The 72,089-nt window shown below is 43.2% G+C and overlaps 3 protein-coding genes across 3 annotated transcripts; 2 read left to right on the forward strand and 1 right to left on the reverse strand.

Annotated features, from left to right (window-relative positions):
* Positions 1-6,103: 6,103 nt before the first annotated feature.
* On the forward strand, positions 6,104-8,058 carry KCNE2 (potassium voltage-gated channel subfamily E regulatory subunit 2). Its single transcript, XM_084843675.1, has one exon. The coding sequence runs from the start codon at positions 6,104-6,106 to the stop codon at positions 6,479-6,481; it is 378 nt and encodes a 125-aa protein (XP_084699801.1). The 3' UTR covers positions 6,482-8,058.
* Positions 8,059-9,839: 1,781 nt separating this feature from the next.
* SMIM11 (small integral membrane protein 11) lies at positions 9,840-38,670 on the forward strand. Its single transcript, XM_084843677.1, has 4 exons — positions 9,840-9,881; positions 19,852-19,929; positions 23,555-23,735; positions 26,040-38,670. Exons 2-3 carry the CDS (start codon positions 19,909-19,911, stop codon positions 23,720-23,722), a joined length of 189 nt encoding a protein of 62 aa, XP_084699803.1. The 5' UTR covers positions 9,840-9,881; positions 19,852-19,908; the 3' UTR covers positions 23,723-23,735; positions 26,040-38,670.
* C3H21orf140 (chromosome 3 C21orf140 homolog) lies at positions 30,820-31,668 on the reverse strand. Its single transcript, XM_084843676.1, has one exon. The coding sequence runs from the start codon at positions 31,666-31,668 to the stop codon at positions 30,910-30,912; it is 759 nt and encodes a 252-aa protein (XP_084699802.1). The 3' UTR covers positions 30,820-30,909.
* Positions 38,671-72,089: the final 33,419 nt, after the last annotated feature.

Here is a 72,089-nt window from a genome sequence, read left to right on the forward strand (position 1 = left end):
ACCTAATTGTGTAATTTGCCTTCAACTGACTTTTTTAGCTGAGCATGCCACCTAAACGGTCCAGCTTTGCTAATATAAATATTGTCGTGTTTCTCTTTGCCTCTACTCTCTTTCTGCCCAGGGTACCTGTGTGTTTCATCCAAGGTGAGAGACACATCTAGGTTACAGCTGGCCCTTTTTTTTTTTTTGAGAAATGGGGAGCAGCCATTGTTTCTTCTTCCCAGAATCCTAGGTCTAATCTGATACCTGTAGTACCTGGTAGTGACTAAGTCATTCAGGGTGCAATCCTACCCATGTTTAGACAGAAAAAAGTATGCTGGGAGTTGTAGTACTTTTTTTGTCTAAACATGCATGGGATTGCACCATCGGTCTGCAATCTGCATCATGTGACTGCATCTAAAATGCAGACCTCACAACCACAACATTTGGCCTAATTTTTACACTTTTTCCTTCTTTCCCCATCCCCTGCTTTTTGTACTACTTATCCTGATGAAGAGTTCTGGTAAACCCAAATGCTTGCACACCCTTTTGTGACATTTTGGTTGGTCCTAATAAAGGTATTGCCCAGCTGTGGATTTTGGACAGCAGGCAGTTATAGATTTTGCTGGTAATGCTGCTATGGTTTATTACTTAACCTCCCAGATGATTCCCTGAGGAAAAAACAGTAAGCATATTGTGAAATTCTCAGATTTTACTGGAGACCACACATAAAAGTTAATGATTTTTTGTGTGTGTACAGAACGTAAATTTGGCGAACGCTGTCACTCTGGTAATCATTAAAAGGACAAAATGACCCATAAAATGGTAATGAGCTTTAGAGCAGGGGTGGGAAGAAGGTAGATCTGGTTCATGCCAATGGTAGATCTCTGGATGATTTACAGTAGATTGGCAAGGATTTCTGACTTTCAATCTTTTAAAAATAGAGCATCAAAATGACTGCTCTGTCCCCACTCACCTAGCCTACATTATACTGCTGAAATGAAGAAAATGTACTGTAGCTTGGAGTGCAGTTGTGTGGAAGGACTGTGAGATCTGTTTAGTTCTGGTACTCAGACAAGTTCCTGGGCTCAGAGAATTCTTTCATTCTAAATGTATATTTTTTCAATGGGGTCCAGCTGGTGGATCTTGGGGTTCTAATAAAAAAAAGGCTGACAACTGCCCACCCCTGTTTTACAGCAAGTATTTCTTCTTCCTGTGGGTATATACACAATATTCTGACTACCATTATGGGTTTCTTGAACTTAGGGAAAAAAGAAAACAGACCCAAGCAAATGGCGATTGTTTCAGATCTACAAAACCTTAGAATAAAAACAAGTATTGACTCTAACACGGAGCTTTTATCCTGCTATTGAGATGGCTGTCTTGCGTTTGTAGGCTCTTTTGTTCCATTTTTAAATAGATCAGAGATAATGAGCTATCAAATTACCCCGCTGTGTTCCACTTCAGTTCCCTTCTGAAAAGAAGAAAAGCGGCAAGAAGAGGAGTGAGATCAATGAAAGATATGGAAGACTCATTAATGGGAGAGGAGAAGGGGGGAAGGGGGGGGGAAGCGTGTGAAAAAGGGAGTTGTGTTGTGATCCTGCATTTAAAATGGGAGCAGAAAGTCCTGTTTTAAATGCAGGATTTAAACTGTTGTTTAGCCACAAAATGGCTTCCATGGGAACATAGCTAGTAACAAAATGGCTGTCCTGGGACTCTGGGCAGTCTCAAATGACAAGTAACTTACCCAAGCAAGTGAGTACAAGGCAAAAGTTAGGTCTCAGCCCCAAATGCCGAACCACATATATCCTTCTGTGAAGGAAACAAAATACCCATTTCACAGAAGGAAATCTAAGAAGGCAAATTGAGGAGGCAGTCAGAGAGAAGTAACTTGCCCAAGAAACTGAATACAAGGCAGAGGCTGGGTCAGAGCCACATTTTTGCCCTCACATAGTACAACAAAATACTCATTTCACAGAAGGAAAAAATGGTGATGATCAGAGAACACACAGATACAAAACAGAAAGGCTGCCTTTACACTAAAGAAAAATCTCACAGTCCTCCGGTTCTGGAGCCTTTCCGTAGAACTCAATGAAACAGCGCCATCTAGTGGCTGTTTTAATTGAATAACATTCCAAGTTTAAAAGATAGTTCATTAGTTCCTGATCTTTTCGAGATGAAATAATCAGGAAATACCTCTGGATGTGCCATGGAGGTTGACGACGTCATGAAAAGGACCCACAAACTTCTGTGAGTGAGCAATCTCAATAGCAGTATAAAAGCTCTGTGTGAAGAAGCCCAAAGAAGCAAACACACACACATATCTGCCCCACCTCCAAAAACACAAAGCACAGACATACACCCCATCAAAAACAAAACAAAAAAAATAATGTGACAAAACACACACACATACACAAACCACATGGTATGTTGCACAAGTGTGACAGTATGTTCCCCTCAAATCATTTTTATTTAATTTTCTTTCAAGGTAGTCCAGTACAAACCATCAACAACATAACATGACAGCACAACATGAAATGAACAAAGTGAAAAAATGAACCAGATTTCCAGGTCCAGAAATATATTTTGATACCTTCATCTCCAGGATATAAAAATCCACTGCTTAAAATTGTGCAAGATAGCATGAACATGGTGTAGTGTCCCTTAAGCAAGAGTATCCTTCCAGAGAGGAAGGGTGTGCACAGAATATTGCCAAGCTCTGATTTTTTTGGAAGAACATTTTACTGAAATCAGTGGGATGTATATTGCAAAGTAGTTTGTTGAGTTTTAGGGCTCAGTCCTATGGGACTGACACCCACTAGACAAAGAGCTCCAATCTCAGAGCAGTTTGCCTGCCCTAAGCCCTGCTGGCAGGAGCCAGGCAGGGCAGGAGGAGGGGCAGAGTTAAACTGTGGAGTTCTCTGCCACAAGATGTAGTGCTGGTCACCAACCTGAACAGGTTTTAAAGGGTATTAGACAAATTCATGGAGGATAAGGCTATCGATGGATACTAGTCATAGAGGATAAGGCTATCGATGGATACTAGTCATGATGGCTAAATGCTACATCCAGTATCAGAGGTAGTATGATTCTCATACACATTGCTGGGGACCATGAGCAGGTAGGTGTTTTTGCTCCCATGTTCTGCTTCCCATCGGCATCTGGTTGGCCACTGTGGGAACAGAATACTGGACTAGATGGGCTTATCCAGTATGGTTCTTATGTTATGTTCTTACATTCCCACAGTACAGACATGAAGTGTGTCCTCTTTAACACTGAATGTGTAGAATTCTCTCTGTGAAGATGGGTGCTCAGCTTCCGGAGCTAGAGTTAAGGGTCAGGGCTGTGACCAGGCAGTCCAAATTCTGAAACAAGAAAACTTGTATTATATGACCTGTATAAATGATGCAAATTAAACATAGCTTCTCAAATTATTTTGTGTAATGTTGATTTTTTTTTTCTGCTTTGCAAATGCTAAACTGCTGTTTCTAACCTTGAGGAGGGGCAAAGAGATATTTTGGGCCCTGAAATCCTTCCCTCTGGAAATCTCAGTCATGCCTCTGGCTTCTGAGATTTCAGCAGACATTACACAGGCTGCAATTCTCTACAGACTTACCTGGAAATAGGCTCCATTAAATTCAGTGGGATTTACTTCTGAGAAAACATGCATAGACATGCACTGCTAAGCACTATCAAGCATATATTTACCATCATAAGGGTGCAGCTTGCCTTTTCTAAACAAAATGAAAGTGGGTAGAAACCAGAGAGAGGGGAAAGAACTAGGTTTAGGAAGGAAAAAGAAAGAAGGGCTATATTAATAAGGTTTGGATGCCAAAGGAATGATTGTGCAACAATCCCCCGCCCCCCCAAATCTACAGTAGTCAACAATTGATCTCACTCCCACTGAAACTACAGTAGGCATCTATTTAAATTTTAAACCATACCATCATTATGGGCTTGACTGGGAATAATGATTCAGTACAAAATGACTGAGTGTAAAAAAACATGACTGTACCTTTTAAGTTTTATATTACAATGATTTACAAGTACAAAAAGTATTTTATGTCCCCTGCCAAACATCAAGGTTACCTGTTGGGTGTCAGTCAATATTTAACTTCCCAGTGAGATTAAATGTAACAATACATTTAGATAGATCACTGCCAGGCAATTATTCAGTAGCACAAGGTGGAATTTTATTCTAGCTGATGGTTTCCCTCTTCTATTCATCATAATAGTGTTCATGTATATTCCTTGTTGCTGTGAATTTCTTTATACAGAAGTACAGAGAAGGTAAGTCTTTGGGGAAAATGCCTGATCTTCACAAACTCTTGCTATCTTTGATTTAAAATTAAGCAGCAGAAATACTAGATGGAATGAAACTGATGTGAAAATGAGCAATGTCTTGAGTCGTGAAACCAGAACGTATAAGAACTGAACAATGAGTTGGACCCAGACTTAATCAGACTTTAGAGTAGACCCACTGAAGTCACAGACTTAAGTCCCATTCATTTATTAAAATATTTCTATACTGCTCTTCATTCAAGGATTCTCAGAGTGTATTTCAATGGCTCTATTCTAAGAATGACTTGGTCTGGACCCAACCTAATAAATTAAGACGGCATGTGGCATTTGAAAACAAGTTATATGCCAATGAAGGCATAATATGTTCCAACAGCTGAAAAGTAAATTGTGAGACGATATGAGGTAGACTAGGGAGGGAAGGATTATATCAGAAATAGCATGCCAATTCTTAAAAAAAAACTCTTAAGTGCTATTATTTATTACTAAAAACATATAAAATTCCATTAGATTAGAGAACATGTTGAAAGTTGTTATCTAATCTAATTGTTATTTGTTAGTTGTACAGGTTCATACAAATGCTGGTAGGTTTCATACATATGTTGGTAGGTTGGTTGTTTGGTTGGTTTTTAAAGCCACCTAGACAGAAGAATCCTTCCACAGCAAATACTATTAAGTGACATTGTACAACCTGTGTTATGTACTAGAGAACCAGAGTGAATTCTCCTATTCTTACAGCACTCTACTTGCATGCTGCAGTTTAAAATGCAGGTGTCTAGTGCAGATATTGGCTTATACCTGTCAAAAACAGGTAACAATTTCGAATAGATGGCAATGACAAACCCCATGATCCTTTGTTATGCCTAATGCTGATACAGGGTGCCTATAAAGCATTGCTGGCACCAGAAGAAATCCTTGTGCCAGTACAATACAAACAGGTCAAATTAATTTTCACATCATGGGTCATCATGTCCTCTGTGCCGGTGGTGTGTGTACATTGAGATCACTCCCAGCTGGGGTGAATGAGAAGCTTTGAAAGAATCCATGTTGGAGTTAAGCACATTTGCTAAGTGTTCAAAGTGCATTATCTGATAATGTGTACAAAGTCATGTAACAAAGCCCAGTACAAACTGGGGCTGATGCTAAGTGATTGCTCAGTCATGGAAGTTTGCGGGTCCTTTCCATGACGTCATCAATATCCAGGGCACATCCATGGGTATTTCCTGGTTATTCCATCTCACAAAGATCCAGAAATAATGAGCTATCCATTTAAAGTTAGATTGTTACACTATTAGAACAGCCACTACATAGTGCTGTTTCATTGATCTCTATGGAACTTGAAAATTAAAAACTTCCCCTCTCAGCAATCACATGGTTGCTGTCTGAGAGCCCACTGTAAATGCGGAAAGGCTCGACAACGGGAGGACTGCAGGGTTTTTCTTTAATGTAAAGGCAGCCTGTGACTTGCTTAAGGCTATCCAGTGGCTGAATTGAGATTTGAATCAGAGTGAGACACTAGCTCATAGCCCATGTTCCTAACCACCATGCTGTACCAAATAAAGGTGTATCATGTTTTATAATACCTCAGAAGAATCTTGCTATCAGAGTCATCCCTTTATCTGTGTATGCATTGTGTCCCTTTCTCTCTTCCTGTATAGTATACATTTTATTCTGTAGATTGGTCTTCTCTTGTGCTGAATCAACATTTGGTGTACTGATAACTGAATTCATCAAGAATTTGCAAGATAGTTGCAAATCTATGGTTCTGCCATACACAGATGTCTGATATATCTTTTTTTTTTTTTTATGGCAGTTTACTGAAAATATGGCCACTTTACAGAACTTCACCCAGGCTCTGGAAGATAGTTTCAAGAAGATATTCATTGACTATATGAACAATTGGCGAAAAAATACCACAATAAAAGAAAGCACATTGCAGGCAGAAGTTGATGCTGAAAACTTGGATTATGTCATTATGTATCTCATGGTGATGATTGGCATCTTCTCCTTCATTGTTGTAGCCATTTTAGTGAGCACTGTGAAATCAAAGCGACAAGAGCACTCCAATGACCCGTATCATCAATACATTGTAGATGACTGGGGTGAAAAGCTCAAAAGCCAGATCGTGGTCCAGGATGATTTCAAATGCACCATCCATGCAAACATGGCAGCAAAGGACAAAGTAACCCCCAAATCTGCTTGATCTTTGGGAGAAATCGCCACACCCTGAATTAAGGAGTACTGAAGAACTGGAGTGGGGGATGTTATTTTAGGTCATTGTACTGTTTAAAATAAGTTAAATATTAAAATTCCAAAATCCACAATAAGGCATTATGTTTATTAAAGGTGTCCCCAACCAGTCGTGTCCAACTCTAGGGTGTGGTGCTCATCTCCATTTCTAAGCCGAAGAGCCAGCGCTGTCCGAAGACGCTTCCATGGTCATGTGGCCGGCATGACTGAACACCGAGGTGCACGGAGTGCTGTTACCTTTCCTGCTGAAGCGGTACCTATTTATCTACTTGCAATTTCTTGCTTTCGAACTGCTAGGTTGGCAGGAGCTGGGACTGAAGATGGGAGCTCACTCCGTCACGCGGCACTTGGGTCTCGAACTGCTGTCCTGCCGACCTTCCGGTCTGCAGTTCAGCATCTTAACCACAAATATGCACAACATTTGGGCAAACTTTTGAGATCTTGAGGTCTCTTCATCAGGCAAGATGTCACAAAAAGCAGGTTGCAGGGGATGGAGAGGAGAAAAGGTTGACTTGATGTTGAAGTCATATAGTCTGCATGGCCAGAGTCTTAAGATGGATTGGAGGAAGAAGCACATACATACCATAAGTACTTCTGAGCAAATATGTGTGTTCTGTATTTTGAAGTCTATATGATTACAATGTTAAGTGGGCAGAAGCTAGTTTGTGTTTTTAACTTCAAGGCATAGCCCTTTTGAGAATCTTTACAAGGCTGGATGACCAAGAGCATCACTACAACAGACTAAAATCCTGTACTTAAAAGCGAGCTTTCTGCTTCCATTTTAAAAGCAGGATCACAATGGACTCCCTTTACATGCACTCCCTTTCCCCCCTCCCCACTCCTTCTCCCCCCTATATGACTCTTCCATATGTTTCATTGGTCTAGTTCCTCTTCTTGTGGCGTTTCCTTTTTCACGGAGGGAACTGAAGCGGAACACAAGCGGGGTAATTTGATAGCTCATTATTTCCGATCTTTTAAAAAATGGAATAAATTTACTAAATTTACTAAAATTACTAAATACATTTAGTGAAGAAGACGCCCTGGAAGTTCACAACATCATCTAAAGGGCCAGCAAACTTCTGTGAGTGAACAATCTCAATAGCAGGATAAAAGCTCCATGTGAAGAAGCCCTATGTGAAGATTTGGGGGAAACTATAAATATGCTTCTACTGCTTTACTAAACAAGATGGGAGGTGACATCCAGCTACCACAAAAATCTTTTCAACCTGCTCCCCCCACTATTTGTCTTCACCCAACCTGGAAGAGGAAGCCAGTGAGGTGAACTGTCGTTATCGCTTTCTTCACCTGCTGCTGCTTCATGAAGCTTGCAGAGGCCATTACAACCAACTAACCAGCACTCTGGAGAGGAAGAAGAAACGAACTGTCATTATTGCTACCCGTTTAAATAGTCTGCTGGTTTAATGACATATTATTGTTCTTATTGACCAATATGGTATGGTGTTCTGGGAGACTCATCAGCTGGAAAGTGGGATGAAAATGCTTTAAACAAATAAACAAACTGATCCAGTCTTTATGAAACATGAGGTCTTCTTTTAATCTTATCCTATGCAAAAGTGGGAAAGCTGTTGTCCATTTTAATCTTACATATGAAATTATCATAAAAAATTAAAGCTTATCTCAAGATCTACCTGCAAAGCCAGTCCTGTGTAGTGGGATTCAAACCTCCAGATTATAAGTACTGAAGAAAACAAATTGCCCACATCTTCTGGGTTTCTCTAAATGTAAGGGCAGGTTTGTGGAATATGAGGCCCCCAAGAGGTTGTTGGACTGGAACTCCCATCAGCCCTAGCCAGCATAGCCAATGGTGAGGGATGATGGGAACTGCCATCCAACATTTGGAAGGCCACACGTTTTCCTTTCCTGCATTAGTGTATTACTGATCTCAGTGAAGAACCAAACATATCATATAACATTAGTAATATTGTTTACAAATGTATATAGTTTGGGATTTGGGATTGATCTAGATGACCGTTCAGAGATACTGCTAACCTAGTGACTTATTGAAAAGATCCAGGTTTTCTTGTTTACACATGCCCCTGAGTTCACTGAATGGTTATCAGCTGCTACCTTTTTGCAAATTTTATTTTGGTCATCTTCTCTTGTTGATCTCCCAGGTGCCTTATTCTTTCTGTCTTAGAAGCTTGTTTAGTATGTTTTGCTATTTGGAGTTGGCTTATTTATTTATTTATTGCATTTATACCCCGCCTTTCTCCCTCTTGCAAGGAACTCAAGGCGGCTTACATTATCCTCCTCCTCACCGTTGTATCCTCACAACAACCTTGTGAGGTAGGTTGGGCTGAGAGTCTGTGACTGGCCCAAAGTCACCCAGTGAGCTTCCATGGCCAAGTGGGGACTAGAACCCGGATCTCCCGGCTCCCAGTCCGTCACTCTCACCACTACACTACACTGGCTCTCACTGGCTTGGCTACATTAGAATATGAGCCCACAATTTTTGAATAAAAAAAGACTCAGCAGTGCAATTCTCTGCATGTCTGCTCAGGAGTAAGACCCATGTTCAATGGGGCTTGCTGCTGGGTAATTGGGTATAGGATTGCAGCATGTACCTAGCAGTGGTATATGAACACCAAAATAAAAGAAAACCATAAAATTGGTAGTTCTTCCTTATATGACTATTCGTTAACATTAGAACATATGAATATAAGAAGAGCTGTGCTGGATCAGACCAAGGGTCTATCTAGTCCAGCGTTCTGTTCCCTCTGTGGCCAACTGGCTGCCCACGGTAAACCCACAACCAGGGCATGAGAGCAACAGCACCCTCCCACCCATGTTCCCCAGCAACTGGTATACATAGGCATACTGCCTCTGATACTGGAGGTAGCATATAGCCATCAGGACTAGTAGCCATTGATAGCCTTCTCCTCCAAGAATTTGTCTAACCCCCTTTTAAAACCATCCAATTTGATGGCCATCACTCTATCTTGAGCTAGCGGATTTAACAATGCACCACCGCCCTGCGAAGAAGTACTTCGTTTTATCTGTCCTGAATCTCCCACCAATCAGCTTCATGGGATGATGATGATGAGGAAGAAAAACGTCTCCCTATCCACTTTCTCTACACCATGGGTAATTTTGTGCACTTCTATCATGTCTCCCCTTGCTTGCCTTCCAATACCACAGTAGAAATTACATAATTTGCGGGCATAGGGATACACCCCCCTCTGCATTCCACGCAGGCTTGTGATGAAAAAGTTAACAGCTATGCTTTTCATTGGTCCGTATTACGCGACGTACTTTCCTCCCCCTTCCAAACAGCAAGGCTTCTGGGAGTTGTAGTCTGTAACCTTTTCCTGGGTTCAATGGCTGCTTGCAAGGTACTGTAGCTTGTAAATCAGAAAACCTCATGACTTCGTTAGGATTATTTGTACAAAGGAATGAAAAAGAAAAAGTGAATGTTAAGCCTTATGGAAAGTGACAATATTGTGGGCCTTATTTTCTCTATTTTGACTTGCACGAACAACTATGCTTTTTAGATTGCTATTATTTTTATAGTGCATTGTACCTTTAACCACCGGTGGCTGTAATGCTGTGTACACTTGGCTGAGATTACGCTCTGCTTCACTCTGTGGATTATTGCTTGGGCAAGCATGAATAGCATCAGGCTGCGCAAGAGTGAAAATGCCTTTTATTCCTATTTATATAGTTTTATCCATTTTCAGAATCTTCGTTAAAGGTCGTTGTAGGCCGATCCGATCAGTGCGTGTTTCTCCGGTTCCTAGGTTCAACAGAGCTTACTCCCAATTAAGGCTATAATCCTATGCACGTTTATTTACCTAGGAGTGAGTGCCAATAGACTCAGTAGGGCTTACTTCTTAGTAGATATGTATAGGACCGGGCTGTACGTGCGCTAGGTTTGCAGCTCTAGCCTTTTCCTATTTACTCGGACTTTACTCGGACATTACTCCTACAAAGTTCAGTGGTGTTTACTCCCAAGTAAGCGTCCACGCCATTTCAACTTAACAGTGTAATCCTATGCATTTTTACTCTTAAATAACATTGATTTCAACTATCTATTAAGTTTACAGACATGCAGTTTAAGGCTGCAACACTATGCCAGTGGGATTTACTTCCAACTAAACAGGCATAGGCTTGTGCTGTTAGTCACCAGAATTTAGAACACGTTTAGAACATCATAACATGGGAAAAAATCCAAACCTGTAGTACTGATGCACTGGATCCTCAAAGGGAATATGCTATGCAGTTAGTCTCAGTTTTGCCTGTTTTCCCATAGGTGTAAATAAGGTACCTAGTTAGGTTGTACTCACTGATAAAGACCCTGATGCTGGGAAAGATTGAAGGCAAAAGGAGAAGGGGACGGCAGAGGATGAGATGGATAGATAGCATCACTGATGCAATGAATACACTCCAGGAGAGAGCGCAGGACAGGAAGGCCTGGCGTGCTATGGTCCATGGGGTCACGAAGAGTCGGACATGACTGAACGACTGAACAACAACAGTTAGGCTGTAGTTTGATATGTATTACTAACGTTTTTAGTGTTGTATTATGTTTTTATTTGATTATGTTTTTTTTAATGTTTTGAACTGGTTGATCCCAGAAAGGCAGTATAGAAATGTAAAATAAATGCATAAATAACTTCTTTTAGGGAACAATCCTATGTCTGCCAATCAGCGGCTAGACAGCCATAGGATAACTTGTTTTCCAGGAAGCAACCTTGGAGCCCACGTTCTGAGGTTGGTTCCCAGAGAACCACCTTCCCCCCCTTCTGCGCTGCCTCGCAGGCAGCATGGACAAACTCCATGCTCTGCGCTCGGAAGAAGAGCGCAGAGCGGCTGAAACAGGGCGGGGCTGGGGGGCGTTCCGGGGCAGGGAGAGCAGAGCTGTGCGTATGACATATCCAATGTGTCGTATGGTAGCTTCCTCTCCCGGTTGGGCCTCCCTCCACTAGACAGCCAAAACGGCTGTCTAGTGAAAAACAGCAAGGCAGGAGAGGCGCGGAGGGCACGATCCTCTCCGTGCCTCTCCTGCCTTGCTTTGAATAGGCGGCCGCCTCTGAGTTCGGAGGCGGCTGCCTATCTAGTTAGGATTGTGCCCTTAGGGATTATGTCTCCTCTCCCTCGGATAATTTATGCTAATTGTAAAATCCTAATTTAACTGTTCCCCTTCATGGATCACTGCCTTGTTTTGGCGAAGGGGCTTGCGTAACTCAGTGAAGCCATAAGCTATGCCGTGCAGGGCCACCCAAGACGGACAGGTCATGGCAGAGAGTTCTGACAAAATGTGGTCCACTGGAGAAGGAAATGGCAACCCACTCCAGTATCCTTGCCAAGAAAACCCCATGGAACGTATCACAAGGCTAAAAGATATGACGCCGGAAGATGAGCCCCTCAGGTCGGAAGGTGTCCAATATACTACTGGGGAAGAGCAGAGGGTATTTCCAAGTAGCGCCAGAAAGAGTGAAGCGGCTGGGCCAAAGCCGAAAGGACACTCAGCTGTGGATGTGTCTGGTGGTGAAAAGAAAATCCGATGCTGTAAAGAACAATATTGTTTAGGAACCTGGAATGTCAGATCAATGAATCAAGGTAAGCTAGAGGTGGTCAGACATGAGATGGCAAGATTGAACATTGACATCTTGGGAATCAGCGAACTAAAATGGACAAGCATGGGCGAATTTAAATCAGGTGACCATCATATCTACTACTGTGGGCAAGAATCCCTTAGAAGAAATGGAGTAGCACTCATAGTCAACAAAAGGGTGGGAAAAGCAGTACTGGGGTACAATCTTAAAAACGATAGAATGATCTCAGTACGAATCCAAGGCAAACCATTCAACATCACAGTAATTCAAGTCTATGCCCCAACCACTGATGCCGAAGAAGCTGAGGTTGATGGGTTCTCTGAAGACCTACAACACCTTCTAGAACTAACACCAAAAAAAGATGTCCTCTTCATCATAGGGGATTGGAATGCTAAAGGAGGAAGTCAAGAAATCACTGGGATAACAGGGAGGCATGGCCTTGGTGCACAAAATGAAGGAGGACAAAAGCTAATAGAGTTTTGCCAGGAGAACACGCTGATCATAGCAAACACTTTTCCAACAGCACAAGAGGCGACTCTACACATGGACATCACCAGATGGTCAATATCGAAATCAGATTGATTATGTCCTTTGCAGTCAAAGATGGAGAAGCTCTATACAGTCAGTAAAAACAAGACCTGGAGCTGACTGTGGCTCAGACCATGAGCTTCTTGTTGCAAAATTTCAGCTTAAATTGAAGAACGTAGGGAAAACCACTAAACCGTTCAGGTATGACCTAAATCATATCCCTTATGAATATACAGTGGAGGTGAGGAATAGATTTCAGGGATTAGACCTGATAGACAGAGTGCCTGAGGAACTATGGACGGAGGTCTGTAACATTGTTCAGGAGGCAGCAACGAAATCCATCCCAAAGAAAAAGAAATGCAAGAAAGCCAAGTGGCTGTCTGAGGAGGCTTTACAAGTAGCTGAGGAAAGAAGCACTATTTCTGCTTCATTGACTACGCTAAAGCCTTTGATTGTGTGGATCACAACAAACTGTGGCAAATTCTTAAAAGTGATGGGAGTACCAGACCACCTTACCTGTCTCCTGAGAAACCTGTACGAGGGTCAAGAAGCAACAGTAAGAACCAGACATGGAACAACCGAGTGGTTCAAAATTGGGAAAGAAGTACGACAAGGCTGCATATTGTCGCCCTGCTTATTTAACTTATATGCAGAGTACATCATGAGAAGCGCCGGGTTGGATGAATCACAGGTCGGAATTAAGATTGCCGGGAGAATTATCAACAACCTCCGATATGCAGACGATACCACCCTAATGGCAGAAAGCGAAGAGGATCTCAAGAGCCTCTTGTTGAGGGTGAAAGAGGAGAGTGCAAAAGCTGGTTTGAAACTCAACATTAAAAAAACGAAGATCATGGCATCTGGCCCCATCACTTCCTGGCATATAGAAGGGGAAGAAATGGAAGCAGTGACAGATTTTACTTTCTTGGGCTCCAAGATCACCGCAGACGGTGACTGTAACCATGAAATTAAAAGACACTTGCTCCTTGGGAGGAAAGCTATGGCCAACCTAGACAGCATAGTAAGAAGCAGAGACATCACCTTGCCGACAAAGGTCCGTCTAATCAAAGCTATGGTTTTCCCAGTAGTAAGGTATGGCTGTGAGAGCTGGACTATAAGGAAGGCTGAGCACCAAAGAATTGATGCTTTCGAACTGTGGTGCTGGAGAAGACTCTTACGAGTCCCCTGGACTGCAAGGAGGTCATATCAGTCCATCCTAAAGGAAATCAACCCTGAGTGCTCATTGGAAGGACAGATACTGAAGCTGAAGCTCAAATATTTTGGCCACCTAATGCGAAGAGAAAACTCTCTGGAAAAGACCCTGATGCTGGGAACGACTGAAGGCAAAAGGAGAAGGGGACGGCAGAGGATGAGATGGCTAGATAGCATCACCGATGCAATGAATATGAACTTGAGCACACTCCGGGAGAGAGCGCAGGACAGGAAGGCCTGGCGTGCTATGGTCCATGGGGTCACGAAGAGTCGGACACGACTGAACGACTGAAGAACAACAATTTAACTGTTAATGTGGAGCTGCGAAATGTAGTTCTAAACTATTGCCATGAATCATTATTTATAGAGAAACATCTTTATGCAGGTATAAGTGCATGTGAATGATACTCAAGAGATAGAGCAGTTCTTTGTTTTTATCTTGAAATAACAAGAATTGCCCAAGTAAAGTGAAATGACACACACAAAGTAAATATAAAAAGCAAAAATCCATTTTAAAATGTGCTTGTGCCTCTTCCTAAACAAAAGTGTGTGTTTTTGTACTCCGAATCTTGCAGGGCTAGTGAGAAGAAGCTTACTCCTGCCTTTGGTATCAGATGCTATTCTGATGCCATTAAAAAAAGTCACAACCTACACAATGGTGTTCGTGGCTCCTTGTGAAACTCTGGCCTGGTTCAACCTAGAGTATGAGTTGTCGTTGAATTGTGGGTTGTTGTTACATAGTGTTGCCCTGCACTGTGGTTTAACTAGGGGTTCTTAACCATGAACCATGGCTTGTTGTTGCGTTGTGAACTCCAGGTTATTCATGGTTAACAAGCCCTAGTTAAGCCATAGTGAAGGGTTTGCATGTAATGACAACCCACAATTCAACAACAGCCCATACTCAACCCACACTCTAGGTTGTCATTACATGCAAACCAGGTCAATATGTGGCCAATTGACCAGGTCAGTTGATTACATTTTGCCAGTGTGTCATCAGTGTTGTAGAGAAGGGGTGTCAAACTTCTTTGGGTGGGGAAGGGGGCAAATTATTCTCTTCCGACTCCCCAATGGACCAGATGATATTGAGGTGGGACCTTGCCCCCTGATATCTTCCAGCCCCAGCTTTGCTGTGCATAGGTCTCCCTAGCCAGGACAAGCCCCACACAGCAAAGGCAACCCAGCTGAGGCAGCAGGTGGAGGAATGTTCCTCTACCTGGCACATGGGGGCCTGTGTTCTGATATTAGAGGAAGGGATGGGCGGGGGGACAGCGGGGAGGAGAGAGAAGGCAATATAGTAGTGCTTGAGCAGTTTGCTCAAAAAAGTCCTACAACTCCCAACGTTCCCCAGCCAGCATATCTGGCTGGGGAATGCTAGGAGTTGTAGGATTTTTTTTCTCTTCTGTCTAACATGCATAGGATTGCACCCTCAGTTGCTAATCCAGGGGCTAATGCAACATGCTTCAGGTAAATTAGGCAAATAGAAAATTGCCTGGCTCTAAGTCCTGATAATAGTTCATTCCTGTTGGGAGTAGATATTTGAACAGGCGGTATAGCTGTTATCAGCAGTAGTTAACATGAGAGAGCGTATCTGTGACTGCTGCTGACAAGGGAATAGCCCCATAAACACAATTAGATTTTTTGCCACCTCCAGTAAAAATGTTCATGATCGGTATCTCAGATATCACTGATGTTTATCACTAGTTTTTGCAACCTCAGAATTCAGAAGTGTGCAGTTAAACCTTGATGGCCACATTCCAGGCCCAGTTAAAGTGCTGGTTTGGGCTTTGCGATCTCAGTATTTGAAGGATTACTTCATCCCATGTATATCTACCCAGACCTGGGGATTTTCATCTGAGGCCCTTCTTCAAGTATGCCTTCCAAGTTAGGTATGGCAGGTGAAAGAGCCTTTTCATGGGTAGCCCCCTGGTCATGGAATCCACTTCCCAGCAAGATCTTCCTAGCGCCTACTTTAATGTCTTTTTGTTGCCAGGCAAAGGCCTTTTTATTTCCTCAGTCATGTAGTGTATAATGTTGTTTTAGGTCTGTTGATTTTTTTTTAATCCTCTGCTCTCCATTTTCATTGATCTGTTTTTGATCTTACTTGGTGACATTTTTAATGGTGTCTTTCCTCTCATTGTATTTTTTCTATTTTTAATTAGTTATTTTTCTTCTATGAGGTACCCTGAGAACTTTGTGTTTTAGGGTGTCCTATAAATAATGTAAATAAAGAAGAATAAAATGAACAGCTTTAGAGCAAATAAGTGCAATGTAGAGGAAAGAAGTGAAAGGCAGATATGTAAACATTTCCCCTCATCAGCCTTTTTCTACTCTAGAGCTTCCCTCCCCTTGGATGCCCCCCCCACCCCCATGATATTCCTAACATGCCTTTGGAGGTGGGGGAAGCAATTTGTGAGGGGCAAATTGGAGCAGAGAAGTGAGGTTGTTGGATGAAAAAGATTAAGCTTTCCACTCTGAATTGCTCTTTTCCAAAGCTGACTTCCCATTTAAATAAAGCATGTACAAGGGCTTAGTTATATGCATCTGCATGTAATGTGCAGGCAGACCCTTATTTTTGTATCTCACATGAAATTTTAACTCTTCTGATTCACTCATCTGGAATCTATATGCAGTTTAGAATATTCTGTTATAACTGGTGCTGTTCAGTTTTTTATATGAGTCTTCACTAGCCAATATAAGAAATCTTGACATTGAACTAGGTCTCACTTTTCTTTATCATAATTTTGAGACCTTACGGTTTTAGGACAACAAACCATGACGTATAGTTAACTCGTATCTACACTTTAACTTTGGTGGGGAGGGGGAAACAAAAAACAAATATGAAACTTCAATCTGCCTACGTGATTTCAAGCCTTTTAGGAGAGAACTTAACCTTGAAAGTGCAATATGTGATGTTTGTTTTTGAACCACTGATACCTGTAGGAAGAAATCATATTTCTTTTAACATCAAGTTAGAGAATCTTGCTTATGAAACTCACATTTAAAAAAAAATCTGCATAGGGCATCAGCTGAGACTTACAAACCAGGGTGAAAACATAGAAACACTACCAGCTGAGAGAGAAAAGCTACTGGTAATTTCAAGTGATCTTGCAGAGTGGGTACTTGAACTGGACTTAGAAAAGTGGTTTCAGGACATAAACGTGCATGTTGCAACTGTAGTCTTAAGCGCACTCACTTGGAAGTAGGCTCCCTTGAAATCTCTGCATTCCTTCCAAGTCTACATGGTTAGCATCCAGTTTTAAATGGAACTGAAATCTGGAGGTGTATGCCCTTACAGAACTGGTTCTGGTGCAAATAAAAATACTTCTGTATAGAGTAGTATAAAGAAAATCGGAATAGCAATGTAGAGTAATATAGGATAATATACAGACTACTTGTTTTTTTCCTGTTATAGTAATTTTATTTCAGTAAACTTACTTGAGAATTTTTTCTCTCTGAAATTAACAAATCATACATGCCAGGGGAAGAGTGACAGGATGATATTTCTTGTCTCGAATAAAGTGAAGAATGTGGAATCCTGACTTGGATTCCTGCACTGAGCAGGGGGTTGGACTCGATGGCCTTGTAGGCCCCTTCCAACTCTATTATTCTATGATTCTATGAATCTGGAATACAGCCAGGACATGTTCTCAAATTTAATAGCCTGGGTGTTGCTGCTGGTGCCCAACTTTCAGTGGCTGTTTCTGTATTTTCTTTCCATTTTATTCCATGCCATGTGTGCCAATTTTTGTTCCATGCCACATGTGCGTGACACACAAGAACAAAGAGGTTTTAATTCCCCTAGCCGTAGACGTCTACTGTTGCTCCTCCCATTCTACCACCGGAGCCAACCAAATTCAGTCTAGCCACTAGAGCATGGGAAACCTCCTAAACTGGAAAGTGTACTACACAAGGAGAATGGTTTTAGCACAACTTTCTCCCTAATATGCTACATAAAGGGACTTCCTTATTTTTAGGAACATTCAAATATGCTACCCCCCACCTCCATGGTTAGATGGTTAGATGATCATATTTCTGCTGAACATATAGACTGGCAAGGAATCTTTGGCAAGGGAGTTCGTTTTCTTCTGTTTTGTTTAGAGAGGTAGTTTTCTGTGGAATGAATACTTTAATTTACTTAGTACTAAAGTTGGAGGCCAGTTCTCATATTGAACAAGGACTGAAAGACTTGTTTGGGGTGCTTCTGTTTTCCTCCTTCCCTACAACTAAATTTAAATCAAATCCCAACCAGTTAATTCTCTGCTGTTTGTTGCATTCATTAGATGAGGGATAGGCAAGCTGTGGCTCTTGGCCTGATATCAAAAGACCTCTGCAAGCGATCAGCTGAGACCTCTGACAAGAGTGATCTGTCCTCCCCTCCACCCCACCCCACCCCCAGCCACCCCCACCAAATAGGGAGAAAGAGGCAAGGGCTGAGGAGAAGGATTGAGAGAGAAAAGGGGTGGCCCTGGCCACCACTTTCTTCAGCCCTGCCCACATCTGGCATGCACCCCACAGTTACCCCAAAGGAAATGTGGCCATCAACAGAAAGAAGCTCCCCACCCCTGCATAAGATGATTGAGATTTAGCCTTCCTACAACACATAGCCACCTGCATTGTGTGTGTGTGTTTTCACACCTTGCTAGCATTCAGGCCTTGAATCAACAGTACCAGAATTGACCCCCTCCCCCTTTTCTTCTAGTACTGTCTAAATATGAATTCCACAGAAAACTTACTATGGCCTAAATCCAGCTATGGTTAGTCATGAAACCAAATGGTACAAATTACTTCTAACTAACTTAAGCCCCATTGCTTTCAGTAGGAATTAGTCACTACTATCTTTAGCTGGATTGGAGTCTCTATATAGGTCTATGTAGGGACTTGCCAGCATGCGTGTAGACCCCAAGTGGAGAGGGGATTGTACATGTAAGTCCTGCCCCGAAATGTCCCCACGCCCCAGCTGCCTCAAAGATCTTCATATGATGAGCATTAAGGTCTGAAGAGGGCTTTCGGAAAGCCTGATAAGGCAGGGTTCCCAATCACGGGAGCTTTGTAAGCGCATTCAGCTGAACCCGCTTGCAACGCCCTCTTCAGCCCTCGGTGCGCAGCAGTCTTAATGCAGCTGGGCCTGCAGGGGTGTTCGAGGGTGGAGCTTACATGCACGCCCATGCCCCCCTCCCCCCCTTATCTCTACATAGGGCTTACATGTGTTTACAATACAACTAGTGTACGTGTTCAGGGCCGGTGTAAAAGAGAGGCATGGTTGGGCACCTGCCGAGGGCCTACACCCCAGCAGGGGCCCACTGACAAGACCCCCCTGGAACGCCTCCTCCTTTTTGCCTGCTTGTTCACTGGCCTCACGTTCTGGCCCCTCTTCATGGTCATGGTGAGGAGGAGCAGCAGCAGAAGCCTACTTACTCACTGGCTCTTTGTCTGTCCAGCACGCAAGTCGTGGCAGCGATGAGTGAGAGGATGAGGAGCAGAAGCAGAAGCAGCTGGTGACCATGGTGGTGAGAAGGCAGGTTCCTTGAGGGAGGGGGTCCACTGAGGGTGCCATGCCCTAGGGCCCTCAAAACTTAATGCCAGCATACTGTGGTGTGTGTGTGTGTGTGTGTGTGTGACAGAGAGAGAGAGAGAGACGGGAATAGCTGCTGGAATTTTCAGCAACTGGAAGGGGATAGGCACTTCCCTATAAAGCAATGGCACCTGTCCCCAGCCAGTCAGTTCTCTGCTGTTTGTTGCACTCCAACTGGTTGCTGTTCCTGTCACTCAGCAGAAAAAAGTTCAGGCACTGTGAGAGTTTCTTGAATGTTCTGTATCTGTCTTTAAGAGCACGTCGCTGTGAGCGTCTTATATGTGTTCAACTTAGCGTGACGATAGCGTTCAAAGCTTGTAAACATATATCTGTTAAAACAGATTAGTTGGAATTTTTGTCAGGTAATTCTGCCCATAGGAGTTTCCTATACAGATAGGCACAGATAGATGGTCTTAATATATCTTTATTTTTCAGGTGGCTTTTTTACCCTACGGATTTCTTAAAAACCAGCTTTGACATCACGGAATAAAGATGTTGCTCTTGAACTGGAAGGTGAGGACAGTTTAATTTGTAAAACCTTGCACGCTAATTTCTAAACCAAAGTGTTTGGAAGAAATAGTTTTGTATATTCTCTGTGGATGGGTGCCTCTCTTAGAGAACAACATTCCTGGAAGTTGTTAACGTTTGCATTTTTCTACTGTACAGATGCATTACATTGCAGGTTGTTTGCATTTGTTTTGGCTTTTTGCATGTGAGGTCTCTTACCGTGGATGTAAAACTATTATCTTGTTTCTCAGTTGTCGATAGACTACAGCTTATCTCAGCAGATGAACAGCTTCAGGCTGTCTTTTTCTGCTCATCTGCTGTGCCTTTTGTCATCGTTTCCTAAATCTGCCATTAAGCACACATCTCTTGTGGAGTTGATGCATGGGGGAATATCCTTTTCACTTACCAGAAAATAACTTCACACCTTTTGAACTGTAGCAATGACCATTTAAAACCAAGGACTGCATAATATTGCGGTAGCTTCATTAACTGGGGATGTTACAACCAGTGGAATGAACATTGGCCTTGCTTTGGCCCTTAGAGAATAAAACAAAGCACAGCCTACACCAGGGGTGGGGAACCTGAAGCCCTCCAGGTGTTGGATTCCAATTCCCTTCAGCTTCAGAATGCAGGGACAATAGTCAGGGACAATGGGAGTTGCAGTCCAACGATATCTGGAAGATGAAATGCTCCTCACCCCTGACCTTAACTTTAACCTAAATACAACATGTTTTTCAGATAAACACGCAGCATCCAGTCTACAACCTGTCTGCAGTACAGATGTGGATTTGAATATATACTACTTATAATTTGTAGTACATTTTAAAGAAATCCTAATAGAGGAATTTCAGGGTTGCTGCTAATGTTACCTTTGGAGACTTACCTGGGGAAATAACTGCTCGTTCCTTGGTCAACCAAGACAATTTCCGAAGCTCTTTGGGTGGTTTACAGAAATTAAACATTAAAATACAACATACAAAATTTAAAAGCCATTTACATAAAAACACACAGACAATATACACAAACAACATATAACTAAAAACAATTTTAAACTATCAGTCATAACTAAAGACACATCGAGGACCGATTAAAACTCATAATGTGCTGCCAAATGCCTGGGAAAAGAGATAGGTCTTAACCTGGCACCGAAAAGATAATAATGTTGGTACCAGGCGGACCTCATTGGGGAGCTCATTCTACAGATGGTGGGCTACCACCAACAAGGCCCTCTCCCTTGTTGCCACTTTCTGAGCTTCCCTCGGAGGAGGCATCCGGAGGAGGACTTTAGATGCAGAGCATAGTGTATGGGTAGGTTCATTTCGGGAGAGGCGTGCCATCAGGTATTGTGGTCTCAAGGTATGTAGGACTTTATAGGTTAAAACCAGCACCTTGAATTGAGATCAGAAGCATATAAGCAGCCAGCGCAAGTGGGCCAGAGTTGGTCTTATACATGCGCACCTTCTCGTTCCCGTTATGAGTCTGGCTGCCACATTTTGCACAAGCTGCAGCTTCTGAACCATCTTCAAGGCAGCCCCATGTAGAGCGCATTGCAGTAATCTGATTTGGAGGTTACCAGAGCATAGACAACTGAAGCCAGTTTATCCCTGTCCAGATAGCGATGTAGCTGGGCCACCAACCAAAGTTGGTAGAAGGCACTCCGTGCCACTGAGGCCACGTAAGCCTCAAGTGACAAAGGTGGTTCCAGGAGGACCCTCCAGCTATGGACCTGCTCCTTCAGGGGGAGTGCAACCCCATCCAGAACAGATTGAACACCCTCTATCCAGTCAGCAGAACCACCCACCAACAGCATCACAGTCTTGTCTGGATTGAGCTTTAGTTTATTAGCCCTCATCCAATCCATTGTCGCAGCCAGGCACTGATTCAGCACATCTACAGCCTCACCTGAAGATGACATGCAGCTCTATTTCTGCTTCTCATCAGCGCACTGATGGCAACACACCCCAAAACTCCGGATCACTGCTCTCAGTGGTTTCATGTAGATGTTGAACAGCGTGGGGACAAAACTGGCCCCCGTGGAACCCCATATTGGAGAATCCACAGGGCCGAGCAGTGTTCCCCAAGCACCGCCTTCTGAAGCCAACCCCCCAAGCAGGAGCAAAACCACTGCACTGCAGTGCCTCCCACTCCCAGATCATACAGTCGTCCCAGAAAGATACCATGGTCGATGGTATTGAAAGCCGCCGAGATGTCAAGGAGAATCAACAAGGTCACACTCCCCCTGTCTCACTCCTGACATAGGTCATCATACAGGGCGACCAAGGCTGTTTCCATGCCAAAACCAGGCCTGAACCCCGACTGAAATGGATCCAGATAATCGGTCTCCAAGAGTGCCTGGAGCTGGCTTGCAACCACCTGCACAAGGATCTTGCCCAGGAATGAAACATTTGCAACCAGTCTATAATTATTAAAGTTTTCCGGGTCTAGGGAGGATTTCTTCAGGAGCGGTCTCACCACCGCCTCTTTCAGGCGGCCTGGGACCACGCCCTCTCGCAAGGAGGCATTAATCATCTCCCTAGCCTAGCCGGCTGTTCCCTCCCTGCTGGTTTTTATAAGCCAAGAGGGACAAGGATCCAACATGGAAGTGGCTGCATGAACCTGTCCAAACACTTTGTCCACATCCTTGAGCTGTACCAACTGAAACTCATCCAAGAAAACTGGACCAGGCTATGCTCTGGATACCTCACCTGATTCACTAGAAGTAAAACTGGATTCTAAGTCCCAGCAGATGCAAAAGATTTTATCTCTTGGAAATGTATGCATTCTTCTCATGTTGATTAAGACATATTTCTGTGCATTTTTCAAAAGTAGGCATTTTTACATGTGCTCTGCTCAAATGTATGCATGCTGTCAAATGCATTTCTTTTGGTCCGCAAATCACATTGCAAGCTCAGAAATGTACGGATTTCGACTGCAGATTGTGTCCAAGTCTGTTTGGTCTGGAAAGTGCAAACTGGGTAAACTGTAACCAAAAGGAACAGAACAAACTTCTCATCCTATTTTGATCCTTCGTTGAAGGAAATATTCACTATGATGTCTATAGATTGCCAAGGAGTAAAATGTGATCTCTCCTTCCACTTTCCCCTAAGCTTCATCCATCTTGCTACCTTATCCTCCAATCCTGTTTTTCACAGACTTCTGTAAAAATTTGCTATATTGAGTGCAGATCAGAACTGCATGTGCACAGCATGGCTTTGGAGCATTTCCCCCCCTAATGTATTATTAGACAGGTCAATAATGTATGAGAAGCTGTTCTTTGAGGGAAGGAGGAGAAGTAACACACACATAGTTGAATGGCATTTAAAATATAAATGAATTGGAAATGAAATGAACTGGAAATGAATTGTCTAGTGTTAAACTAGCATAATGTGGCCCCGACACCTTCTCCAAAATTGAATCCAGCCCTCTGGCTGAAAAAAGTTCCCCACTCCTGCCTTATAGCATTGTTAGCATGATGACTAATCTAGGCCTGTTCAACTTTGAAGACAATCTGAAACATAGCTGATGAAAGGCGGTAGCTCTGCATTTTTCAGACTTGCAGTTTGCAGTTATTCCAGTACTGTCATCATTGTGGTTGAAGATATATGTGTGTGTTTTTTCTTTTTTCTTTTAGGCATTGGAAAACTTTCCACTGCTAATGTACATTTTAGCAGCTAAAACATTAATTCTTTGCTTAGCGTTTTCTGGGGTAAAAATATACCAGAGGAAAAGGCTTGAAGAAAAAATGAAAAAGGCAGAGGAGGAGAAACAGAGAAGGAAAGATGAGAAGAAGGAAAACTAAGGGGTCTTAATAGGTATGGTTTGTCTGGAAGAATGAAAATAATATTTATTATTAACTTTTATATACCTCCTTATTTGCTAAGAAGCTATTAAGGGGGGTGCACAACGATTTAAAGCAATAAAACGTTAAAACGGTAAACTGCTTCTCATTGGGGGGTTCAGACAACCACTCCATGTGTTGAAAGAATGCGTGGGGGGCGGGATTATGAGGCTACATGGTCTAGACCCACTCTCTGCACATATTGATGTAAGAAGATGGAGCCCCTCCACATGAAGGGCAATCCTGGCCCAGTATAGCTGTAGAGCCCCTGAATGTGTCTGTGGTGGTGTGGGTCTTGAGCTACACAGCCCTGTGACCCCGCTCTCACATTCTTTCAATGTCTTCATGATTGGTAGCTTTACTACCGGCAGTCTTTATATAGCACCCATCAGCTTCTGCATCAGTAATGCAGAAAGATTTCCTGTCAAACTTGGATATACCTCTCATATGTGCCATGAAGCATGCAGGTATGGAGGGTCTTAGATGTCATAGCTGAGGGACACTTGACACATTACAGTATTCCTACACATCTTTTTTCTCCTGTCTACATGAAGCATGATCATTGCATATAAACACTCTATGCAAGCAATTGAAATGGTTTCCTTCACAGAAGTGCCTTCTACATTTTTGCAAAATGTTGTAACATGAGAAATGATCCTGTCAGCTGCCCCCACTCCCCCATTTTTTTTGCAAACCCCTCAGATTAATGTTACATACATGAACACATTTAAACACACTTCTCTGAGTTTGCATGATTAAGGACAAGAGTATCTAAAAAAAAAGAAAGAAAAGGACATGTCTCCTTTCTCAGGATGTCCTCCAGTCTTTCTGCGAGCATAAACTGTATTTCAGTTTAATAGGGCTTGTGCCAATGCAATGCTCTGCAGGCTAGAATGCCCATTTTTAAAACGATGTGGATCACAGACACCACAAATATTTAGCCAACCTGAAATAAATAAAAAGCTCTTGCTCTTGAAAGGCTCAGCCATAATGCAATGAGAGTAGAATTTCCAGCTTAATCCTATGTATGTTTACTTGTGAGTGTTTGGCTTTTTGTATTGTCATTTACATCAGGGGTTGGGAAACTGTTTTTAGTCCAAAGACCAAATTCTAATCTGGTAAAGGTCTCTGGGGCTGCAACCCATCTGTGTGCAGGGCCAAAGGTAAAGTGTGCAGGGCCAAAATGGGAGTCTTCCCTATTTTAAACCTACTCACAAGTAAGCTGGACAAGGCTCTGCATGTAAGCAAGACTGGTTCACTCAGGAGCACTTTCAAAAGCAGCCCAAATACCAAGCGTCTACATATCTACTGACAAGCATGAGCAGCATGTCTACTCAGAAGCAAGCAGGACTGAATCATTCAGCAGCATCCTCCCTAGCCCCTGCCCCCTCTCCTTCCCTCTCCCCAGCACAGAAAAGCTCTTATCAGATCAGCAGCTGAACAGAGATCAGAGCTTTTCCTTGCAGGGAGAGGGGACAGGGTCTGGGGAAGAAGCTGCTGGGCCAGATGGAGAAACCCCATGGCCATATTTGGCCCGTGGGCCAGTGGTTCCCCACCCGTGCTTTACATCCTTGCGTGTGTAATACCCATGCTGCCTGCTTAAGACACATTGTGATCATGATTGTGTAGGCTGACCTACTTGAGAGCAAGTGGTTGATGGTTTTGCCTTACACAGGAGGCAGGACTTGGATGGCCTTTTGGTCCCTTCTTAGGTTACTTTTCAAAGACCATTATGTTTGCCAATTTCTGATAATAAAACAGAAAGAAAACAAAACAGATTTTAAAACAGCAGCATAAGATCTAAATTACAATATCAACAAAACATATTCAAAGAAGCAAAAAAGGAAATGCACAAATATAGTCTAAACATGGGAGTTATAGAACAGGAAAAGGATGCCAGTCGCTTATATGGATAACAAAAGGATAAGCAAAACAAATTCATACAAAGAAATGCGTTTACATTTCAGTGAGATCTGAACTGTTTCATCTTGAGGTCTTAATATAGGAAAGGAAACTCCATTGTAAAGATTGCTGTACCTCCTTCCATCACCTAGCCACACCTTTTAGAGTTATGATACAATGACACAATAACCTGAATATATAATGCAAAAAAGAAATGTTATGCACATTTCTCTGATGTGACACTTAGGAAGGGAGTTTAGAAATGTTTCCTTTATCATACTGCTTTCAGTAGGTATTACTTTTTACTATTATTTCATTTCATTTCTGTACCAGTATTTATCAGCTACTGAAAATGTAACTTCTGTTTTGTGTGCAGATTGTTAGCCATTTGGCATCCTACTTGGATTCCTTTCTTGGGAGAATCGGAGACTTCAGTGAAACTGAACACTGTCAGAGAAGTTAATTCTCCAAGAGCAACAGTTACTTAAACAATATGTTGAATGGTTTGGGGGTTGTTATTGTTGTTTTCTATATATAATAAGAATATTTTTGTCACCTGTTTATACAGTAAAAGCTCCCTTTGTAAATCTGGTGTCTCATTGGAAATTCTACATGTAAAGTTGCCATGATAAGAGGCTGTTTAAAATTTTCTTATGAGGAAGCATCTCATAATTAAATGGATCATATATTTACCTCCAAGTCATATTTATTTGTAAGTTAATTTGATAATCATAGAATAGTAGGGTTGGAAGGGGCCTATAAGACCATCAAGTCCAACCCCCTGCTCAATGCAGGAATCCAAGTCAGAGCATCCCTGACAGATGGCTGTCCAGACTCATCTTGAATGCCTCCAGTGAGCCCACCACCTCCCTAGGTAACTGGTTCCATTGCCGTATTGCTCTAACAGTCAGGAGGTTTTTCCTGATGTTCAGACGGAATCTGGCTTCCTGTAACTTGAGCCCATTATTCCGTGTCCTGCACTCTGGGATGATCGAGAAGAGATCCTGGCCTTCCTCTCTGTGACAACCTTTCAAGTACTTGAAGAGCGCTATCATATCTCCCCTCAGTCTTCTCTTCTCAAGGCTAAACATGCCCAGTTCTTTCAGTCTCTCTTCATAGGGCTTTGTTTCCAATCCCCTGAACATCTTTGTTGCCCTCCTCTGAACCACTCCAGCTGAACCCTCTCCTTCTTAAAGTGCGGTGCCCAGAACTGGGCACAGTACTCCAGATGAGGCCTAACCAGTGCTGAGTAGAGGAGAACTAGTACTTCCTGGGATTTGGAAGCTATGCTTCTATTAATGCAGCCCAAAAGAGCATTTGCCTTTTTTGCAGCCACATCGCATTGTTGATAAGCTCCCTCCCTTCCCCTATGTACTCTGATATAGCTGAAGTTGCTCACGAATAAGTCCCATTAAGTTAGTCTTGATGGTTCCACTGGTTTCAAATACTTGGGGATATGCAATCCTATGCACATTTAGGCAGAAAAAAGTTCTACAAATCCTAGCGTTCCCCAGTCAGTGGTGTCCAGTGGTGTATGTCTGCCAGTAGAATGAACACCACTGGCAGAACTTATTTTCCCAGCCCCTGCACCCCCAATCCAATCTGCTTTGGAGGATTGGGGGACTCACTGTGGAGAACATTTGCGGGGGGCAGGGTACAAGGAGAGGAGAGGAAGAAGTTGCATTGACTACTTTTGGCATCGGATGTAGCCCAGCATTTCACATTTGGTTGAAAAGGCATAATTCCCGCCCCCCTGCCCCACATTGTGTTTCAAACTCGTGTTTGAAAACTACATATGCAAATTTAGCTGCCCTTTATTTAGCAACTTGTGTCTATAATTTTAATAATTTAAGGCTGCAGTCCTGTGTGCACCTGTTATTGTTCAGTCGTTCAGTTGTGTCCGACTCTTCGTGACCCCATGGACCATAGCACGCCAGGCCTTCCTGTCCTGCGTTCTCTCCCGGAGTGTGCTCAAGTCTATATTCATTGCATCGGTGATGCTATCTAGCCATCTCATCCTCTGCCGTTCCCTTCTCCTTTTGCCTTCAATCTTTCCCAGCATCAGGGTCTTTTCCAGTGACTTTTCTCTTTTTTTTAAAACAAATATTTTAGGTGGCCAAAATATTTGAGCTTCAGCTTCAGTATCTGTCCTTCCAATGAGCAGACAGGGTTGCTTTCCTTTAGGATGGACTGATTTGACCTCCTTGCAGTCCAGGGGACTCGTAAGAGTCTTCTCCAGCACCACAGTTTGAAAGCAAATGAGGAGAAAGCCTCATTTGAACACAGCAGGACAGACATCCGAGTAAACATGCAGGCTTTTGCTGCAAGTCATTGGCCAGAAGACTTATTCTCCTTGTCACCCTTAAGAGGGAAAAAAATGATCTTTGCCATCCAATTTATTTGTTTCAGTTATAGGTTGGAGAGGCCTTACTCTTCTAAAAAAACAAACAAACTTGGGAATTGCAAGAGAAACACTGCTACACAGGAATACCATGTTTAGTAGTACACAAGTTGTGTGTGGCATATTAACATTTCATATACTGCCATCCTGTGGAAATAGGGTGAACTGCAAGACGATAGGATGAAAGTCTTGCTAAATGTAAGGCAAATATGATTGGCTGGGAATGGGATCTTATTCTTGCTTGGGAGCAAGCGTTCTTGAATTGAAGGAGGACTTACTCCTGTGTTAGTCCCACACAACAGAAGGCCCATGGGCCAATTGTGCCCTCTTTGTTTAAGTAGGGACGGGAGAAGGCCTGCATTACTATGTTTGCTTGATGAGAGTTCACAGTAAACTTTCCAGGCTGTTGTAGCCAGTTAGCCATTCTGGACACCTCACTTGCTCCACCCACTGTGTGAATTGCTGAGAGAGTGGAAAGCTTAGGTGCTGATGCTGCCAAACATGGCAAAGATAAGGGCAGAGGAGCACAGAGAAACACTGGCGAAAGAAAAAAGGGAACAGAAAAGTGGAGGTGTAGAGATACCTGTAGAAGTAAAGACAAAAGTGCTATAAAGCATGGAGAAGGGAGGAGGGGACACTGGGAAATGAACTGCAAAGAGACCTGTGTGTGGGAGGGATGGAGGTGGATTTGGGCTGATTGTAATTTATGGCCCCGTCCCTAAAACTAATGAGTCTGAAAACCATAAAATAGATCTAAATGCCAAATGTGTAATATTTCAGAATGGGAAGGAAACTAAGGCTGCATTCATATGCACACTTTCCTGGGAGTAAGCCCACTGAACACTCTGAGTCAACAAGCTTAAGAGTGCGCTGCATGTCCCTTGTCTAACCACCACAGTGAACCTGTTGTGTGGACTGTTTTAGGTTGATGGTGGGGTGGAAGTCCTTGGAAGTCCTGCTTGAAAGTTCTTGGAAGAGCCTCTTCTCCTTGAGCCCAGGAGTCAAGAATGCAGCAGGATCACTTTCTGGGTGTGATGGAGATTACAAAATGGATATATAGGGTTGAATCCAGACCTTTAGTCATACTTAAAGTAGATCCAATGAAATCAGGAAGTTAGTCATGACTAAGTTAAATTCCATTGATTTCAATAGGTCTACTCTATCACTCTGTCTGGATCCAACTCACTAGCACCACCTTATATCAGAAACCTACCATATGCTGCAATATCTGCCTGCTTCTAGCTTCCACCCATAACACCCCACAAGATCCAGTATCTACAGCCAAGCCCTACAACACAACCACATATGCTCTGACTTGTCAGAAACAGATTTACAACTTAAGGATTTACATCAGGCATTTCTTAGACTTCGAATTTCTTAGAATACCCACCCAATAAAGTGAAAAAGCCTTTCTGAAAGACCACCTCCATGACAGCTCTTCCTCCCTCAGCTGTTGCCACAAGCAACCATTCCAGCAAACTATACAGAGGGATATGAGAAGGGAATCGGCCATTCTGCCAGACCTGCTGAAAGATAACTTAATTTCTTCCTCTTACATTCCCATCCCTTTTTCTGTATGTGATTTGTCTTTTTAGATTGTAAGCCTATGGGCTTACATAGGCTGCCTTATTTTTATTTACAAGAACTAGTAAGCCACTCTGGGAGGCATTTTGCCTGAGGAACAGGATAAAAATAATTTAAATAAATAAAAGTAGCTAGTCCTTAACTACATTTGCTATTTGATTTTGCATTCAGATAAATTATTTTAAAAATTAAATGGCTATTTGTCACCCCAAAAGTATTGATATAGCTTTTTCACAAGTTCTTGACATGTTTCATATACATTATGTTAATGATCTTTACAACAACTCTGAAGGTTAGGCCTGTATTATGTCTGAACATTATACTTGGGGTCTGAGGCTGAGAGAGAATGACCTGATTTGCCCATAACGACAACCCAGAATATGGGTTGCGTACGGGTTGTTGTTGAATCGGTTGTGGTTATGTGCGAACCCTGCATTATACTTTAACTATGGGTTCTTAACTATGAACAACCCAGAAGGAGAGCCTATGATTTGTTATTGGGTTCTGATCTCTGGGTTGTTTGTGGTTAACAACCCATAGTTATCCATAGTGCAGGGTTCACACTTAACAACAACCCATGATTCCGTGACAACCCATACTCGACCAATACTCTGAGTTGTCATTATGCTCAAACAGGCTTGCCTAAAGCTCACTTGCTGAACTGAGATTTCGACTGCAAACCTCCAGGCCTTAGTTATTATTATAGTTAGCTTATTATAGTTAGCAGCACTAGCTCTTCTTGATCACGCTGAAAAGGATTACTTTTATTTCCTAGCAATGACTGACTAGTGACTAGGAGAATGTCAGGAAAGAGGTCAAAGAATCATAAGTCAGGAAAATAATGTACACGATAACCAAACTCCCTGCCTCCCAATCTGTTTTCGCTCATTCTTCTCTCCAGCACCTTAGCCAATCGGATTGAGATTCACTATGTCACAAATACAGAGCTGGAGGTAAATCTATTAGGTTTAGGACTGACATACTGATTACTCCCTTGCTTTCTCTTTTTGTCCTAGATTCATTCTGGTTCTCCCTTCCCCTGAGTGCACATCTGCAGATATGCCCGCCTCACAGCTAAACTGAATTAAATTCTTCAGTTTAAATGAAACTTATAAACCAGCATCATGTTGCTTAAAGTCATCTTAAGATTGTTCTTTTTAAAATTATTATTGTTGATTTAGAATGATAACTTAGAAGGTGAATAAACCTGCAGATTCAGTACACCAACTAGCCAACTTTTAATCAAATGGCCTAGAGAAAGTTAGGAAAACTTATCCAAGTAGTAGTTTTCCCATCTCCGCACTTTGCTAACTGCCACCTTCCATTTATTTGGGGTCATCTTTTCAATTCCTTTTTCAATCAAGTCACTGAAGAGGATGCACTGGTATGAGTAGGTCCTCTCCAAGGAGGTCAGAGAAAACTCCTTTCTGTTATTGATAATAAACCATTTCAAAGATGCCCAGGCAGCATCCATAGGGTGAAGGTAGTTGTAGGGGAAAGGCACTGAGAGAAGTTCATGACCTGTGGCCTTGGCGATTTTGGGATAGCACTTGATGGTCAATAAATAAGGGAGAGGAGTAGACTCTGGTTCAGTTATGTCCACCTCCTGACTGGGCTCTTCAGCCTTTACTCGTGATGGTCTTTTCTCTCTGACCACAATGGCACACTTCCCATAGGTGACTGACAGAAAATCACAGAATTCCTGAAAGATATCTTCTTGCTGGCCTAAGGGTAAGTCATTCCTTAGAAACACTCTGTATCTCCAGGGTACCCATCCTTGGCTGTTACCAGCATGTACAACTGTCCATATAGGCCAGTTGAGACTATCTTCATGAGGAGCCTTTTCCCCTGTTATTAGACTTTCTGAAAGATCCGTTTCTCCTAAAAAGATGGTGTTGTAGCCATTAAACTGCAGAGTTCTTAGGGCTTTTAAATATCCCAGACAGTGTTTCCTTGAAGTAGCATCATGAGAACTCCGGTGGATGATGTGCTTTAAAAGTGGATTTACAATGCGATACATCTTGGACTTCCAGGTGAAATGGAAGTGCACACAAAGTTCTGATGATGTCCAGGACAGTGATGATCTCACAATGGACTTCATTGCATGTGTTATTCAATCACATCTAAACAAAAACTGAACAATGTATCCACAGATTTTAGGTGGCAGCAGGGCGCAATCCTATGCATGTTTAGACAGAGAAAAGGCCTACAACTCCCAGCATGCCCCAGCCAGTTCTCTGTCTAAACATGCATAGGATTGCGCCCTAAATCATGGAGTGTAATTGTAGAAAATAACAAATTGCTTTATTTAGAGAAAAACCCAATCTTTTAGCACAGCTAAATCTTGTTCTCTCATTGCTATGTGTTAATATCTAAAATGAGTGAGCCACTAAGAAAGGCATTTTGAGCATGGATGAGAAGAGCTATTAGCGGACTATATCCTTCAATTGCATGTGTTATTCAATAGGCCAGAACAAGTCCCAGGCATTGCAGGCTAGTTAATAGCTAGGTTTCTCTCTTGAATAAGGAACCAACTTGCCAAGTCTCTAGATGTCTGGGGGCTTTCAAAGGGAAGCAGATGACAAAAGGAGACAATATTGGGATATGTGAGCCATCTCTCTCCGAGCTCCTGAATCATTTTCCATTTCTTTCATGCATGAATCTTGGATCAGAGAGGGTTAGGTGATGAATCTTTTGTTGTTCATACTTATTTCTCTCCATTTAAATGTGAACAGATTTTAAAACTAGGATAAACTTTCCAGGGATTTGATGAATGCCTTCCAGCTAAATCTGCTTGGCTAGTATAAGGCTCTGGCACCACTGTCAAGCTCAGTTGCATAATTCCCTGGCACTCTCCTTTTGCCTAGAACAATCCGCTCCTTTATTAGATACATAATCACATCCATGCCTTGGTAATTCTCAACTGAGCAGCATTCATATGTTTATAAGTATCAGTATTTAACATGGAGCAATGGGCAAGAATTTTTGCAAGTCCAACATTTGTTTGTAAGGATGAAACAATATTTCCAATAACTGATGAAGCGACCCAGGGAAGGCTGCCTCTGGCTGGCAGTTTTTTTTAAATATTCCGTATAACTGGAGCATAAATGATGATGACTTGTGGGGATTTGCTAGGATAGTTATGTTTCCCAGTGCACACTGGGCTGGAGGTAATAGCCACTTCTGTATGGTGCCATTTTAGATGAAAAACAAAAGATTGGTCATTTGTCAACATAGGATGCTGGGTTCTCATCACTTTCAGTTTAGCACAGCTTCAGTATATAGCCAATTATGGTAGGTCGTTCTTTCTGAATGGAATTTCGATCCCTATTTGGATCCTGAAAAATTAAAGATCCAGGTTTGATTTACCTACCTCTGTCCCACTTATCTGCCTGACTGGCTGTCTCATTGTTATGCAAGTTATGTGACTCCTATTACTATAGTTCTTATATACCTCTCCAGAATAGAAAATGTTGACCAAAATAAAAAGCACCCCTTAAGTCTGTAGTGTTGCACAAATAAAAAGTTCAGTGTGCTGGATACAATTAAGAATAAAATCCAGTTTCACGTTCACACTTTGCTGATAACTGTTATGGAAGTACAGGGAGGACAGTAATCTGAACAAGTCATGACAAACCAATAATCTGAGAAATCAATCACTTTAATAATTTTCTTCACAGCTCAGTCTTTCCCCCAACTTTGCTGTGGGCAGGTTATATCAACATTATAACATTCCATTATGAATGTGATGTGATTGTATTATTCAGGTGGCACAGGTGTTGAAATGTTTACACATTTTCAGGCAACTTAAACTAAGAGATTCATTCATTTCATTTATTGCATTTCATTTCATTTACTGTGAAACGCCCAGAGAGCTTCAGCTATTGATTGGTATAGAACTGTAGTAAATAAAATTAAAAATAAATAAATTTCTATACTGCCCAAGAGCTGAAGCTCTCTTGGCAGTTTACAAAGATCAGTGAAGGCAGAAATATCTCTAGATCCTTTCAGACAGGTTCTCAAACTAAAATCCACATATCTTTTAATGTATTTTTTTGTATTATTCTGAAGACAGCCTTTAGCTTAAAGGTTTCATATTAACTGAGTCCATGTGTTTATATGTGTTGATGCTGGATTTTGTGAATATTAGATGCTTTGTCATACAACAGATGTCCAACCATATTCCTTTACCTGCAGATCGTGCGAATACAAATAACTTGATCCTGCTCTCCCCTCCGCCTTGCCAGCAACTGGGAACTTTTCTACACGGGGCATGTATTGTGTGCTTGCGATTCCTCACTCGCAGTTGTTTACAGGCTCTTTAGATGATGGTGTGATCCTCCACTTTTGCTTCTGTTTTTCAGAACACTTTCCTGTTTTGTTTTTTCAGAATGGGGAAAGTGCATTATTATTTTAGAATGGGGAAAATGGTGCTGTTTCTCCTTGTGTATTTGAGCTATTCTGCTATAGCACAGCTCCACCTTGAGGTTATGCAGTAGAAAAGCAGGAAAGGAAAAGCTCTTTGTGAGAGCTTGGATTTCAATTCTGTGATGAAACTGAAAGTAGATATAGTAATTAAGAGCCTCATGTAGAAAAGCTCTGATATTCAGTGCCAGACATATAGATATGGCTGGACGGTCATCTGTCAGGGATGCTGTAGCTGCATCCTTCAGTGCAGAGCCTGCACTGATATGGGGGTTAGACTAGATGATCTCCGAGACTCCTCCAAGTTCCCTTCCAAGTCATGCTAGCTAAATGGAATCTCCAGGTTCAGAAGTGCTATAGAATCATATCCTGTGATTCTATACCACTTCTGAATCTGGAGATTCCATTTAGCTGTCACGACTAAGAGCCATTGATAGACCTGTCCTCCATGAACTTGCCTAAACTCATTTGAATGGCATCTAAAGCATCTTTTATAGGCATCTAAGCCAGTGGCTAGTACCACATCTTATGCCAGCAAATCCCATAACTTAATTATACTTTGTGTTTCAAAGGGTTAGGGGTAGAGATCTGCCACACCTCTGTCTCCAGCCTTGGAAGGGAAGATCTGCAGTATCCTATGGGTACTGCAGATCTTCCCTGGGACACCCTCCTAGAGACCAGAGTATTGCTCTCTTAGGTTGGAAGAACACATTACAAGAAATGTGGGGCTGCTGCCAAACATGACATGTACCCACCATCACTTTCTGCCTGTAACACCTAGTAAAAACTTAACCCTGACTACTGGTGTGTTCCCCACCCCTGCCAGCATCAGCCAGTATATGAAGCGGGGGCAAGAGGAATAGTTCATGTTTCTTGTAATGTCTAATTCTGCCCTCAGTTTAATGTAGACTTCAGATTAATTGGATTCTCACATAGTCTTGCTCGTCCATTTCCCTTTGTATCTGAGACTCTTGCTAGATCTGGTTGCCTGCCTTTATCTTTACATATTAAGCATAGTTATTGGTGCTAAACATTAAGAAAAATAAATAATCCCTAAATCAAGAAGAAAAAGAGGAAGAGTGCCCACAGGCCTCAGCTAGACAAGCAAATGCCTTCTAAAGGGCAGAATGAGGAACACCAGGAGGGCAATGGCTTTCTTCCTCCATGAGTGATGACACTATAAAAGCATACGCTGAACAAGGATATAAAGATCACATCAAGTTTGGGCTTGATTTCAATCTCTCATTGGAAAGTTCCAGGCTGGAATAGGAAAGCCATTGTGCCACTCTGGAATATATGGCTCTTTTCATCCACTGTGAGTGGGAAGGCTGCACTCGAAGAGGCTCGCTGGGTCCAGACTGGTACAATTTGAGCCCCATGCTCCAGTGGGCAACAGAACCAGCTACAGTTAAAAATAAGCCGCCAGGCTGCATATGAAGGGCACTTTCATACATTTCTTAGCACTGATTCCAAGCTTGGAGCCTCAGATGCGGTTGCGCAGCAATCAGTCCCAGCAGTGCTAGGCTCCGATATGGCACTCTTGTCAACAGCAGCCAGTGTGCTTTTGCAGGAAGGCCGTCTTCCATCTCCTGGAAATTTCTCTTGATATAGATAGTCCATGTAATTTTCCCGCTGCCTGGAAACTATATTGCTGATCATCAGAGAGAAAAGGAGGAAGCCAAAAAACCCAACAATAATCAGGATGTATAGAGAAGCGGCAATCTCCTCCTGTTCCACAATATATGGGTTTGTAAAATTAAGATATGCTTTCTTTTCCCTTTCTTGTGCATAGACGTACACCAAACTCTTCAGAACAGACTTTACTTCAGTGGGGCTGACATTCATTTTGAGAATGCCACTTGGGCTGCAAAAACAAGGGGAGGGGGAGAGAAAATAATATTCAGTGTTATGTTTGACATAAGATGACTTTCTCTTCCCCGTTGCAACAAGCAGGCATACCAAGTATTCACAGACCACTTTTCTAAGCAGAGCGCTTTCCTTAATGAACTGGGCTTGAGATACAACATTATTGCTGTGTCACAACTCTCATGAAAATTAATGTAGAACCATTCACTTGACAAGCTCGTGGTGCCTGTTGTGAAATCAATTAGATTAGTTTGCCTCTGTCCTTTGTATCATGTATCTAACATGATCCATTTATAATTACAGGGCTTCCTGGGTCCTATGACATCACACACACACACAAAAATACATGATGCATTCTCTATGTTTTAAGCAGAAATGTCACTAATCTCTACCATGCCAATGTTCCATACAGAAATGTGGTTGAAGGGGTTGCTTTATTCTTTGCCCCTTAGCACCTACTTTTTTTATAAAGAGGATGTCAGTTTTTTTCCTGAAAGCTCAGAAGCCATTTCTTTCTCATATTCCTCCTAGTTTTCAGATACAGCAGTATGATCCCAATCCTCAGTTTACCATAATATACTTCTTTATACCAACAACAGCAACAACAAGATTCTGTCATATCCCGCTTTATACTAAATGTGGATCCAGAGGTATATACCCACTGATAACCCAGGATGTAGCTTTTCAAAGTGACAGAAACCTATCCGTTAAAGATCATAAAAGATGTACTAGCAAAAGAGAAAAAAATGTTGATTATAAATGTGGGAACATGTAAAGTTCCCATGAAAGATAGAACTGATTGACTGATTGATTGATTGATTGATTGATTTAGAAAAGGTGCTGGACTTACAGCAATATTAAGCAGGAGTTGACTTTGGATGAGATCATGGTGAGGTACCAAACTCAGTACAAACTGCAGCTCCAGCTGGGGTTCTTCCTCTTCCACTCAGCCATCCTACCCTATCCCAAACACAATGTCTTCTCCTCTGGTCTCCAACAGCTGTTTTATATCATCTGCTCTCCTGACTCCTTGCTGAATCTTACTTTTGATTGTAGACAGGAAGGCATTTCCTTTCATGCACCATTTTTGATGCTTTTTTGTGAAGTCCTGCTGCGAGCTATCACTGGCCATGTGAAGCTGCAGGAACATCCTGGATGATTCAGGTCTGCTATTCCTGGCAACTCATCTTCCTCCTCTCCTCCCTTGGTATTATTAAACTTTAATGGCAGTGTTTACTCTGCCATGAGGCTGGTGACTGGTCCCTCTGGAATTCTAGCACCCATTAACATTCAAATAACCCCTGCCATCCACCACTGCATACACCAGGAATACTTAATAGTAACAGTCATAGAATTAAAGCAGCAGATGTGGGCAATGCCTTTGCCTTGCATAAAGTGCAATGGCAAGAACATGCCCACAGTGAACACAAAACTAGTAGGAGCCACAGTCCAGACCTTTACTCAGCTGTGCCATAAATCTTCTGTTCTATTGCACTTCTGGCAGAGAAGGCTTGCCACGAGCTGTGTGTGTGTGTGTGTGTGTGTGTGTGTGTGTGTGTGTAAGGGAGGAGAGAGGTAGAGAGACAGAGACAAAGAGGAAAGAAGTGATGGGTGAAAGAGTACCTTCATGGGAGTGTGAGGACAGTGGTTAGGAAGGGGGAGATAAGAGCAGAGTTGGGGGTTAGGACTGTGGGGGGAAGTGAGAACTATGTTTAGAAAGGAGAAAGAGTAGGGTTAGGGTTGGGGTTAGGAGTATGTGTGTGTGCGAGAGAGAGAGAGAGAGAGAGAGAGAGAGAAAGGTGCAACAGGATCAGCATGTGATGCGGGGGAAAAGATTATCCCACAGCCCATTGATTTATGTATATAAGGGCTCCCCATCACGGTGCCCACACAGGTCTTCATCCCCTGCCCCCTTCAAAAAATGTATTTTAATAAAAAATAGAAAAATGTTAGGGCACCAGGTTCTCCTTGTTCCTGGACCTTCCACTGATCAGCTGTTTAGTGGGCAGGAAAGAGAAAGCAAGGCAAAGGGGTAGAGGGGAGAGAAAGAGCCAGGCTAGAGGCTAGGCAGGAAAAGAAACAGTGAGGTAAAGCAGTAGGTGGGAGAGAAATAGCGAGGCTAGAGGCTGGGAGTGGAGAGAAACAGCAAGACAAAGGCATGAGAGGGAGAGAAAGAGCAAGGCTTGGGACTAGGTACGGAGAGAAGGCTAGGGTGGGGAAGGGAGACAAATAGCAAAGAAAAGGGTTGGGGAATAGATTAGTGAGGCTAGAGGCTGGGAGCGGAGAGAGCAAGAGAGAGAATGCAAAGGGGAAATGTCTATGTGGATGGGTGAAGATTGGGCAGCCCAGGAAGCAACTCTATTTCCCTGTCCTTCCCAGCCTCTAGCCTCGCTATTTCTCTCCTACCCACCACTTCTTGACTAGCCAAGCCCCTACGGCAGCCATTATGTGACTTGCTACATCCACTATGGGAGCCATTTTGTGGTGGCGCCCACAGTAGTTTCTCAAATTCCCAAATGTGGCCACAGGTCCAAAAGGTTGGGGACCCCTGGTGTATATTAATGGGTATAGGTATGTGTCAGCCAAAATACTGGCTGCACTTACTTTATTTACAAAGTAAATACAAAACACGTTGAGAAGCATGGCACCTCTGTTCCCAGATAAGATGCTATGTCAGTGATAGATACCTTAGTTGAACTGTTGCGAGGATCCTGATCTAGATAAACTTCTCTTGTGTTTTATCACAGTTCAGTTGTGTACTGTGGAATAAACTCTTTCTAGATTTCCTTTTTTTCTGAAAAGTAGAACACAGACTGTGAACCCTGGAAAGGTTTTCCAGATGCAACAAACAAAATGACACAGGATTGTCTAGCCTTCTCAAGACAGAGGAGCCACAATTCCTTCTCCAAGCTATCTAACACGTGGAGATCTTGAATATTACACCATCTTACAATCCTCCATGCTTGTCTCATGATTTCCCTGAGCAGTTAAGACAAATTGCTAGACTATACTGGCTCTGTGCCAACTGAAGCCAACACTGCTGCCAACACTCTACACTTTTACAGGGGGTCTAGATCAGGCATGGGCAGAATTTAGATCTTCAAAGTTTTGGACTTCAACTCCCAGAAGCCCCTGCCAGCATGGTCAATGGTCAAGAATGGTTGGGGTTGAAGTCCAAAACATCTGGAGATCTACCTTCTGCCCACCCCTGGTCTAGATGATGACATCTTCCACTTGTAACCCTGTTTTCCCATCACTTCTTCCATCTTTTTTCTTAGCACAGAAAATATGTTAAAGAGGAAAAGATGGAATAACTGCACTGTGTCCTTTGACTGGTAATGTTAGGAGCCATCTGTCTGGAAGCTCCCTCAGGTAAGAGATGAAATCTGAATCCACCATGATTACTATATGCCAAGGGAGTTGAAGGAGGCAAAAAACTGAATGGCATTTTCTGAATGTCATAGAATCATAGAATAGTAGGGTTGGAAGGGGCCTATAAGACCATCAGGTCCAACCCCCTGCTCAATGCAGGAATCCAAGTCAGACTCAGAGCATCCCTGTCAGATAGCTGTCCAGCCTCATCTTGAATGCCTCCAGTTTAGTTTATAAGAGCACGTTTTAGTTGCAAATATGTAGTTGTTTGTATGCACACAGGCATAATTCTTTCCATTAGCAAGAACTAAGCCAAGAGTTCTTTAAAAAAATCCTTGTTCTGCTCTTTCTCTGATGGCATTTTCTTGAAGAAACCATACCAAAGTAAGGGTAAGAGCAAGAGCAAGTAGGAATGCTCCCTTCTCTCCCTCAGAGCTCTTCTAGGAAGAGACGTTGATGAAAAACAGCAGCACCACCAGCAGTAGGAAGGGTGAATCACTGAAACGCCACCCCACCTTCACAGTGTCCAAATGGGGTGGTGACATTGAGTGTGGGGCATATCACCTCAGCTTTGCAATTCACCCATGGCTATTTTTTAAAACCCAGTCAATAATGTTCTAGTTTAGTGGGTGATTTGGGTCAGACAGGCAATAAATGCTGTCATAATATTTTAAAAAACAGTTGTATGCCCATCTAGAATCAACATTTCCCACCTAGCCCCTTCCCCACAAAACTAGAGTCTTCAGAATTCCCTGGAAAGAAAGAAGGAATGGTTATCAAATCAGTTAAGTATATGCTGTGAATATGCTCTCTCTTAACTCTCTGTCTATGGCTTCATATGTTGAAATTGTCTAAAAATGCGGGACTTGAGTGAAGAAATACTTGATTTGCTGGGATGATATAGAACTGATATAAGGGAAGGGGGAAAGAGAACATTTGAATGAGCAGTTGTGTGTGGGGTGGGGTGGGGTGGGGTGGGGAGAAGCATGAAGAATGTGGTGTGTGGTCATCAACAACCTGCGCAGCCTATCATAGCTAACTAGAGACACTGATATTCTCACAAGACTTCTTAACAGACCCATAGCAATGTGCTGTAGGATTGGAAGAGAAATAAATCCAGAAGTTTGATAGCCTAGTCATTTTGGGGCAGAGACTGGCTTGGCAGTGTAGTGGTGCAAACAATGACAGCCAGTGTGGTGTAGTGGCTAGAGTGCTGGACTGAGAGTCGGGAGATCCGGGTTCTAGTCCCCACTCGGCCATGGAAGCTCACTGGGTGACTTTGGGCCAGTCACAGACTCTCAGCCCAACCCACCTCACAGGGTTGTTGTTGTGAGGATAAAATGGATGAGGAGGATTATGTACGCCGCCTTGAGTTCCTTGGAGGAAAAAAGGCGGGATATAAATGTAATAAATAAATAAATAAATAAATAAATGAGTTGTACTTTCACAACTAACAGCAGCATCCTATGTCTGCGATGGGAGCTGTGGACAGAATTGGTTGATTCTTTCTCCTGCCAGTGCAACCTTCAGCTTTGCCTTCTTTTCAACATACTTAAGATGGCCATCAGTGGCCATCAATGTCCTACTCCTGTTGCATCAGTCACTTTACTATGGCACGGCAAGGGGTTCTTGGCAGTGTAGCAGCACTCATGATTACTACTGGGCCAGCATTTATTCCAGAATCAGCTCCTTCTGAATTGCCATTAGAAGGCTAGAGACCAATATTGTTTTCTGTTATTTGTTGCACAGCAGCTCTTTGGATCAACCCATTTGATTAGGAATATAGCAGTGAGATATTTTGTGATCTTGAGATGAAATGTTAGATGTGTTTAATGGGTGCTAATATGTTCACTGAAACATATAGACAATAATTAATAGCTATATTCCTGACAAATTCAAGAGAAAATGTGTAATTAATATTAACTCCTAATATGCTAATGGGAAGAATTATTAGCTGACATTATAAACACATTAAGGCTGCAATCCTAAACACCCTTACCTAAACACTAAATTCCATTGAGGACAATGGGACTTCTGAGTAAATATGAATAGATTGTGCTGTTAGAGTAAAATGCCACCTGCTGCTTTAGTGAATATAGATCACTGCTGGTATGGTAAACCTGTGGAGCTCAATTTTTACTTGAATTTGTAGTCCCTGAGGCTTTTCTTATAGCACATACAAACACAGTATCATTTCACAAGCAAAAATGTTAGGGAATAAACAGTTTAAGCACCACTTTCCCTTTCAAACCTTTCAAACTCTCAAGGAGGAAGGAAACAATCAACCAAAGTAAAGTTTATAGTGTAGTAATTTTATGCATGTTGCGTTGTTTGATAAAATACTGGCTGTGCTTATTATAGTGAGCTGATTAACAACTCACATTGTCTCTTTGTGTGATTGTGTGTGTGCACATGTGTGTATGTGATGGTGTTCTGTCCCCCATCAGTTCACTGAGTATCTATCTGTGAACAAATTCTGGATTTCAGAAAACTGGAGCTATTGCCACTGATGTCACCTGGATATCCTAGGAAAATTCTGGGTCCAGGAGCACCCAGTTTGTGCTTGGCTCTTCAGGGGCAGTACAATCCTGTGTAGGACAGAGTGTATACCATCGCCCAAACTTTCAGCGTCCCTGACCAATAGCACATTTAGTTTTCTTGGATTAAGTTGCAACTTGTTTGCTCTCATCCACACCAAGACTGGTTCCAGAACCAGTTCAGAGTTTTTACCACCTTCCCAGAATCAGATGATGGATGGACAAGAGACATGGAGCTGTATGCCATCAGTGTATACTGATGGGATTTCAGCCCAGATATCACAACTGCTTTATCATACATCTTCATATCATTTCAGACACATTTTTGTCCTATGGTGGTAGTTTATATATTCCACTGCAAGTCATCAAGGTATCTGCATACGTCCATCATTCTGAGCACTTTCTCATACCAATCTAAGAGCCTTTAGTTTGTACAAACTTGGAGCCAAATTACATGTTACGTTACCTAAGGCTCGTCTTTTGTTTGTTTGTTTATTTATACTCTAGAGTAAGTATGCGTGGCCCCAGTTTGGACTGGGATCATCGAGCACAGAGAAGAGAAAATTAAACCGCCCCCTGTTTGCTTCCTGAAATTGCACCCCCTCCCCAGTGTGGGGGTTAAAAAAAGAAGAAAAAGTCTCCATTGGCTTTTCAAAAAAAGCACTAATCACAGTGCTACATCTGGTGTAAGAACCTGTAATGTACTTCCTCTATTTGTCAAGACTTTTCTGTAAGAGAAATTTCACACAGCTAAACTTATCCATTTAACTGTGTGAAGGAAAACAGTGTGACCATCTCTCAATTATTATTTTTGTGACAAGGTAATCCCTACAGAGAGAAAATGCCTGTCAGAAACTTAGCTTTTATAAACAGAAATATGGGGAAGTAAATAAGTGCATATAATAAACAAACAAACTAGATTTCATGAAAAAGGGGGGAAAGAAAGAAAATCGAGTGTACATATATATGTTATGTCTATGGAAATTAATGGTGTACACATGGTACAAAAAAGTGAAGATAGATCATCGATTTGACAGATTTTTGTAATATGAATATCATTTCAAAGATGACAGAAATTTTTTAAAGCCTGTCAGAAAAGGAGGAAAGAGAAATTATTTTTTATACAGATACCAAATTTGAATATCTTAATTTCTTTGAAAGACTTGTGGGAAAATTGATCAACCTTAAGATCTGTGGTTTGAGCGCACGCGCACGCGTGCACACACACACACACACACACACAAAGTGGGAGAGGGGAGTAACTCCTCTCTCTCCTTCCCTTACATAGTTATTGCTGAAAACTCAGGCAAGTACAAAGACCAGTTATAACAAAACATATATAATAGCATACACCTGTTATGGATGTACTTACACTTCATGCTTGTCTATCCGGTGTGATGAGCTGTCCTTTCTGAGCTAAACTTAACGCAACCCTTAAACTGACTGTGTAGTGAATATAAGAAAAGAGGAGTGGCTTCTTTTTCCTTCCAGCAAGCAAATATTCAAGGAAGTAGCATACATGACAAAAGTCAAAATCCCAAGCATGTTTACTCATAAGAAAATCCAACTAATACCTATGAGGTGGACTCGATAAGTGTCCTGAGGATTTTTGCCAGAATGTCATCCAAAGAAATGCAATAAGATGCTTGTTGATTTTTTAGGATTTTAGGATATAAGGAGGTTACTGGGCCTTGTCTTCCTGATATCTGGTAAATATATTCATTCTTTGCATTATCTGCAAGCTGATTGCCTTCATACTGGAAATGTTGAAGAATCCGTCTAGAATTGTAGATGGATTAGCATTTGTTGCTTAACATGGGAATTTTTTACATGGGGACATTGCATGGTCTGAGCCATAGCTTTCTGTGGTTGATGTTTCTGTTTTATCCAATGTAAATGAATACCTCCACATTTCTTACTTTTACCCCAAGGCAAATGAGTCATGGAAAAGGAAGAAAGGAGTATTGTTACAAGACTCTGACATGAAGTAACTCCATGATGCTCCTTCCTCTTACTAGCTTTTCCTGCTATGCTGTGCTTCCTGAACTGGGCTGGGCGTGGATTTAGTTTGTACATCCATCAAATGTCATATCAGTGCACGTTACACCACTTAGTTTATAGACCCATTTCATGACTAACAATACAGTTTACACCATTTGCTGTGACAGTTTTCATGGAAGCCTCAGCAACCTGAACAGATATTTTCCTGAAATTTTCTAACTTCCCTGAAAGCCAAACTACAAATTACATTAAAAACTTTTTAAAGAATGTGCTTAGAATTAGCTAATACTTCTTCTTTAGAAACAGCAGCTGCTGGAGGGGGAGGACAGATCTGCAGTGGAGGCAGGGATCTTGATCAGGATCCTGGAGTCGTGGGCAGGGGGAGATTTTCCATTTAAAAATGCCCCTTGAAGCTGGTATTTGCTTGCTGAAAGTGCTATTTGCCATCCCCTGAAGTTGCCTTTTTCTAAAGAAAGAGATGGGGACAGTTCTAAGCACATCAGTTAAAAATGCTTTTAATGTTACAAGTTGTTAGGCCCTGAACAGAACTTGTATTATTGGTTTCTCCTGTACCAGCACTTTCATCATCTATTTGTAGCAATTCCACCTGGCTCCAGCAGAGGGAGAAGTGGGACAGTGGGGCCTACTTAGGCCCACCTGGGACCAACTGTCCTGAACTACCATCTGTCAGCAGACCTTCCACCCAGCTGCAGCTGAGGGAATAATGGGACAGTGGGGCCCACTCCATGGCTCAGCAGAGAGACCAGCTGCCATTGGCTTCTCCCCTTCCCAAACTGTCAGCATTTATTTATAAACTGGGCATTCCTCACAATTGTCCACTTTTGCAGTTCCTTCCCAGCAGGGTCACGAGAACTCGTGTGCACAGGGCCTCAGTGAGGGCGGGTGTCTGCAGAGAACGCTTGGTATGTACATTACATCAGCCTTCCCCAAGCCAGTGCCCATCAAATGTTTTGAACCCAGGATTCCTGCCCACTGGCCGTGCTGGCTGGGGCTGATGGGAATTGACATCCAAAACATCAGGAGGGCACCAGGTTGGGGAAGGCTGCATTACATCATGGCATACCATCTTCTACCACACAGGGTCCAGGCAAACACCTGAACTCATAGTCAGTTTATCTTACAGTTTTCAATAAAACACAGGTGAAAGGCAGACTCTAAAGAATTCAGGCAATAAACTGTTTAGGACCTTTCTGGTCAAATATGTATTTGAAGGATGTCTCTCCAAGCATAATTTTTGAAACTAGAACTATGGGAACAGAAAATCTTCCCCTTACCACACCCCATCCACTATCTACCTCACTAGTTTGCACCATACAGCAGCCTCCTAAGAGAACGTTATGCTGTTGTTCATACCAAGATTCCCAGTGTGGATTATACAGAGCAGATGCAGGCCAGATTATGTTATAGGAGAGGCATAGCAGCCTGAACATGTATTAAAATGGTATGAAATTGGTTGTTGACTGTAGTAATAATTGTATCATGTTGGTTTACCAACATGGAGAGGGTTCAGAGGAGGGCAACAAAGATGATCAGGGGACTGGAAACAAAGCCCTATGAAGAGAGACTGAAAGAACTGGGCATGTTTAGCCTTGAGAAGAGAAGACTGAGGGGAGAGATGATAGCACTCTTCAAGTTCTTGAAAGGTTGTCACAGAGAGGAAGGCCAGGATTTCTTCTCAATCATCCCAGAGTGCAGGACACGGAATAATGGGCTCAAGTTACAGGAAGCCAGATTCCGGCTGAACATCAGGAAAAACTTCCTGACTGTAAGAGCAATACGACAATGGAACATATTACCTGGGGAGGTGGTGGGCTCTCCCACACTGGAGGCCTTCAAGACGAGGCTGGACAGCCATTTGTCAGGGATGCTCTGACTTGGATTCCTGCATTGAGCAGGGGGTTGGACTCGATGGCCTTGTAGGCCCCTTCCAACCCTACTATTCTATGATTCTATGATACCCTTGGTTAGAATTCTGAATTCTCCACGTGTTCTCAACATTCCCCTGCTTTCCACCACCTTGTCAAAAAGTTTGTTCTGACAACAGGGCCAGTGTCAAGGGCACCTGCTGAGGGCCCATACCTTAGCAGGGGCCGACTCGAGTTGCTCCCTCCTCTTCACCATTACAACCTCTCACTCTAGCTCAGTCAACAATGCAACAATGGAGCTGCAGTAGATGCCATTGCCTAGTTGCTCAATGGTTCTCTGCCTGTCAAGAAAGCAAATGGTAGCTGTGCTGCCCCCAGCTCTGTATTGTATTAAAGTATAAGAAATGTATATTATACTGTTGGTGGAGATATCAAGGATTTGCTATCCAGGCCTGCTGTAGCTGGATCCTAGCAGTCTGAGATGAACTAGTAGAGGGAAGTAGTAGAAACTGTGAATTAATTACTTCCAAAAAGCAAGGAAGCAAACATCAAAAACACACAGCTTTGGCATAGCTTTAAGGCTCCTAAATGGGTTATTCCAATTCATGGGAATCTCAGTAACTTTGGAAGCACGCATTTTGAGAACAAGCCTCATTGACCACAACGGGAGTTACTTCTGAATAGACACATATTTTTGTGCTGGTAAACACAGGGATGGGAAACAAAGGGACAGGAAACACCTCTTGATTATTGATAATTTAAATTATCATAGTGAAAGGGACACCCCTGGGCAGGTCTAGCATACCTGAGGTAAATGTGGGGGTTGGGGCACACAACAACTATACCGTGGAGAACCCGACTTAAGGAAAAAAATTGGACTTAGTCTCAGGAAATCCATTTTTTCCACGAAAAGCTCCAGGGTGGCCATGACGTCATGTGCCCCAAACAACCTCCAAACGGAGCCAGCTTGCAGGAAATCGACCATGGAGACACCCCCCTAGATGGCAAGCTTTATTCTTTCCATCTTTCAGGAGCAACCAGTAAGAAGAGGCTGTGCTGGCCACCCACTCCAGAACCCTGTGACAACTCTGGAATTTACCTACAATACCTGCATGCTCACTATCCACTTCCACACAGGAAGGCCGGACTGAGCTTCACTTTAAGTGCTGCTTGGGTATGTTGCCGCCTTCCCACCATTCTCACAACAATGCATTCTGCAAAATCTGCACATGTTTGCTTGATTGTCTTGATTTATTCCAATGTGGAGTTGACAGCTCATCTAAAGTTTTGGCAGAATTCAGAATATTTGGAATAGAGAATGAGGAAGAGATGTATGGGAAAACTACCTGTGGAGGCATGGTGAAGAGTACCTAGGATCAGTTGGAGGAACCAAGAGATTTTCTGAGTGGAAAAATTCCCCTCCCCACATTCCCAGAAATCTTAAAGCAGCGCTGTGCTACTTGTGACTCAATAAAGTGAGTGAAGCCATTTGTAATCTGTCCAGAGAACATTTGCTATTGGGCAGATTAAAAATACAATAAATAAATAAGCCTGCTGGTCAAGTGTTGTGGCCCTTCAGTTGTTTGACCCTTCACTGCCTACATTTTGGAATTAATCAGGAAGGCAGGAAAAAAACAGCAGCCAGGAGGTTTCTCAAGTGCCTGACGGGCTTGCAAATATGATATGCTGCCTTGGTTTGCAGAGTTAGCAGACTCATCTGGAGATCTTTTAAGTTAGGCTTCCCCAACCTGGTGCCCTGCCGATGTTTTGTACTACAACTCTCAGCATTCCTGACCACTGGCCATGCTGGCTGGGGCTGATGGGAGTTGGTCCAAAACATCTGGAGGGCACCAAGTCTGACAAGGCTGCCCTTAAATTCTTGATCATTTGGTTTTCAGGATTTGGGCCATACTTTGATTGTGCCTGGTGGAATGCTAAATGTTGGCTGCATGCACATGTAACACTAAGCCAGGATTTAGCATTACATGTGAGTGAAGCTTTGAGCTTGTGTACTCCTCCCTCCGCTCCTCCTGCAGCGCCTCCTGCAGTGCCAAGCGGAAGACTCCTGCTGAGTTTAGTTTCACTTTCCCCAATTCCCAGCTTGTCATTATGTACGAACCAGGAACTGTGGTTTAAAACAAACTTGTTTGACAAACTAGTTACAGTTTGTTGTTGGCTTGTTTAGCAATTGACCAGAATTTTTTTTAAACCACAATTCCTAATTTTTATGTAGCAACAAGAGGATTGGGGAGAGTGAAATAAAACTCAGCAGGAGCCTTCCTCTGGGTCGTGTGGTGGTGGTGGGAAGTAGAGCTGAGCGGGGGAGTGCAAGAGCCTGAGGCTTTGCTTGGGCTCACAGAGGGGCATGCACATACCACTAAATCTTAGTTTAGTCTTCCAGGGAAACTGGCCCAATGGCTAAGGTTTGTAAATTGTGGGGCGTGTAGACCCAGACAATGAGCTAGGGCCAGTGTCAAGGGTAGGCAGTGTTGGGGACCTGCCAAGTACCCACACCCTATCAGAGGCCATCAAGAAGAGCCCCCAGACTGGCTCCTCCTTTTCACCACTGCAACTTACTTATTTACTTGTCTCTCACTCTGTCCCAGACAACAGTGGTAGTGAGGAGGTGCAGTAGATGTCACTGCCTACTTGTTCACTGGTTCTCTGCCTGTTAAGAAAGCAAGATGAGTAAGAGGATGAGGAGAAATAGCAGCTGGTGACAATGATGGTGAGATTCATTGAGGGAGGGAGGCCATGGAGGGTGTCTTGCTTAAGGGCCTTACAGGCAGGGGTTATAATTTACTTTGATTTCATAGAATCTTAGAATAGTAGGGTTGGAAAGGGCCTAAAAGACCATCGAGTCCAACCCCCTACTCAGTGCAGGAAAGTAAGTCAAAGCGTCCCTGACAGATGGCTGTCCAACTTCATCTTGAATGCCTGCAGTATGGGAGAGCCCACCACTTCCCTAGGTAGCTTGCTTAACAGGCAGAGAGCATTTCTTGGGTAGGCCCTTAACCTGTGGATAGTGCATAAAAGTGAAAGGATTTTTTTTATTTTTTTTGCAGGGGGGATGTCTGGCAGTTTCCTGGCTGTGGGAAATATGGTATTGCTGGATATGATTATGCAGCTGTCAGCATAGGAAGTTGCAAAATTAAATTAAAATGTTGAAGCTGTCTTTTAACTCTTGAGAAAAATTTGTTGTCAGGGATGTATCTAATAGATGCTTACTTTAACAAATAATCAGCATATTGTTCACCATGTTGGGCCTTACTGATATGTAATAATCATTTTTAAATGATCATTTCAATACGATAAAACAAAGTTTAAATGAACAGAAAAGCCATGTTTGCCAAAAACTCTAAACTGTTCCCTAGAAAATATATGTGTAAGCAAGTGTTGTTTTTGAATTATTCAAAAATGCCTGTAATAAATGTTGCAAAAAAAACAAAACAAAAGCTGAATACAGCAGGGTGCAAACCTCTATCTTGATATCCAAAGCTGCTCCTAGCCTTAAAGGATGTCTTAAGGGTGAAATAGAGGGTGGAAAAAAATGAGAGTAGGACAGCACAAAAAATGAGAGTGAGACAGACAGATTTCCAAGGTGGTGGCATGGGGACTGAAACCGCCTGAAGCAGTGAGGAGGTACAGCACAAGAAAAGATAGAAAGCACAGGGAGAGGAAAAGGAGTGAAAGTTAGGTTTCTTATATTGAAACTAATTACATTTTTCCATTCCCCGGTGGAAGGAGCAGTGCTGACAAATGTGACAGGCAGGCTTGGGTCCGCCCTAGAAAAGTGGTGGGTAAGCTCAGCCAACCTGGGTCTACCCTGAAATTAACCCTTGGCTAGATGGGGAAAAGTCTCCATTGTCACCAGTGGTTTTGTTTTTCTTGCAAGAGTAAAGTTCAAAGTGAGGTGCCCAGTTAGAACTTAATCATGAAAACATAGGCCACCACCTTGATGTACCTTCCCTCCCCATCCCTCTCTCAGAATATCTTAATGCTTTAGCAATAGTCTACCACTCGTGTTTATCTTTCTGAAATGTGCCAATAAGCACTTGTGCCACAACATATTTAAAAAGGCATTCAAACCAAGGCTTTAATAACTTGTTGCATAAAACACACACACACACACACACATCAGCGTGTTTGCTTTGTGAGGCTGAATAATACAACTTCAGGAGTATTTGCTTATAAATCTCTTCAAGTTCCCATCCGGTGAATAATGTACTAATACTTAAAAATTTTCTCCGCTTCTGTTTTTTTTTCTTTTTCTGAAGCATCAAACAACGGATTGCTTCATGGACCAGCAGTCATATTATTATCATCGTGCCATCACACCATCAGCCATCCCTTCCCAGGTCAAATGAGTCATTAGTACACTTCTACTTTTTCGGTGGCTCAAGGTAACAGAATTCTAAGTCAAAATATCCTGCTGACCATCTCATTATGTTGTTAAACCATCTTGCCTTTAGGCTACTCCAGCTTATCCCCATTGATCCCTATGGAGGAGGTTGGTATATGAAGAGAAGGCTCATATTAATCTTTTCTCCACTGCCTTTTCTGTGATAAGTGACTATAAATATCCTTGTTAATATTTTAAATAGCCTAGGCCCAATCTACATGGATATGCTTTCTGAGGCCATTCAGTTTAAAAGTGGATTTTCATCATTTTGGATTTGCTCCTCCCATGGCACACATTGCCAGCTAATGTGGCACATACCTGGCGAAAAACCACGGTCACTGTGCAAACGTCAGCAGGAGAAACCGCATTATTTTGTACATATGTGGGTAGAGTCTCATGACTGAATGACACATCATCAACAAGTTTTCTTCCTTTGTTTTTTTAACATCCATTAAACTTGGTGCAAAAAAGTAGAGATTTTTTAAAAGTCATTCCAAAAGCAACGTGCTGACTTTCTCAGGACTAAGCCTCATTGAACACAATGTGATTTACTTCTGAGGAGACATGTTTATTGGCACATTTTCAGATAGTTGTTTCTTGAGGCAAAGAAATAAAAAAGACAAAGGAGAGAATTTGTCTCATTCATTAAGTTTATTTGAAGGTGCGATGATGCATGATGCGCAGGTACAAATTAACAAACAAACAAAAAACAATGGTCAGCAGAGGGTGAAGCCGACAGGAAGGGTTAACTCCTTCCATTCCTGCCAGGTCCATTCTTAGCTGATGCAACTTTCCATTTCTCCTCACAGCGCTAAAGCCACTCCTACTCCCCCTGGCATAGTACTGCAATGTTAGGACACACTGAGTCCCAAAATGCATGGAAGTCACAGTATCCGGAAAATCTGTCACAAAAGGATTTTGCGAAAATGCGGTTTTTACAGCAAGAAACCTGGGTCTGATACAGATTGGGGGTAATGTCAAGTGTCACACCCACGTGTGAGGCACAGTAGCACTGCAGTAAATTCCCTATGTAGATTAGGCCCTAGTTTCTTGAGACATATCTCCATTGTGTATGAACACACTGAATCAGTTACAATTGTCCATGAAATACATAATACTACATTCCTAGATTTATGATTGTTTTAAATGTGCTAGAGTGAATTATGACTGGTAGGATTACTTTGGTAGCAAACTTAAAAGTTGCAAGCTTATATTCTTGTCCGAATGTTAACAGTAGTAGAATATGTTAGAATATGTTAATCAGCTTAAATGGTAAAGCTCATACCTTTAAAGCAGCGGTCCCCAACCTTTTTGGCACCAGGGACCGGTCTCGTGGAAGACAATTTTTCCACGGACTGTCAGGGGGATGGTTTCACTGGTGGACTTCCGACTGCTGGGATGCAAATGGTGTCTGAGTAGCGGACACCATTTGTGCCTCTTTTCTTTGCAGTAATCAGCTATGTAAAGATTTATGTAGCCTATTACTTGAAGAACAGAGACGCCATTTGCGTCCCAGCGACTGGAAGTCCGCCAACAGCTGGAGCTGGCCAGCAGCTCCATGGATTTGCCGCGGAGCGGAGCTGGCCAGGGCCAGCGAGGATTCCGGGGGGGAGGGGAGGGACGGATCACCTCCCCCCTTGTGGACCCCCACAGACCCAAGGTAAGGGGGTTTCGCACACCCCTACTGCGGCCTGGTTGCTAACATGCCACGGACTGGTACCGGTCCGCAGCCCGGGGGTTGTGGACCCCTGCTTTAAAGGGTTGGATCACACAAGCAGAAGTCCCCATCTTTGCCTCCCGCTGTAGCCCTGCGTGCCCCTGAAATTTGCTCTGGCAGGTCCCTCAGCCCTCAGATTTGGGGCATTTGTGCAGTGCTGCAGGGGGGAGGAGAACTGTGTTCTGCTAACAGTTTCCCTTCTGTAGGCAGAACAGCACCATTGAATCCATCCCAACCCCTGGCATCTTCAGTTAAACATTTCAGGTAGCAGAGCTGTTAAAGACTTCCAAAGCACTGTTGTCGGCTTCAATACAAGGCTGTTCCTTATATCTTCTAAGTTGCCTTGATGATTTTGTAAGCCACAAAATGATGGGCTGAAAGCATTCAAATACATGCATCCTTAGAGCAGGGGGGTGGGGGAGAAGGGGGGCAAGAAAATGGGAATCTAGCAAGAGGGCAAAAAAAGTGGAAATCCAGGAAGGGGCGGAGAGAAAATGTGCCTGTGGCCTGAAAAAAACTCGCATGTGCCTGCAGCCTCCCTGCCCCAAATTGTCATATGTGTCCACAGGCCTGAAAAGGTTGCCTACCTCTGCCTTACAGGATAGCTCTAGGCTCAGTGGTAGAAACATGTATCTTGCATATACAAGGCCCTAAGTTTGATTCTTGGTATCATAAGAAGCCACTGGCAGTCAGAGTATGGTGTACTGGACTAGATGGATCCTTAAAAATGATTTCATGCCAGTGGCATAGTAGGCTCATTTCTCATATATTATTTTGGTATTGCTAAATAGCTGGTTTTCATTCAGAAACACGGCAGGTTATGAATTTACTATATAATACATGGCTGAGGTGTGGAAGTCTTGTGTACTAAATCATTATGTTGTCATTTGACCACTAGCAGCAGCAATAAATATAGGATGGACATGTATTGTATTAATCTGTTGTATTGCTAGGGAGGCCACTTGCACATCACCAAAAAAAAGGACCAAAGGAGACACCAATTTGCATAACGCTTGCATATGCAAACGTATATTTATAGGTGAAAAATTAGAAAAACTAACTATAATTTAAATAGAAATACACCACAGTGGAGAAGATGTGCAGTAGAGGTGCTAACTGCCGATGGGCAACTTCAAAGCCGCTGCTTGTTTGTCATATGGTTCTATATATTTGAACGAGACAACCTTTCAGATAGAGACACCTTCAAATAGAGGACTGTCCTCTGTAAAGTAGGACACCTGGCTACCCTAGCTGACACTCTGCATGTCCAGACAATGTATGCTGCAAGAGGTTAAGAGGTAGTTCGTGGCTCTTCTAGGAAATGTCTGCACCTCTCTTGATGGGAAAGTTCACGAAAGAAAAGGAGCGTATATTTCCCCACAGCATATGGGACTGCATTTTCACACATAGTAGATCTGCAGAATGAAAGCATTCCTCTACTGAGTAACTTTTCTGATCACAATCACACTTTAAATAGTTCATAGTAATTGTTGTGTATGACATCACTGGATACTGAGCAATTATTAGGTTCATCTGTAAATGATAATGAGGCCTCACAGATAGCAATAATTGATCAGATGATGTCTCATGCTCTGGCACTAAACCATGGTTTTTGATATTCCCAGGAGCATTTGGCATGAATCTGTGGTTGAAGTGGAGGAAAGCCAGTTAACTCAGTTGGCTTTCCTCTTACATTAAAAAGGGCCTCCTGACTTAGGATAGGACACCCATGAATGTCCTAGCAGACAAAGAGTTTTCTATTTAATCAAAGAGAGACTGCAGTCCAGATAATGGTTATTAGTTTATTTTAACATTCCTCCATTGCTTCACTGAGATTAAATGGTAAACGAATCAAAGTAATTGGAGTGAAGGTATTTGTGAGGCAGAGTAACACCAATCAAAATTGATGGCACTTGTATTTTTCTTAGGAATAGCAGTATAGATGCTTTACTGACAACTCAGAATCATCAAACTAATGAATACAAAATGGAAAGTATGGGTTGGATCCATATTTAGGCACACTGGGCTGGCAGAAGCAGACTTCCCCCCTCCTCTTCCACATGGCATCCCCTCCAGTCCCTGCAAATACTGGTGGAACAGAGAGAACTAGTGGGATACTGTCATCTCTGTATATAAACTCTACAGGAAGGACAAGGAAGGGCGTGCTGGGTGAGGCATTACTCTGTACGTCAAAGAGGGCATAGTGTCATGCAGACTAGAACATCTAAAAGGAGTAGACTCTTCCACAGAAGCGCTGTGGTGACAACACTGGGCTCCAAAACTAATTTAGGGCTAGGAATGTCCTATCGTCCCCCAGACCAGAATGCTCAAGATGACCTTCAGATGGAAAATGAAATCAGGGAGGCCTCCAAACGAGGAAGTGTTGTTATAATGGGTGACTTCAGTTACCCCCACATTGACTAGATAAATGCATGTTCTAGTTGCAACAAAGAAGTTAAATTTATCGATGCCCTAAACGACTGTGCCTTAGAACAGTTGGTCATGGAATCGACCAGAGGGGAGGCGATCTCGGATTTAATCCTAAGTGGTGTTGGCCAGGACCTAGTACAAGGTGTAAATGTTGTTGAACCAATTGGAAATAGCGACCACAGTGCTATTAGATTTAATATATATTTAAGTGGAAAACTGCTCAGGAAATCCAGCACCGTCACATTTGACTTCAAAAGAGGGATCTTCTCTAAAATGAGGGAACTGGTGATAAGGAAGTTGAAAGGGGAGTCAGGAGAGTTAAATACCTTCAAAATACTTGGAGGTTATTCAAAAGCAAAACTGAAGTACTTTGGCCACATAATGAGAAGACAGGATTCCCTGGAGAAGATGCTGATGCTAGGGAAAGTGGAAGGCAAAAGGAAGAGGGGCCGACCAAGGGCAAGGTGGATGGATGATATTCTGGAGGTGACGGGCTCGACCTTGGGGGAGCTGGGGGTGGCGACGGCTGACACGAAGCTCTGGAGTGGGCTGGTCCATGAAGTCACGAAGAGTCGGAAGTGACTGACCGAATAAACAACAAAATTCAAAAGCACTATAACAGAAACTCAGCTAAAATGTATACCACAGGTTAGTAGGGATGTCAGAGAATTCCGCAATGGATCTCAGTGAGGCCGAATGCCAGTGCATTCGGCCCCCTGAAACCCATTGCGGAACGAAGCCCCCGCCCCCCACCCCGTGAAAGGCACGCGAAACGGAGCACTTACCCGCTCCTGTCCGCACTGCTGTGCGAATGGCGGCCGTCCTGCGGCCGCCATTCGCTTGCTCCTCTTCAGCCATGATAGGCTACGTAAATACTTACGTAGTCTATCACGGCTAACGCAGGGATGCCATTTGCATCCCTGTGGAGGCTGTGATAGGCTACGTAAGTATTTACGTAGCCTATCACGGTGGGGGGGGGGGAACCCGAGCGTACGCAAATGGCGCTAGCTGCTGCCATTTGCATACGCTGGGTTTTTTTCCCCCCTGCTGTGATAGGCTACGTAAGTATTTACATAGCCTATCACAGCAGGGGGGAAAACACCCAGCGTACACAAATGGCAGCGGCTACCGCCATTTGCCTACGCTTGGGTTTTCCCCCTGCCGTGATAGGCTATGTAAATTTTTACGTAGCCTATCACGGCGAAAGAAAAGGACGCAAATGACGGCAGCTACAACAGCCACCATTTGTGTCCCTGCAGGGCTGCCCAGCAGCCGGATGTCCGGCGGAGCGGAGCCAGCCGGCCAGGATTCCGGAGGGAGGCGCGGAGTGCCTCCCCCCAGGCGAGGATTCCGGGGGGAGGGACGGAGCGCCTCCCCCCACCCAGTGGAACCCGGCGGAGCCAGGTAAGGGGGGTTTCGTACACCCCTACAGGTTAGGAAAGGTAGCACCAAGTCCAAGAGGTCACCAGCATGGTTAATGAGCAGCATCAAGGACACTATTAGAGGAAAGAAGGTCTCCTTCAGAAAATGGAAGTCTTGCCCAAGTGAGGAAAGCAAAAGGCAGCACAAGCTTGCACAAAGGTGATGCAAGCAGACAATAAGAGATGCAAAAAAGCATTTTGAAGAGCATATCGCTAACAACATCAAGGCCAACAATACAGAATTCTTTAAATATGTCAGAAGCAGGAAAGCAGCTAGGGAGGCAGCTGAACTGTTGGATGACAATGGAGTTAAAGGAGTACTAAAGGAGGACAAGGAGACTGCAGAGAAGCTGAATGATTATTTTCATCTGTCTTCACTGCAGAAGATATAAGACAGATGCCTGTGCCTGAACTGATGTTTTCAGGAAGGGAGACTGAGGAACTGAGGCAAATAGTGGTGTCAAAAGATGAAGTTCTCAACTGTATTGATGAAAACAAATAAATTACCGGGCCCAGATGGTATCCATCCTAGAGTTCTCAAAGAACTCAAATATGAAATTGCTGATCTTCTAACCAAAATATACAACATGTCCTTAAGATCAGCCTCTGTACCAGAGGACTGGAAGATGGCCAATGTAACACCATTTTTTGGTGAAATTACAGGCCAGTCAGCTTAATGTCTGTTCTGGGTAAATTGGCTGAAAGCATTGTTAAAGAAAAAATTAGTAAGCATATAGAAGGACAAGCCCTGCTGAATAAGAATCAACATGGCTTCTGCAAAGGTAACTCCTGTCTCACTAACCTTTTATTTCTTTGAAAGTATCAATAGACAGTTAGACAGGGGTGATCTGGTAGACATTGTTTACTTGCACTTCCAAAAGGCTTTTGATAAAGTCCCTCACCAAAGACTCCTGAGCAAACTTAGCAGTCACGGAATAAGAGGAAGGGTCCTCTTATGGATCAATAACTGATTAAAGAACAGAAAGCAGAGAGTAGGAATAAATGATAAATTCTCCCAATGGAGGGAAGTAAATAGTGGGGTCCCACAGGGATCTGTATTGGGACCAATGCTTTTCAACTTGTTCATAAATGATCTGGAATTAGGAGTGAGCAGTGAAGTGGCCAAGTTTGCCAATGACACCAAATGATTTAGAGTGGTTAAAACAAAAGGGGATTATGAAGAGCTCCAAAAGGATCGCTCCAAATTGGGAGAATGGGCATCCAAATGGCAAATGCGGTTCAATGTAAGCAAGCGTAAAGTGATGCACACTGGGGCAAAAAATCCCAACTTCAAGTATAACTTGATGGGATCTGAGCTAGCGGTGACTGTCCAGGAAAGAGATCTTGGGGTTGTGGTGAACAGCTTGATGGAAATGTCAACCCAGTGTGCGGCTGCTGTAAAAAAGGCAAGCTCCATGTTAGGAATAATTAGAAAAAGAATTGAGAATAAAACTGCCAATATCATACTGCCCTCATACGAATCTATGGTACAACCACACTTGGAATACTGTGTACAGTTCTGGCCACCACACCTTTTTCAGGTGTGCTGACCAAAACTGTACACAGTATTCTAAATGTGGTCACACCATAGGTTTGTATAAAGGGCAGTATGATGTTGGCAGTTTTATTCTCAACTCCTTTCCTAATTCTGTTTCTCAAATATCCAAATGCGCCCAAAGGTCGCCTTTACCTGAGTTAGGGTCTGTAAGAATCCCTTCAAGTGAGAGAAGAACCAGCTTGGAAGGTACAGGATAGGCCTCCCCAGCCCGGTGCCCTGCAGATGTATTGGATTGCAACTCCCATCATTCCCAGCCAGCATGGGTCGGGGAAGGCTAACATAGAAGCACACATATTTAAAACAAAGGGGCTTTAGATGGCAATGATGACGATGAAGCATTTCAAGAGAGCCTATAATAATGAGGATGAGGATGAATGACACTGTGGAAAAAATAGTTCCTCAAAAGAAAAACTGTCACTTAATGGACTTGTGTTTGCTGGCCTCAATATACCTTATTTCAAAACACCTCAACTGCCAATCTTTTGCAGAGAGGATTGCAGAAAGGATAAAAACAAACCCTACCCTAGCGTGCAAGTGCTGTAGCATGTAAGTGTGGCTGTCAGAACAGGATATTAGAACAATGAAATGGAAACAGCAACATCTGAGGACAGGACTGATGGACAATTAGAATGGTGAGAAACTCAACGCATTGTTCTTGCTGTCTGACCTCATTTGCCACTTCTGGGTTTCCCCTCAAGATTTACAAGGAAATGCAAAATAATAAATGAAATATGGGAATGGATAGGTTTGCATCAACTTAAGATGTAGGTCATTTAATGGAAATAGCTTTCCACTAACCTGTGTGGCATTTCCACCATGGTTGCCTCACTCAAGCCTGCACAGGCTTGTGTCCAAGTCAAACACAATTCACTTTCCTGTATGGTGGCTCACCTGTAACGCATTAATTCAATTCAATTTTATTGCATTGACAACCAGTCATTTGCAAAACAAACAGCTAAAACATATTTAAATTAAAAAACAAAAACAAAACAGCAACAACAACAACAACAACAACCACTGGTTGCCTCCAGAAATTCAACAACCCTTAAAATTTAATATTTAAAACCTAAGACCAAACCATTTTGTCTTATCTTACCTTGAACTAAGCACAGTTTGGGGGTTTGAATTCAAAGCCCCTTGTCTCACTTTCAAAGCAGAATTAATATATTTTACCGTTCTAAAAGCAACATAATAGTCCGATCCATTTAATAACATAAGCACTTTATCCCTTGATGTTTCCAACCTCTTTTTCTTTAGGAGTGGAAAAATATATTTGGATCTCAAGTTATCATATTTAGCATACTCTAGCAGAAAGTGAATTTTATCCTCTATTGTCTTTCACGTCAGACTTTGAAGCTTTGGGAAGGAAACTCAAGAACTTTGGGGCCCAGATAGTTTTCTCATCCGTCCTTCCAGTAGTTAGAAGAGGGATACAAAGGGAACGAAAAATACTCCGGGTGAATGACTGGCTACGAAGGGGGTGCCGATGAGAGAGATTTGGATTCTGGGACCATGGGCTATACTTCCTGGAAGATGGGCTGTTGGCAAGGGACGGGTTGCACCTCACAAAGGATGGGAAGAATGTGTTTGGCCACAGCATGAAGAACTTCATCAGGAGGGCTTTAAACTGAATCCTATGGGGAAGGGAGATGTAATGTTGGGGGTAACAATGGATGTAGACGCATGCACTGCAACGGAGAGAACAGCTCTGATAGTGCCCAATAATAGTCTTCAGACATATGTAGGAAGAAAGCCAGACTATGAAGCACATGGTCTTCGATGTCTACTAATGCCCAGAGTATGGGAAACAAACAGAACGAACTTGAACTCTTAATACAGGAGGGAAATTATGACTTGATAGGTATAACTGAGACTTGGTGGGATTACTCTCATGACTGGAATACAGCAATTGAAGGATATAACTTGTTCAAAAAGAACAGGAGGAACAGAAAGGGAGCTGGGGTTGCACTGTATGTGAAAAATACATATCTCTTCACAGAAATACAGGAGGATGAGCTTGGTAGCCCCATCGAGAGCATCTGGATCAAAATAAATGGAGCAAAGAATAAAAGGAACCTGGTGGTCAAAGTCTACTACCGGCCACCCAACCAAGGAGAAGACGAGGATGAAACTTTTGAAAAGGAAATAGCTAATGTTTCAAGGAAGCATGATGTAGTAGTAATAGGGGACTTCAATTTCCCCGATATTTGTTGGGAGACAAATTCTGCAAAACATGGCCCCTCCAGGAAATTCCTGACTTGTGTGGCAGATAACTTCCTCCTACAGAAAGTAGAGGAAGAAACTAGAGGATCGGCTATCCTTGACTTGATCCCAACCAACAGAGATGACTTAGTGGATAAAGTAGCAGTTACAGGAACTCTGGGGGAAAGCGACCATGTTGTACTTGAGTTCTTGGTTCTAAGGGAAGCAAAAGCTGAGTGTAGCCAAACGCGTACCCTGGATTTTAGGAAAGCTGATTTTCATAAACTCAGAACAATTATGAGTAAGGTCCCATGGCAAGCGATGCTAGCGAGAAAAGGAGTCCAAGATGGGTGGGAGCTTTTAAAAAAGGAAATTCTCAAGGCACAATCACAAGCAATTCCAACAAGAAGAAAAGGTGGAAGACAACAGAAGAAGCCAATGTGGCTTCACAAAAAGCTTAGGGATGACCTGAGAACAAAAAAGGACACATATAGGAAGTGGAAAGAAGGCCAAGTAACAAAGGAAGAGTACAAGCAGATAGCACAGAATTGCAGGGATGGCGTCAGGAAGGCTAAAGCTGAGAATGAGCTGAGGTTAGCAAGGGATGTTAAAAACAACAAAAAGTCTTTCTTCAGCTACGTGCATAGTAAAAGGCAGAGGAAAGAAATGGTTGTTCAGCTATTAAATAAGGATGGCAAAATGATAACAGATGACAAAGAAAAGGCAGAGGTGCTCAATTCCTACTTTGGCTCAGTCTTCTCCCAAAAGAGGGTCTATGACCCCCCTGGCAAAGGCGAAGTACAGGCTGAAGGGGCAGGATTGCAGCTTGAGATCAATAGGCATATGGTCAAGGAACACCTAATTACTTTGAATGAATTTAAATCTCCAGGGCTAGATGAACTGCATCCTAGAGTAATAAAGGAACTGGCAGAAGAACTCTCAGAACCGCTGTCTATTCTCTTTGAGAAATCATGGAGGACGGGGGAAGTGCCAGATGACTGGAGGAGGGCTAATGTTGTCCCTCTCTTCAAAAAGGGTAAAAAGGAGGAACCTGGGACCAGTCAGTCTGACATCAATCCCTGGGAAAATTCTGGAGCAGATGATAAAGCAATCCATCTGGAAGCACCTTGAAAACAATGCCATGATTACTCGAAGCCAACATGGATTTGTCAAAAACAAGTCCTGCCAGATGAATCTGATCTCATTTTTTGATCAAGTAACCTCCCTTGTGGACCGTGGGAATGCTGTAGATATCATATACCTCGACTTCAGCAAAGCTTTCGACAAAGTACCCATGATATCCTGATGAGCAAACTAGCTCAAAGTGGGCTAGATGAAAAAACGATCCAGTGGATCCACAGTTGGCTACAGAATCGGACTCAAAGAGTGCTTATCAATGGGACCTTCTCAAACTGGGGAGAGGTAACGAGTGGGGTTCCGCAGGGCTCAGTCCTGGGCCCAGTGCTCTTCAACATTATTATTAATGACTTGGAGGAGGAGGTGCAGGGAATGCTGATCAGATTTGCAGATGACACAGAATTGGGCGGGATAGCTAATACTTTGGAAGACAGAAACAAAATTCAAAGTGATCTGGATAGACTGGAGCGCTGGGCTCCAGTCAACAGAATGACATTTAATAGGGATAAATGCCAAGTTCTGCACCTAGGAAAAAGAAACCAAATGCACAGTTACAAGATGGGGGATACGTGGCTCAACAACACTACAAGCGAGAAAGATCTTGGAATTGTTGTCGATCACAAGCTGAATATGAGCCATCAATGTGATGTGGCTGCAAAAAAGGCAAATGCTCTTTTGGGCTGCATTAATAGAAGCAGAGCTTCCAAATCCCGGGAAGTACTAGTTCCCCTCTACTCGGCACTGGTCAGGCCTCATCTGGAGTACTGTGTCCAGTTCTGGGCACCACACTTTAAGAAGGATGCAGACAAACTGGATAGGGTTCAGAGGAGGGCAACAAAGATGATCAGGGGACTGGAAACAAAGCCCTGTGAAGAGAGACTGAAAGAACTGGGCATGTTTAGCCTTGAGAAGGGAAAACTGAGGGGAGATATGATAGCACTCTTCAAGTACTTGAAAGGTTGTCACAGAGAAGAAGGCCAGGATCTCTTCTCGATCATCCCAGAGTGCAGGACACGGAATAATGGGCTCAAGTTACAGGAAGCCAGATTCCGTCTGAACATCAGGAAAAACCTCCTCACAGTTAGAGCAATACAGCAATGGAACCAATTGCCTAGGGAGGTAGTGGGCTCTCCCACACTGGAGGCCTTCAAGACAAGGCTGGACATCCACCTGTCAGGGATGCTCTGACTTGGATTCCTGCATTGAGCAGGGGGTTGGACTTGATGGCCTTGTAGGCCCCTTCCAACCCTACTATTCTATGATCCTATTGTCTTGCAACTGAATGGACATAGCCGACATGGCCCGGGTACATTATGAAATCTTCCCTCTACTTCCTTCAAGGGAATACTATTCAGTTGGCATTTTGTAATAAGAACCCGTAATGAATAGGGACATGGGTGTGCCAGATATTGTGCCGCCTAGTTGAATGTAGCTGGCAACCCAGCATATCATTCATTTGATCGGCAATTAGCCACCTTGGCTGTGTCCATTTGCCACGATGTATCTGCTATCCTCTGCTTTATGAGCGATTTGGCCTCATCAAAAGCGGCCTGACGCAATCGTGAGGTTAGCTGGAAAACCAATCTGAGCCAGAGACAAGCCGCTGCATTCATTACCAGGCCCGAGATGGGCAAGACCCCCGTTTCAGTTCCTGTTATGGCCCTTGGGGTGCTTCTGGCTACATACAGAGCTCTTGTTAAAAACCCATGTTGAACAGACTCCAGCTCAGCCAGGTTTGAATTTGCCCATAGCGCTGCCCCATAAAGCCTTTGTGGCAATAGTTTACAACGATAAAGTTCCAAAAGTGGGGAAATTAAGTGCCCTCCCCTCCCAGCTGAAAACCTTAAGATTGCCCCACTTGTAATCTTAGCTTTCTCTGCTGTCCCTTTTATATGTTTATCCCATTTGCCAGCTTTTGAAAAAATGATTCCCAGATATTTATATTTAGTTACTGACTCTAGGTTACGGCCATCCAGTGACGAGCGATGGATCCTTCTAGATCTACTGAATTCCATAACCTTTGTTTTCTTATAGTTCACAGTCAACATTTCTTGCTGGCAAAACTTGGAAAGAACCACCAGCAACCGTCTCATCCCTATCGAGGTGTAAGTCAAGATGACAGCATCATCCACGTATAATAATACAGAAACCGGACGGTGCCCCAGAGAGGGTGGAAAGAACTGTGGACCAGGCAGGGTATTTACCATGTCATTCAGATATATATTAAATAGTGTCGGGGCCAGAAGGCATCCCTGTCTCACCCCCCTATTGACTGGGATAACTTTGGATAATGTTCCGCTGGTATCCAGTCTAACTTGCATGATGGAATTTGTATATAGTCCTTGGATTCTCGCTCCCAGCCAGGGGCCAATCTGAAGATCTCTAAGCTTCTGCCATAGTCGCACTCTTGAGATTGAATCAAATGCAGCTTTCAGATCCACAAATGTTGCAAATGGCACTTTGTATGGTGGAGAAGTATATTTCCCAATCAGATGGTGTAGGAACAAACAGTGATCTATTGCAGAGCGTTCCCTCCGAAAGCCCGCTTGTTCCTCAGCCAGGATTCCAGACTCTTCTAGCCAGAACTTTAATTTCTGTAAATGTATTTACTATAGAGCTTGCCAGTCATGTCCAGGAGACTAATTGGTCTATAATTTCTCAGGTCAGATCTCGAACCACCCTTATGGATTGGGATGACAACTGCCATAGCCCACTCCTTTGGGAATACTCCTGAGACATCAAGGGTTGTAAACAACGATGCAAGCAATGGGGCACACCAATTAATTCAATCTTTCAAAAAGTCAGCAGTTATACCATTTAAGCCTGGGGCTTTGCCTTTCTTTAAGCCTGTAATTAAGTTAATAACAGTTTCCGGGGTTACGGGGGGCCATGCTTGCTGGTTTACCAGGTCCCCTGGCCCCACATCTATCTCTGTCCCTACTACATAAAACAGCTTTCCAAAGTGATCTTCCTATCTAGTTGCATAAACTTTGTGGAGGATGTGACTTGTGATGTCGATTTATCAGCCTCCAGAATGTTGTTCTATCCTTAGACTTTAGGGCTGACCCCAGCTCTACCCACTGGAAGAGGAAGTACTCCCTTTTTTTCATTTTAATTAGAGTTTTAAACAATTGACGTTGCTCAAAATACCAAATTGGGAGGGGGGGTAGTTGCCCTTTGTTTAAGCATATTATGAGCTTTGTTTAGTTTTTTCTTTTGTAGCTTATAGTCTGAATCAAACCATGGTTTTGAAGAGGCTTTGGGGCCTAATAGTCTTGGGGTGTGGAATAACAAGGGTTCCAGCTCTGTAATCATATCCTGGAATAGGTCAATTTTAGCTTCTCCGATATGACCATCTGTTATTAGATCATATAGATATCTCATTTTATTGGAAGTATTTGCCCTAATTCCTGTTGATCCACATTTTGCCATTTAATCCTTATTCTAGGGATGTACGAAAGTCACTTACCTTTTCGAAGGGTGACATTCACGGGGGGGGGGGGAGGCGCTCTGTCCCTCTCCCCAAAATTCTCTCCGGCTGGCTATGCTCTGTGGAGATTCTGCGGAGCCGCTGGCCAGGGCTGCCCGCAGCCGGACATCCGGCCACTGGGCAGCCTGCACAGGGACGCAAATGGCGGCTGCCATAGCCGCCGCCATTTGCGTCCCTGTATTTTGCCGTGATAGGCTACGTAAATATTTACGTTGCCTATCACAGCAAAAAACAACAACAGTGAACATAAATGGCAGTGGCTATGGCGGCCGCCATTTGCGTTCCCTTTTTTTTTTGCCGTGATAGGCTACGTAAATATTTACGTAAATAGGTAAAGCCTATTACGGCAAAAAAAAAGGGAACGCAAATGGCGGCCACTACACCATTTGCGCCCCTCTCTTTTGTCGTAATAGGCTACGTAAATATTTACATAGCCTATCACATTGCAAAAAAAAGGAAAGGCAAATGGTGGCCACTGTAGCCGCTGCCATTTGCGTTCCCTTAGTTTTGCCGTGATAGGCTACGTAAGTACTTACATAGCCTATCACGGCTTCCGCAGGGACGCAAATGGCATCCTTGCGTTAGCCGTGATAGGCAACGTAAGTATTTATGTAGCCTATCACGGCTATATGGAGGAAGCGAATGCAGCGTGGACGGCAGCAGGTAGGTGCTCCATTCTGGGCCCATTTCATGGGGTGGGGGGGCGGGGGGCATCATTCCGCCATGAATTTCGGGGGGCCGAATGCAGTGGCATTCGGCCTCACCGAAATCCGTGGCGGAATTCTCTGACATCCCTACCTTATTCTGGCACTCCTGAGTGGGCCTCTGATTCTAGTCCTGGCTTCCACTCTCCTCATGGAATTATGAATGTCTATTGCTAGCCTCACTGTTTGATGGTCCTGCTCTGGATAAGAACCAATTGAGAAATGCCTGACCTTGTCTAGGCTAGAGATGGCAGAGAATTCCGCCACGGATCTCGGTGAGGCCACATGCCAGTGCATTCGGCCCCCCAAACTCCGTGTCGGAATGTCCTGCCGCCCCCCCGCGGATCCCCCCTGGGATGAGACTTACCTGGGGCGGATCTTCCGGGTGGCGGCGGCTCCGGCCAGTCTTCCGACCGGCTGCCACTGCCGCCATTTCCAGTGTTAAAAAAAAGATGTGATAGGCTACGTAAAGATTTACATAGCCTATCATGGCTAGCTTTAAAAAAAAAAAACCAAAACGACGTGATAGGCTACGTAAATCTTTACGTAGCCTATCACGTCTGACTTTAAAAAACAACAACACGCGTACGCAAATGGCGGCGGCTACAGCCGCCGCCATTTGCGTTCCTTATTTTGGCCCGTCTTAGTCTATGTAAATATTTACATAGACTAAGACGGCGAAAATAAGGGGGAATGCAAATAGCGTCAATATGCTATTTGCGTTCCCCTTATTTTCGCCATCTTAGTCTACGTAAATATTTACGTAGTCTAAGATGGGCCAAAATAAGGAATGCAAATGGCGGTGGCTGTAGCCGCCGCCATTTGCGTACGCGCTTTTTTTTTTTTTTTTAAAGTCAGACATGATAGGCTACGTAAAGATTTATGTAGCCTATCACGGCTGACTACAGGGACGCAAACGGCGGCGGCCACGGCCGCCGCCATTTGCGTCCCTGCTAGCCAGCAGCCGGATGTCAGCCAGGATTCCGGGGGGAGGCGCGGATTCCGGGGGGAGGGATGGAGCGCCTCCCCCCCCAGCGGAACCCGGTGGAGACAGGCAAGGCCAATTTCGTACATCCCTAGTCTAGGCAACCCCTGAAATCAAAATTTAATCAATCACACTTGCCCCCCAGTGATTGAAGAAGGTAAAGTCACCCTCAAGATCTTTAGATCTTAAACCATTTAATTGGATTAAACCTGTCTCCCTTATCAGCGAGCAAAGATAATGACCATTACTATTTACTGAGCAGTCTTTGGACTGTCTTGTGGGTAAATCCCAAGTTGGACTCCACTTGTCCAACCCCTCTTCATTATTTTGGACCAGATCCCAAGATGACCCAATGTGGGCATTGAAGTCACCAGCCAAGATGATCATGGATCTGGGAAACTTCAGTTGGATGGTCCCAATTGATTCGTCCAGCAATTGCCACATTTGGGCAGAATAATGAGGCGAGCCCCTTGGAGGTGTAGTGGCAAGAGTGTTGGACTAGGAGCGGGGAGATCCGGGTTCTAGTCCCCACTCGGCCATGGAAGCTCACTGGGTGACTTTGGGCCAGTCACAGACTCTTAGCCCAACTCACAGGGTTGTTGTTGTGAGGATAAAATGGAGAGGAGGAGGAGAATATAAGCCGCCTTGGGTTCCTTGCAAGTGGAAAAAAAGCAAGGTATAAATGCAATAAAACAAACAAACAAACAAATAAATAAATAGTCCTCTAATTTGAAAACTAATAGCTTGAAACCAAGGGGAGTAGATAATCAGTTCATTCGGGCTTACTTCAAGGGATGTTGCAATTCCACAGGCAACACCACCCCATGGGCGGCCTTTAGAAATTGGAGCCTTGGCATCTGTTGTTATAAATAAATAATCATCTAATAATAATTCTTTCAAAAGCCAGGTCTCTTGAAATAAAATTATCTTGAATGAAGTAATTAGCTCAAAAACAGAAGGATCATTCTGCTTGTTAGACCATCCTGTTATATTCCAAGAAATTAAAGACATTAAAGACAGTGCCGAGGAAGTTAATGGGGCTCTATTTCCTGCTAGTCAAGGGGAGGGTATAACAGTAATTTCATTTAATCTAACATCACAACAAATAGCCCCATTCTTTAGCTGTAATGTAGGAGTAAAGATTTGTGAAGAGGGGGCTTTTTCTGTGGATGCCAGAAAATTTACTTCTGCTGTTATCTCTCTTAAATTTCGACATATATGTTGAGCAGGCTGAGCATTGCTCTGTGTGGGATTCTCTTGCAACAGAGAGTCATCAGAGAGGTTTACAATTACAGAATCAAAATTCGACATTGCCTTAGAGGAACTAGTGGGTACAGGATCTTTGGTTGGTAATTTACTTTGTACTAGATCTAGAGTTAAATTAATCAATGGTGCCCCATTAGATAGATCTTGTGTTTTTGGAAGCAAAGGTCTAGCTTGGCCCAAAGATGGAAATAAAGGTTGTACTTCCCTGTTTTGAAATACCTGTCTGGCTCTGATGTTAAATTTTTGAAGAATAGCCTCTGACGCCATTATTTTGCTCACCATCCAAGGTGAAGAAAGGGTCAGCACCAATCTTCTCTGGTATTGTAATGTCGGGAGTATCTGAAAAGATTTCAGATCTCTAATTGTTAGGCCCAGTTTCAGCAAGTTATTTAGATTTGACAGAATTCTGTATTTCCCTTGCCAACTAGAGAGGAAGCCATTTTGTAGAGGGAAGACATCAAGGGCCACTTGATGCAAAGAGATTACTAGCTTGTAATCTATAGGACTCACATCAGTCCTTGAGGTAGTAACAGGCATTACTAGATCCTGGGATGCAGGTTTTTCTCTGCTTGGGGTACGTTCCTTTACGCTCATAAGTAGTTCCACATGATTTAAGATTTGCTCAAGCCTGAATTTCATTTCTGGAATTAATGCAGTTTCTGCTTCAAGTTGCTTGAGAGCCTTGAAGACTGCCTCCAGAGTAGAGGACACCATCGTGCAAAGCTCTGCAACTTGCTTAATATCAGATATTTCCTTTTGCTGGGGTGTGAACTGGGAGGGGGTGACAGCTTGGGTTTCTACATAACCAGCTCCATGACCATTTGGACTATCAGGTGGGTCCTCCTGGGTGAGTAAGTTATAGCAATTTTGTAATGGGGCGGCACATAATAAATTAAGATTTCTATCTATGTACTAGTCAATTTTAGACTGTTTGGCTTTTGGAATTAAAGAGGGGGATGAAGGGTGCCTTGTTCTTTTTTTACTTGACCCCTCCATATAAGGTGATCTGCCTTAACCTTACCCCCTTACCACCTCCCAAAATTGTGACGTGGAGAAGCTCCAAAGCTGTTTAAACCCAGATTTGAATGTATAAACACGACTATGGATTATGGTATTTTGTCCTGTACAATACTAAGATCTAAACAGTTTGCACTTAGCCCCAATCCTTACTGCTGAGCCCCCCCCCCCCAATTTCTCCTCAGATGGAGTTCGCTCCTACCTACTTAGCCAAGTCAGTTGCACCAACTCCCCCGGCGCTGCTACTTGTGCAACTTAGATAGTTATTCTTAAGTCAATTAAGTCTTCTTAAGTCTCTTAAAGTAAAATATCACTTATAGAGTTTATTTAAAACAGAAATGGTGACAGACCAATGTTGAACTTTCAGCTTCCACAAAGCAAAGCTAGCCAAATGTCCAAACTCGTCTCCAATGTGCAGGGGGACCCGAAACCTTTACAGTCACTTCATCAAGGCAATTGCAGCAATTGGGCTTGGGTGCGAAGAGATCGTAAACAGTTCGTTTGACGCTGAAATTCAAAGAGCCGCCAAGCCGCAAACAGCTGCAAACAGCTCACAGAGCTCAGTTTACTCCAGTCCACGATCCGCAGGTGAAGCAATCAGCCACAAAAAACGCTCAAGGCCTCCTGCTGTTATAATTGCTCTGTTTTCATTATATCTTCTCAGATAACAATAATTTCCACCTTCCAGAGGAAAACAGCTTGCAAGGTCCAAGGCCAAAGCTGAAGACCATGCGTAGGGCTCTTTGAGGCAGGTCTGTGATCTCTCAGAAATGTAATCTTTGATTTCAAGAGAACTTTGTTTCTTTGTCTGCATTTTTGGTTCTACACTCAGTCATATAATTTGGGTGGGGAAAAACTCCTTAGCATTTTGAGCTGTCCAGGTTTCATCTCAGCAGAGAAGGAAAACGCTGCTGTAAAATTTGAGGTAAATCTTTCTAGTCGTTTCAAGAGCAAGGACCCCCCCCCCCCCCGCTGCCCACTTCTGATACAATCGTAATGCATTAATTAGTTTGGATGCTTGGAAGTTTAAAAATAGGGATTGCTGTGCTGGTTGGCTGGATCATCAGTTGTGCAGGCTGCGCCTACCAGAAAATCAGCCTTCATATCCCAACCTAATAATATTGACTTGGAAGTAGGGTGGTGGCCAAGTGTCTGTTTTAATGGCTGTCACAGTGCAGTCTTCAGTTGGAAGGCATTCTTTATCCAAAGGACTTTCCAGTCCAAGTCTGGTTTAAAGAGAAAGCACCACAAGAAGAGAACACAGTGAGGGGACTTGAAGTGGCCCATCATCCACAGTTAGCCCCTGAAGAGCAGACTGAGCAACAGGCACACAGGCCACCTGGCCATAGTCTTCCCCACTATGCTGAGATGTATTGCATTCCTATTTAAACTGTAGTAATTATTTCTAAATTTACATCTATACATATAAATTAGCATACGCAAATATTATGCAAATTGGTGCCCTCTGTTATCCTCTCTTTTTGGTGAGGCATTTCCTCTTTTGGGGGAGATGTCTAAATGGGCACCCTACTTTGAAGTAAGCCTTATTATTACTGTCATCCAAGCATGTAGGCTTGCCTCCTAAGACTATGTTCACATGGGCACACTTCCATCAATGTCCCCTTTCACTTTCATGTAAGCTTACCTTTGATTGTAGTGCCTACTTCCTCTTTTCATGAACTCTTTGCATTTTGTAGGTAGCATTAAATGGGACTATTTTGAAAGGTGGCCTTAGGATTTTTCATATTTTTTACGTTAACCTGCATGAAATCTGTGCAGTGCCGGAGATCCAATATGATTAGGTAATGCTACTCTTAAAGGAGCGTACAAGGTCTTAAGTGGTGGGTATTTAAAGAATATCTGATTGTGAAAGAACAACTGAGGGTGTGAAACATTAGGAGCATTTCTACACCAAGCCAAAATCCCACACCCTTACCAGAGGTTTTGCTTCTAGATTCTTTGTGGGATTAAGCTTGGTTGCTTTTCACATCCGTTTTTTTCTTTCTTTCTGGGCAAGTTCTATATGTTTCATCATACAGCCACTAGATGGTGCTGCAATATAGCATGACTCTAGAATTTCGCCAGAAAGTTGTGCTTTGAAGTCTCTTATCACGTTTTCCCTGTTGAGAATTAAGCTGCTATAATGGCTAGAAGGGACAGGAGGGGCCCTGGACGTTGATGATGTGTAAAGGATCCACAAAAAATGTGAATGACCAATCATGAGTGCACAATAAAAATGCTCTAGGAAGAAAAATAGTGTAAATTTTGTGTATATACGTATGTATTTTATTGCATCCTCACAACAACCCTGTGAGGTAGGTTAGGCTGAGAGTTAGTGAGCTTCCCATTCACCCAGTGAGCTTCATGTATGAGTGGGGACTAGAACCTGGATCTCCCTAGTCCCATTCCTACACTAGCCACTACACCACACTGGCTTTCTTGGAAAGCTGACCTTTTGTAAAGATTTGTACACAGGCAGGCATGTACATATTCAGGTTCCAAACCATATACGGCTTTCTAGGTTAAAGCCAGCACTTTGAAACACCTGGAAGCACACTGGCAACCAATATAACTCAAATAGAACAGGCTGACTGACCAAGTGAGGGAGCGGCTGGCCAGCTGGCCAAGCAAGTAGGCTGGCGAAGTGGGTAGGGTGGGCAGGTGGTGACAGCAGCAGCCACCTGCAGTAAAATGAATTGGCAGCTGGCGGTGCACCCAGCAGGTTGCTCTAGGTTGCCCTGCAGGTTTCTGTGGCAAATGCCGCATAGGGAGAGCAGCCAGCAAGGCTTTCCCGAGTACCCACTGGAGGCAGCGAGGAGGCAGTGGTGGGCCTGCCTGGCAGGGGCGGTGGGGGGGGAGCTGCTCAACTCGACTCTCTTCCTGTTCCGTTGCCTGATGCAGGCGCATTGGCTTGCGTAATGGTAGGGCTGGCCCTACTAGGCACCAGGCAAGAGGAAGGCCATTCCACAACTGGGATGTCAACACTGCAAAGATCTCTCAATAAGGTGTTCAGAACAATAAGAAGTTTGGAGTAGAAAGGGAAACAGAAAAGGAAGCAAACAAGTGAAATAACAGCACAGTACATGCATCATTCAGGCACACACAAGGAATGACAAAATGCTGAATGGAACATTCAGAAGTGGAAATAGGTCACTGCAGAAGGTTGCACGGCTGATTTGACATCTTTCCCATCAAGATTTATCAGCAGTAGAACTTCCTGGTCTCTTTACCATCATGCAAACCTCCAAAGGACGTTTCATGATTCAAATTCCCTTAATTGGAGGCCTCCAACTCTCACGCAGTTCCAGGCAAGCTGTCTCTGGGTTCCTGCCTGTAATCTTCCTCCTATGCTTTCTAATGTAAATTGTTGTTGCAATAAACACACTAAAGATTACTTCTGTTCTGCAGGAGACTTGGGGCATAAATATTTTAGATTGCCCAATAAGATACTAACTGTGCACAGTTTGATACAGGTGGCAGAGTGTTAGGCCAATTTCAGACATGCCACTTAGGGCCAAACCAAATGTGACATTAGTCATGCAACTCCACCCTTAAGTACAGCATGTTGAGGGCGGGGGTGTTGGGGGTTGTTTTTGTTTGTTTTTTACAAATAGCCAGTGTGGAGCTGCAATCTGAATTGACTGTGTGTTAGGGGGCTTTAACCCATTCTTCCCTGCTGTGGGTGTGATCTGGATCAGGGCCCCTGTACACTGCAGTGCAACAAAAAAAAAAGTCCTATTGAATTAATGGGACCTTCTTCTCTTTTTTTGCCATGCAGTTTGCAGGCATGGGTGGAGCTAATCTGAACTGGGCCCAGGGAATGGGCAAAGGCTAAAGCCTCACTAGCTTCCACGCTCGGATCTTCCCCCTGGATTGAGGTCCCCAGGCTGGCTCTTTGTGAAAAAGGCAAACATCCTGCACATGGGGCATTTCTACATGAGGCTTTTATCCTGTACCTCTACCGAGGCATCTGCTTCCGGATTCTTTGTGGGATTAAGCTTGGCTTTTTTACATGTGCTTTTTTC

This window comes from Heloderma suspectum, chromosome 3 (genome assembly GCF_057233095.1).
Source record: "Heloderma suspectum isolate Gila_16-S chromosome 3, 16-S_ref, whole genome shotgun sequence".
NCBI classification, from domain to species: domain Eukaryota; kingdom Metazoa; phylum Chordata; class Lepidosauria; order Squamata; family Helodermatidae; genus Heloderma; species Heloderma suspectum.

Bases quoted from the DNA above. Each gene is read 5' to 3' on its own strand.
- SMIM11 (XM_084843677.1), top strand. From the start codon at position 19,909: ATGTTGCTCTTGAACTGGAAG. The intron at 19,930-23,554 runs GTGAGGACAGTT...TTTTTCTTTTAG, and splicing joins TGTTGCTCTTGAACTGGAAG to GCATTGGAAAACTTTCCACT.
- KCNE2 (XM_084843675.1), top strand. From the start codon at position 6,104: ATGGCCACTTTACAGAACTTCACCCAGGCTCTGGAAGATAGTTTCAAG.
- C3H21orf140 (XM_084843676.1), bottom strand. From the start codon at position 31,668: ATGTATCGCATTGTAAATCCACTTTTAAAGCACATCATCCACCGGAGT.